Below are 60948 nucleotides of genomic sequence, written 5' to 3' on the forward strand. Positions count from 1 at the left end.
TAATGACTACCTTCACAAAGAGGCCACAAGAGCTTTCAGAGCAAAAAGAGTAACAGGAGGACATGCATTAACGTGGCAGGCTGGTTACCCCCATGCCTGTATGTAGAGCTTTTAGAAATGGAATTTTAAAAGATGTGCTTCTTCTGCAAATATCAGGTAAACATAATTTTCAAGAGTCCAGAGGCAGTGGGTGTTGGGTAGAAGGATATATGCATTAACCATGGAAGGCTTATCTAGGGCAGGTAAAGAGGGAATGAAAAACATCAATCTAATTCAACAAATGGGTTGAGGACTTACTGTGTGACAAGCATGATGGACAGTATCTTCATAGGGGTTACTCTATTGCATTTGTACAACTCACAAGGCCAGATAGCAAATAAAGAAAACATTAAATTCACATTTTCTGTCTCTGGACTCATTTTGGATCTGGGTGAGATCCCAGTTCTTGCAATCTCAACAGAGACCTTTGATTTACCTGTTCTGAACTTCCTCAGACTCTCATCTGTTAAATGTCATATGCTAGATGCTCAATACAGTTATGGTTGTTTTAAAATGAGACCATGTGTTTGCTCACTAAAATTTATATTAAATAAAGTGAAAAAGGAGTTGGATTGGTGCCAGAAGATTTGGATTCTAGTCTCTCCTGTTGAGACACATAAGGAAATTATCTGTTTTTTTTAAATAATTAAAAAGTATATACAGGTACACAGTGATATAATACAACCTATATTAAAGGGTAAAAAATGAAAAGTGGGCCTCCTTTCTTCACTAACTTACACTCCCCTCCTAGCAGCCAATAACTATTAATGACTAATTGAATACCCTTCAAGAAGAGTTTCCTAATATGTATGCATGACCCCCCACCCCCACACACTCACACACTCATTAACTCTCAAATGGAAGAAATTTTAAAATAAATCTTGGAGTGCTGGTCCATACTACCTCATTCTTTTAACAAAGCTGGAGTCCCTATTGATGGTGGTTCAGGCAATTTCTTTTATTAATAATAGTAATGGTTAATGTTTATGAATTGTTCATAATGTGCCAGGCACTATCCTAAGAATTTTCTGTGTTAACTTATTCCATACTTACAAAAATGCCATGTAGAAGTCTTAAAGATATCACATTTTACATCTCTATTTTATGCCTGGGGACAAGGATGCCTAGAGAATGTCAGTACCCGCCCAAGGTCACACAGTAATTGGTAGAGGTGAGATTCACACCCATGTAGATTGACAGCAAAGTGGAGAATGGGACTCATCTGACAACAACTGCCACATTCTGAGGTGCATTCCAATTCTTCTACGTATCTCTCTTGCTTAGAATTGTGAGCTTCTGGAAGCTGGGATTCTGTACCCCAGGGCTTGGCTCAGGGACTGGTCTATTGTCAACTGTTTAGAATGTTTGTGAATAAATTGCTGAAAATCAGGGAAGACATCAGGGAGATGGGTATTTTGTATCTGAGCTGGGCCTTAAATGGTGAATAAAATTTCAATAAATAGAAAGGGGAAGGAAAAGCCTCTTGAACAAATGAATAGCTAACACCATTGGTTGCTTACGAGGGAAGAAACGGTCCAGGCTGCTTTGGGGAATGGGTATGGAGTGATGTGCTCACAGAGGAGACTGAGAAAGAAATTTTGAGGCAGAATACGGGAGACACTAATGCTATTCTGCATTTGTGAGATCTTCTCCAGGCCACACCACTGCTCTAGAGGACAGAATCGATGAACACCTGTGAACTCACTTGTGCATATCCAAAACACTGGTGTCAAATAGTTACATTTATCGGATCTTGGATTGCAAGAAATTGTATTTATCTCCACACTAGGTTTATTTCCTCCACTTTTTTTTCACTTCTCAATGTTAAATGGATGACAGGTCTGAGGGTCAGTATCAGTAGTATGAAAAAACACACTATCAGTGCAGTGAGGATATTTTCAATTTTCATTTATTTTCAACCTTACCAACACCCTGAATTCAGTAAGTCTGACATATTTCTTTTTCCAAGCTCCAGGCCTGTAAGTCTAAGTTTATAGATGTAGCTTATAAATGTACCGTTTGAATTCATTTGTATGCCAACATACCTCAGAGGATTTGTTGCACTTCTATTAATCTTGAAATTCATGAAGTTCCTTGGACATCTGACAACACATCATATTTTAAATATATGCTACCATTTTTTCTAAGGCACTTGAGTGTTGATCCTGGCTAATGTATTTAATCAAATTCAAATTAGAAATCTGTTCCAACAGCCCCTCTTATAGATCAGCACTGCCTAACAGGAAAATGAAATGAGTCACAAAGATGAGTCACATACATATAATTCTAAATTTCCTGATAACCATATTAAAAAAGTAAAAAAGAAACACAAAGTAATTTTAATAATATTTTTATTTAACCCATGCCATTTATCATTTAGCATGTAGTGAATAGAAAAATGATGAGATGTTCTACAGTCATTCTTTTCATACTAAGTCCAGACTATATATTTATATTTAGAGCACATCATACTTCGAACCAGCCATGTTTCAAGTGCACAACAATCACATGAGGCTGGTGCTCTATGTTGGATAGTGCAAATAAAAGACTGTACATTCCACCTCCTCAGCAGTGTTAAAGGAGGCACATTATTCTCCACCCATCTCAGAAGCAGTCATGCAAACTTTCTCTCACCGGTGGATTTTGGGGGGTTGATCCTGAGAGATCATCTTGTCCAAATCTTTGGATTATGGTCAAGGGAGCCAAGATTCATGGAAGGGATGAGTCTGGATAGTTCAGCCATCCGTCTTCTTGTGTTGGCACAGGCTGCACCCCATGGAGTATGTCCATGGTGTTTAAAGAGGAGAGTCAGAGAAGATCTGAACTGAGAACCCAAAACAACCAACACAACCCCTCAGCTAACAGAGCTTATGAAACTGGATAATGTGAACTTGGAAGATGACAAGTTGTGAACTTGGAAACTGCTAAGGCATTCACCTATCTTCTCTTCTTCCTTGGTAACAAAACCCTGAACTCAGCAGGGCACACATCTGCTTAGAATAAAGATAGTATTTCCCAGCCTCCCTTGAAGCCAAGAGGAAGAAGGGCATGGGCTAACTCCTGACAGTGTGACGCAGGGGAGTGATGAGTGTGACCCCAAGGAAGTGTGCATGAAGGCGAAGAGCAGTGTTTTCTTTTTTTTCTTTCTCCCCCTCCTCCTTCTTAGGGACCACAATATGTGAATAATGGGTTGGAGTCTCAGCTACCATTTTGAATCACAAAGGAAAAGATAGAAAGTGGATCAAGAGACATGAGAGAAAGAATCTGGGTCCCTAAAACTTGGAGCACCATCTTGTCCCCAGGTAGACTAGTGATAGACTTCTTGCCTATGAGAGAGAAATAATCTTTTGTTTTGTCTAAGTCACTGCTATTTTAGATTTTTTTTTCTCTTACTTGTAGCTTAATCTATAGATCTTTACCCTCAATGTCTTCCTTATCTTACACCACATCTTTCTTTTGCTCCCTCCACAGGCTGGGAAAATTGCCCTTCTTGTGTCCCTGTGGCCTAACATAAGAACTACTATCATAATTACCTACCACACTGTGTTGTGATTATTTTGTACATGTTTTTAAATGTATTCATTGCATTCATATGCATTTATTGATCACTTGCAGCAAATTGCCCATTCTCTACTCAATATTAGCATTGCTCCTTCTCCATTCCTCTTTGTGACCCAGATTCCCTTTTCATAAATCATTCTGAGTAGGGTATCTGACAATAAGAGACTCTAACATAATGTTTAGAGGGATGAAAAGACAAAAAAAAAATCTATCCAAAGGGGCAGCATTTGAAAACAGGCAGCTGGAGTCACCAGTGGGAACCCTATACTTTAGGACTTTTTTTCAAGCAGCCCCTTGACTTTTGTTCTCCTAGCCCTTCAAACATCTGCATCCGATGGATTCCTTGAACTAAATCTCTCTAGATTCAAATTGTCTACACTAGTTTCTATTTGCTATCATTCCACCTATTATATGCAGTTATATAGAATTAGCCAGAAGGGTAATGAACCAGGAAAAAACATCCCGCACCTAATGGAACATCCTATCTTCTCTGAGACTGTTTCTTCCTTGTTTTTTCCCAGCCCCAGACACGGTGCCCGGCATATAATAGATTCTCAATAACTGTCCGTGAAATGAACTCTGGCTTAGATGGCCTAGAGTAGTCTTCTGAAGTTTAGATATAGTGAAACAAAGACCTAGACAGATGAAGTGGCTGGCCCATGAGCCCACAGCTTAGTAACAGCCAAGTGAGCATCAAATTCCCATCTCCAGATTCTTCAGTGCATGACTTTTTCTATGAGATTTCAGGGAGGAGAGAGCATTTGATGACAGTTTCAGGTTTCTGCAATCAAAGCTGGATGAATTGTTTTCTGCCACTTTTATAGAATTTAAGTGATTTTTAAAAGGGGAAAACAGAAGTAAAAATACTTAGAAACACTGGGAAATTGGGAGACACAGCAGGAGGAAACTTTTGCTCCAACTAGTAGCCGACCAGAGCAGTTCTCATTTTCCTACAGGTCAAACAATGCCTCTGCCCTGGAGACACAGGTGGCCTGGTGGCCATGGCATCAGTAGAGGTCTCACCATAAGCAGCCCAGTCTGGAAAATGGTCTCCAAGATTATGAGCTGAACTTTACCTTTCCTTGAAAACTGTATTGTATTCATTTGTTGCTCCTTATAGATGAAATTACTAAGGAAAATATTAACCTTTAAAAAGGGAAGGACATGGGGCTGGATTGTGGCTCAGTGGCAGAGCGCTTGCCTCTCAAGTATGAGGCACTGGGTACGATCCTTAGACCACATAAAAATAAATAAATGTATCGTGTTCATCTACAATTAAAAAATATATTTAAAAAAGGGAAGGATATGTTTTTAATATTGTAGGTAATGCTTAGTAACAAATAAGAATATTACAAGGTAGCAAATACTGGAGTTTAGGGGAAGAGGGAAAAGAGAAGTGGTGGGGTTAGGGTGAATAAGATCAAAGAAGAATACATACATGCATAGAAATGTCACTGTGAAACCTATTAATTTGTACAATTAATATAGTTGAACAATTGTAAATAAATTACTTACCTTAAGAAACAAGACATTTGTTTTGCAAAGATGGAAAGAGATGGAAAGACAATCTCGGAGATGGGAGAAGATATTTGAAAATCACATCTGAAAAAGGAGTAGGATACAGAATGTATAATGAACCCTCAAAACAGCTATAAAAACAAGCAATCCAATCCCAAAATGAGAAAAAAGCATATGCATTTCATTGAAGAAGATGTTATATATAGATGATAAATAAGCATATGAAAAGACATTCAATGTTATTAGATATTAGGAAATTAGAAACAATAAGATATAACTACACAATTATTGGAATTGCTAAAATTCAAACAAAAATAGTTATGACACCAAGAGTCAGTAAGGCTGCAGAGAAATTAGATCACTCACTCATTGCTGGTGAGAAAATAAAATGTTACAGCCACTCTGAAACAGTTCAGCAGCTTGTTATAAAACTAAACATGCAACTACTATATGACCTAGCAATGTACTCGAGGGCAATTATCCCAGAGAAATGAAACTTTATGTTCACATAAAACTTGTAGGTGAAAATTTATAGCAGTTTTATTTGTAATAGTCCAAAACCAAAAACAACCCAGATGTTCTTCAATGGATGAATGATTAGACAAACTATGGCACATCCATGCCACTCAAGGATAATAAGGAATGAATTATTGATGCACATATCATAGTGAGTGAATCTCAAGAGGATTATGCTCAGTTTAAAAGCCAAGCCACAAAGGTACATCTTCATGATCCCATTTGTATAACATTCTTGAGATGACAAAATTACAGATATGGCGGACAGATTAGTAGCTGCCAGTGTTTAGGGCCTAAGGTGCAGGTGGAAGGAGGTGGATATGACAGTAAAACAGCACAGGGGATTCTCATATTGATGGAATCCTTCTGCATCTTGACTGCAGTAGCAATAGCATGAACCAAATGTGATTGCCTAGAACTAAACACACACACATACACACACACACACACATATACAAGGACATATCAAACTGGTGATATTCTGACTAAGATTGCTAGGTTGTTTCAGCATCAATTTCTTGGTTGTGATATTTTACCGCAGATATTCAAGATGTTGCCACGGACAATTTAGAAATAACTTTGGAATAATTTTTTTAAATAAGAGGTTTAAATAGACCATAATTGTAAAATGTTTTATCTTCAGGAAACAGTCTGAAATGTAACAGATTTAACAAGTCTGGCAAGGAGAGGTGTGTGCCACGAAGTCATTATCAACTCCTACACAAGGAGGTTGGCCTTCTGGCCAAAATCCCAACTCAGAATTGTCAACTTTTACAAACTAAGCAATTTGAATCTTCCCACAGCCATAAATACAAATAATGCTCTTTTCTTTCACTGAAACTGACTTAAATTATCTTACTTGTGTTTTTCTTATAGTTCACAGAGTGTTTTCACAGCCTATTCCTTTCTTTCTAGCCACTCGATGGGGCAGACAGAGCAGAACTTTTCATCCCCCAAACATAGATGGGGAAACTGAGGCTGAGAGAAGTGACTTGCTCAGGCATGAGACTAAAAAATGGTGAAGTGAGGGGGTCAACTGTGAAATATGAACATTCCGATTCCCAACTGATGGTGCTCCTGGAAGATAGAAACAAAGTTTTATGACTCTCAGAGAGTTAGTCTAGGGAGGGGCCAATGCCAGCTGGACTGTGAGCCAAAAATTGAAGATCAGCATTGAGCCTGGTCAGAGAGCCAGGCCCAAACTTAACTTGAATATGAACTAGAGGCACTGGGTGAGAGAATTGCTTCTCATTTCCGGGAAAGGAAAACGTGGAGGCTTCTGATAGATTTTTGCATTTGTTGAGTCTTGAAGAATGCCTTCAATTTTGATATGTGACTCTGCCAAGTGGAGGAGAAATCCAGGCCGAGTGCTAAGAAAGACACAGACGTGAGAAGTAAGGGGTGGACTGGGTGGGAAAGAGAATGGAGTGGGGGATCCAGTGTCCACTCTCTTTCTGACCTTGGCAGCACTCGCAGTTGTGTTACCCTGACAATGCCCTGCCCCCACTTCTGGAACTCCAATAATATGAATGTTGGAACTTTGGTTACTGTCACACAGATATTGGAGACTCTGCATTTCTTTTTGTTCCATCTCCTTGCTGTTGTTCAGATTGGGTGAATTCTATTTATCAGTCCTCAAGTTCACTGAGTCTGTCTTCTATCATCTCCGCTCTTCTATTGGACCTATGAAGTAAGAATTTTCTTATAGTTAATCTATCTTTTAGTTCTGTAATTTCTATATGATTCTTTTTACAACATCTACTTCTATGCTGAGGCTTTCTTTTCTTTCTTTCTTTTTTTACTTGAAGAATTCATAATTTTTCTAAAATTCTCTTCAGATTATTCCAAAGTCTCATTTATCCTGGTATTTGTGCCTGTTGATTTCTCTTCTCATTCAAATTGTAATTTTCCTGGTTCTTGTTTTGATGAATGGTTTTCTATTGTATCCTAGCTATTTGCATTATTATGCCATAATACTCTCGATCCTATTTAATCTTTTTTTTTTAACCCAGTTTTCACTCTCTTAAGGTGTAGTTTAAGGACTAGGTGGGTATGAATTTTTTGCTTTCTGCTGCATTCCATCAATCACCTCAAGAAAAGTGGAGTGCTGACTAATTGGTGACTCTTTGCAGAAGGAGGGGGTAGAAGTTCAGCTCCCTCTCAATCCCATAGAATGCTTCCCAACAATAGTGAGCATGGAATTGCACTGCCTCATTGGAGTGTAATTATGCTCAGATCCCCAGTGACACTTAGTGATGGGATGGAAGGAGGGAGTGAAACACCAACTAGTTCCACCTTACTTAGCTTTATACATATTTGCTGATGCCAGGTGGGTTTGAAGCCTCTTCTCTCCACTGTGTCCTGCTGATATCCTTGGGCAGGGGGCGGGGAGGAGCACTGACTGGCTCTGCTTTATTCAGCTCTGGACAAGCATTGACTGAAAACAAGGGATTCAAAGCGTTAGCTCACTGCTCAGCCCCACTGACATCACCCTACTAACAGGAAAGAGGTGGAAGGGATCTGGGGTAGAGGATTTGCTTCCTGCTCTGTCCTGCTCCTAACAATACCAGAAGGGGAAATCAAAGCCATTTCTCCTGCTCCCATGGGGGCAGGGAAGGGTAGGGTGGAAGACTCTGGGAAGTGTGGAGAAGCAGAGGGGCTTTGCCATTGGTGTTTACCTAGAGTAGACAGATATTGCTAAGAAGGTGTCCTATTGTTAAACCACTCTTTTCTGGGTCCTTTGGTTTAGGGAAATGTGATTTTTCTTGTCTTTTATTTTTTGTCTGTGCCTGTTTGTGGTTTGGGCCTGGGGATGTTTATGGTGTCTTGTCCAGGATGTGTGAAGGACAGCAAGGAAACTCAGAAGTCACTGTCCTCCTGTTTCCTACAGTGAAGGCTTTCAGGCAGTTTACTTTTTTCTATCTTTAAGTATTTTTCTTTGCTTATTTGTTGTATTATATCCAGGATTCTTTTAGTTATGAGAGTGCATGGGAGGAATGGGTGTCCTGCCTGGAACCAGAAGTCTCTCTCAACTGCTAAATCTGAGCTACACTTTCTAATGCCTGCTTGTTCTTCATATTCTTCTAATTGTCTTTTACGTGTACTTTTTTCTTAAAAATCTCTTTCTCAGCATTGACTACTGTGCATCATGTCTCCTCCTATCTTTTGATCACTTCACAGTGTCCTTCACAGTTTCCTCTTTGTTAGTAGTTTTCTGAATACTTCTGCTCCTTAGGATTTTTCTCCTAAATTCTTTGATCTTGTCCCCTCTTCTCTTCCTCTCCAGCCTTGCCATCAGCTGTATGCTAACAACTCACAATTCATTCTCCAGTCCCTAATCCCAGTCCAGTTCCTACTGGAAACCTTTATCTGCCCATCCTATAAGCACCTTATAATTATGTTATCAAAAATGTAACTTACTGTTCATAGGGGCATGTGCAAATAGATATTCACTCAAATTGTCTCTCTTTTTCTGCACCTCTGGTCTTTGTTAATGACCCTATGACTCACCCAGGAATCCCATTTAGAAACATAGCAGTCATTTTAGTTTCTCCCTTTCTTCCAAATTCCAACACTTGATGAAGCTCCAGCCATTCTACCTGCTAAATAGTTATCAAATTTGTCCCTTTGTCTCCATGTCCTCTGGCAGTGATTAGAGCATTTACTCAAATCTCATTCCTGGAACATTCTGACAGTTATCTAATTTGCCTACCTGGCTTTCTTCAGGACCCTTTCCACAGAGGTCCCAGAGTGGTGGTGGTGTTTTGTTTTTTTTTTTTAAATACAGATATAATCAGGTCTGTCTCAATTCTTTGGTCATTTCCCATTACCTCTAAAGGATGAATGCTAAACTCTGTTCAGGCTCATCTTCTGCAATTTGCTTCATCCATTTCCGATAACATGCCATTATCTCTCAGGCTCACACATTTCGTCAGGACTTTGTTCACTGTTGTCTGCCGGAAACATTGCCCTTTCTTTTCCTCACCCACAGCACCCTGTTTAAGCCAGTACTAGACCTAATGATTTAGGAGGTTATATCATCTCTTTGGAGAAAACTTTTCCAACTCCTTGTGTAAGGTGCTTATGGTTCCTGTTTCTACAACACCCTAACCTTGTTGAATTGTTGATTTGTCTATTGGTCTCCCATACAATATTCTAGAGAAGGTCTGAGGAAGCTTGATCACCCGCCTTGTACAATACAAATGAGAAGTGAACTAATTCATCCTTTGACTAATCATCTTGGGAAGTACTCCCTCCCAGCAACCTATGGTTTGTGACTTCTACAGGATCCACTGTGCATGCTGCATAGATGGAGAAAAATCAAAACTTCGCTGAACATGAATACTTCTTTTCTTGCCAGTATTCCCCCATGGTACAGTATAACAACTACTTACCCGGCATTTACATTGTATTAGGTATTACAAGTAATCTAGAGAAAATTTAAAGCTTATAGGAAGATGTATGTAGGTGATGTGCAAATACTATGCTATTTACATATGAGACTTGAGCACCCATGAATTTTAGCACCTGTGGGGTGTGTGTTGGGATCCTGGAACCAATCTCCTGTTAATACTGAGGGATGAATGGCACTACAGTGGGTAAGAACACTGACTCTTATAGCAGAACACTTGGCTTCAATTCCTAGCTCTGTTGCTTGCTAGTTCTTTGACATTTATCAGTGTCCCCAACTGCAAAACAGGCATTAACAGTACCCATCTCATGGGGTTGTGAGGATTAAAGAATATAGTGTAGAACATGGAGAAAGATTACAGCAATGTTTTCTAGAATATAGAAACATTGGCATGTTGACTGTTAATATTTGGCATCTTAAAATTTTTATTCTTATTTTTATTAAGCATTATCTGTAATATTAAAAAATGTGTCCTTTTCAAAGGTTAGTATTTGCCACTCAAATCCTTAGTAATCCCTTTGTTCATCTATAAAGGGCAACAACTAATGCGATAGTTTTCAAGGAAAATTCTGGAAAATAGCCAAGTTTGAGTATTTTCTTTTAGAAATGGAGTTACTATATTAAGGGCTTTAGTTAAGAATTTTTTTTATAGAGTTCATAAAAACCAATGTGGTAGAGTCACTTAGGTAATTTCTAGTAGTTGAGAATAGTTGCTAAGAAAGTGAATGGGGAAAACCTTAAACAATCGATTATTTGAAAACAAGTCACTAAACAAATTTTCTAAGCTCAAAACTGTCACTCTGTGTATCTACTATGAAATAGATGTTTATAAGTCCTTCCCAACAGTGTGCTGCTTCCCATTATAGAGAATTATGTGTTTCTATTCAGAAATTGTTCAATAGCTATTCGATCAATAATAGTGTGAAAAAAATTCACAAGAGCATCTCTTTCACCTCCCCCACACTGGGAAAAAAAAAAGCTTACCAAAGATACGTGTATTCCCTCCAAAAATTTTATCCCAATGTAATTATTTCTAAAGCTCTCTTCTGCAGAAAATTTTCAAATCCCACCCATTCCCCCCTCCAACCCCCATCTTCCTCCCCATTCTCTATAGTCAATATTTCCTGAGCAAAGACTTTTGAGGCAACAGCACACTGAGGTTTGCTTTGCATCTGCTTCCTCTGAGACAGCAACACAGTGAGAATCTTCTTCAAGATGTTCTGGGTATCAGTCCAGGGAAGGTTTTGGATACAAAACAGCTTTGCCCTGCAGGGACCCCCTTCAACCCCTCCCTCTCCCAGTAGCTAATTCAAGAGGGCAGAGGCATTCATGTGTGAAGTTCTTATTAGAAACCTTTAACAGATGTGGTTTAAATTTTAATGCAATGATCACTTTTCTGTTGAGAAAGAAATTCTTACAGCCAGTTGCATACACGAAAAGCTTTATTAAGTCAAGGAATTTTTGCACACTTTTAAAATTGCTATGTAGTTTATCTGAACATTTGTAAATGACAATCAGCACATCTTTGAGGAGCAAGTTTCACTTCTACAATTTTCTCTGTTCCTAGTCTCAATGTTCAACTACAGAATGTTCATTTTTTCATGTTCAGTATATCCAGACTCACAGCAATTTGCCAAGGCTTTTGTTGCAAAACACATTTCTTAATGATTATATACACAATGGAAAGATATGATTAGGCATTTAGGGGACTTGAAATGTTTACAAATAATACACAATAACAGTTACAACAGTTACAGTCTTATTTTTAATACGTGGTGCTTCTTTTTATTTTTCCCTCCTCCTGCTCAAGTACCAATGCTTTCATAATTGAATTCTCTTGCCTGGGAAAAATAAAAGTTATCAACTTGTGTACATTTATTGATGTCTAGTTGTTACAGTCCAGGTCACAGCACAGAAATCAATGATGCACTTGGGACACATTACACTGGGATTAGTCCATGTTTTCTGCACACTACAGGATAAGAAGGTTAGGCTGCGGAGGTCGGGGCTCACATGACCATGTACTTGTCAAGCATCTTCTCGATGGCCCGGGTCATTCGGGATTTCTTCTCCAGGCAGGTAGTGGGCTTGTTGTTGTGGTACAGAAGCATGCGGAACAGCTCTTGGACGTTGATGTCTTCCTTGGCCGAGGTCTCCATGAAGGCGCAATTCCACTCCTGCGCGCAGGCAGCACCATCCGCCAGGGCCAGCTCTCTGGGGCCTTCATCATTTCTGTTGCCCACCAGCACAATAGGGAACTTATGCAGGTTGCTTCCTTTGATCTCGCGGATCAGCTCATAGAAGGGCTTCAGCTCCTCGAGGGTTTCCTTCCTGGTGACTGAGTAGACCAAGATAAAGGCATGGCCCCTGGCAATGGCCATGCGCTTCAGACCAGGATAGCGCTGGCCGCCGGTGGCATCGGTGATTTGCAGCACGCCCATGCGGCGCTGGCCGCCCACTAGCTGGCGATAGGTATCTTCAATCGTCGGCAAATATGAATCGCGAAAGGTGCCGCGCACCCACCTCTGTACCAAGGTGCTCTTGCCCACTCCAGCGGAGCCGACTACCACCACACGGAAATCTTTGACCTTTCGGTGTGGCAGAAAGATGCGAATTATCAGCAGGGCGGGCAGAAGCTGCAGGCGCTGCAGCACACGTTCCTTGAAGCCAAAGCAGGAATTGCCCATTGTTGCAACTTAGCCGCTGGTGGGAGAAGCCTAAGAAGGGGCAGGGGAGGGTGGGGAAAAGAGAAGTGGGGGGGAGGGGGGGAGAGGGAGAGAGGGAGGGAGAGAGAGAGAGAGAGAGAGAGAGAGAGAGAGAGAGAGAGAGAGAGAGAGAGAGAGGGGGGGGGAAAGAGAGAGAGAGATATGAGTGTCAGAAAGTCTAATCAGCTGCTCCACTGGGACCCTGGGGAAGGTTCACTCTGTGCCGTTTTGCACTCAGAAGTGCTCACTGCAGGAAGAAAATTCCCAGTCCTGTTTCGGGGGGCAAACAAACACATTATAAACGGGGACTTGGGTTGGTGTGGGCTGTCGGACCTGCAAGGAATATATAGCGGACCTATTTTGCACCTAAAGTGCAAAGATCTAGCTTTTGTTTTCTCCTTAAATTGTTTTACTTAATCCTTACCGTAGCTTTTGGAGAAACACTCAAACCTCAATTCCTCGACTGTAGGCGGAGCTGAGACAGCCGTGAAATATGCAGGTGACCGCTAGCATTCAGACCACTGCAAAGTGAAGTGCGCAGAGTCCAGCGAGGTACCTGGAGAGGCGCGCACACACCGCGAGGTCAGGTAGACCCCAGTGCGCCGTACTCACCGGTCAGAGAAAACGCGTGACGCCTTACTTTTCCGGTGGCTGGCCACACGCTCTCACACCCATTTTAATTCTCTCTCCCACTACACTACGCCACTCTCATTTCCCGAGCACGAAACTAGAGTCTGTAACAATGAACACTTGTTAAGTCTTTGGTATACGCGCGAGCATACTTATTTATCAAACCTTTCTTCTGTTTTAAAAATTGCTAGTTTCTCATTGCCAAATATGAGTGACACCAAACAGTCCAGTCGAGATGCGCCATCCAGGGTACGGTCGGTAGGAGGGCTGAAAGGGGTCGACCGGGACCTTAGGAGCTCGCAGAGGTCTGAAAGCCCAGTTTGGTACATTCCCAATCATTACAAAGGACATCTACGGATTGCGCCCACTCCCGGGACAACTCGCCAACTGATTACTACCCAGCAACAACCCAGGCTGGTTTGCCCGAAACACTTTACCTCCGAGTCCCCCCGCAAAAGCCCCGCAAAAAAAAAAAAAAAAAAAAAAAAAAGGAAAAAGGCGGAAAATACTTTACCTCTCCCCCAAGATTCCGACCAAGCAAGCTAGAGACAAATTTGCTCCTCAAGGAGGCGGATGCAGCAATTGGTTGGGTGCTCAGAGAAGCCCCGGAGAACCAGTGGTCCTGGTGGCTCCAGGAAAACACTGGAACAACTGTTGGATTCGGACGGAGCTTTGTACTAAAGCCAGAGGGGGCATAGGCTGGGAGGGTCCATTTGGCATACCGTGCTGGGGGGTGGAAACAGGAATGTGAGGGGCTAACTGAGCGGAGAGTCTCCGCAGCGTCCCCTACACCTGAATGGCTCATCCCATAGTTCACAGCGAGGCGTCAGTCAGCTTCTGTCAGCTTTTCGGTGTTGAGGGGGTCTCTATCATGGGGGAGGGGTCTGGAATAATTATGCATCAGATTTGAGGCCAGTTAAATTCCTTTTCACATGGTCCCTTCCATAAAGGATTTATAAATTAAAAAAATACTAATGAAATCAAAGAACTGCATGGAAAGACAATGCGTTCTTGAATTAAAAGACTCAATTTAGTAAAGATGTCGATTCTAAATTCATCTATAGGTTTAATGCAATTCTTGTCCAAATTCTCTGTGGGTCCTTTGTAGATGAGCTTTTTCTAAAATTTACGTGGTAAGGTTCAGTGCCTAGAATGATTAAAATACCTTGGGAAAAAGACGTAGGAACTATCACGGTATGTGACACTAAAGCTTACATTGTGTTAATAATCACGACAGTAATATTAGTGGAGGGATTCACAGATCAATAAGACAGAAGGCCCATAAAGAATTGGTTGGTCCATTCAAATATGTCTAACTTTCCACCAAGGTTGAAAGGCAATTCAATGCAGGAAGCAAGGAACTATAAGCAAGTGGTGCTTGGGAAATTGGACACCCATAGACAGAAAACGAAAAGAAAGAACCAAACAAAACCTAATCAACGAAACAAAACACCCTAAACGCTAAGTCATAACTACCCTAAATGCCAAACATAGTCTCTTATGCAAAAATTAACTAACTTGAAGTGAATAATGGATTCAAATGCAACGTGTAATGCTCACAACTGTTAGGGGAAAAAAGAAACAGAAAATCTTTGGTATCTAAGGCTGGACAGAAATTTTTTAGTTTTAAAACCAGTGGCATGTTCCAAATATTTTAAAATAAATCAGATTTCCCCAAATTAAAAACTTTTGCTATGTAAAAAGACTGCAAACATACCGAAAAGGAAAGGTATATACTAGGAAAAAAATATTTCCAAGCCACACATTTGGCACAGGACCGGTATCTAGAGTGAATAAAGAACTCCTAAAACTCAAAATTAAAAAAAAAAAAGAAATCCAACTAGATATTTCACTGAAGATAGATAGATGACAGAAAACTGTATGAGAAGCTTTTCAACATCATTAACCACTGCAGAAATGTGACTTAAAAACACGAGACCCTTTTGCGCGGTCGCCTCTACCACAGCCACGGAGCTAGGAGTGGATGGTGGCCCGCGAGGATCATCACAGACAACGTGGAGGCCTTTTCCGAGTTAGGCAAGTGCTACGTGCAGCGGCTGCAGCAGGGCGACTGGGCGGCAGGGCGGCAGGCACAGCAGCTGCGGGGCAAGGCGGTGGCGGTTACGCGCGCGGCAGCTGCAGCGGCGGCGGCGGCGGCAAGGATGGGGGGTGGGGTGGGAGCGCCGCGTGCTGCAGCCACTGGGGGCTGCGTCTTCGCTGCAGGTGCAGAGGACCGTAGTGGGATTGCCGCGCGCGGCTGCGCGTGGGTGGCAGAGGTGGGTTGCAGTGTGCCGCAGTGAGCCGTGTAACCGGTGGGGTGGTGGTCGCGCGGCAATGGCAGGATCCCGAGTTTCCCTCTGGTTTCCTGGAAGGTGGCCGACCGCCAACCTAGGGGCTGCAGAAACCGCAGAGGCAGAAGCTTGGAGGCTCCAGCACGTCCCTCTTCCTCTCAGCCTGAGCCAAGAGAAGCCAGGCGACCCCGGAAGGCTGAAGGGGGTTTGCCGCCTGAGAATGGAAATTCTCTTTACCAGGATACAGATGGTGCAAACATTTAGGAGCACAAAGTTATCATTGCTCGGTTGGATATTGCAAAGAAAACTACCATCCTTTATCAATTTTCTATGAATGAAATTGTATATGCAGCCTCTACAATAGGAAATAAGTAGAAGAGATCGTGATTAAATAATGCATATTTCCTAACGTGGGATATTGGTGGCCAAGAATCTCTTCCTTCTTCCTGAAACACATTAACAAGGAAAGTACACACCCAGGAAGAGAATTCTATGACTAGACAACTGTACAATATGTTAGGGCATGAGGACTACGGAAAGCCTGATTGCTGATTTTTTTTTATTACAAACAAGATGTATGACTAGCCGTAATCTGCCAGATTTTGAAGATAACTTCTATTGACCAGTGGCAAATCCAGGCATGCTCTGCTCTTAATGGTGAGGGATTATGCCAAGGACTTGAATGGATGATGTCACGATTTGAGATTAGATAATTTTTATGATGGCTTCTCATAGATTTTGCATAAACAAAGTGCTGGACTAAACCTGAAAGCTGCAAAAATTAATTGTTTAGATACATTTATAAGGTGCTTTAATTTTTTTTCTATAAGAAGAAAAATTCAGGCCACTTATTTGAAAACAAAGATGAAGTCTCACCTTCCAATTTGTTTTCTCCTTAGTTTCTTCCAAAGTACATTCATTGTTAAAGCTGTGATTGACATTTTTCCCTGTCGTGAGTCCCCTAGGACCTTGTAGAGCCTGTGGTAAGTACAAAGGGGGAAGCAGATGTTTTGAACTTTAAGAGCTTTATTATAGTTCAACCCTTCCTGTTGAATGTTCTTGCCTTTTTATATAAGTCAAAATACAATTCAGCACAGATAGTTTCCAATATTTTAAAATATGATGTTACTCACAAAAAAATAATTTGCTTAAGATTGTGTATTGTTTACACCTCAAGTTCAAGGAAATGGCTTTGATTCACATTTTAAAGAAAAGCAAATAATGCAAAAATTAATAATATTCTTAGTTACTACCCTAATGAGATAATTAGAGACATTAATGTTAACTGCCATTTTGTACTCCCTATATTTTCTGTATTGTACTAACACCCCTGCCCCCATCGTTGGGCTGCTTAAAAAAGAAAAAAGAGAAGGGGGGGATAGTAGGGGATAGGAAAGGTAGCAGAATACAACAGTCACTAATATGCTATTATGTAAAAATGTGAGTATGTAACAGATGTGATTCTGCAATCTGTATTTGGGGTAAAAATGGGAGTTCAAAACCCAATTGAGTCAAATGTATGAAAGATGATATATCATGAGCTCTGTAATGTTTTGAACAATCAATAAAAAAAAAGAAAAAAAAAAGAAAAAAGAAACAGGATAAAGCTTGACATTGTATACTGTCTAAGTCAAGTTTTTTCCCCATTGCTATGACCAAAATACTCTATTTTGTGTATCTTTCATGTCCTGAAAGTTTGAAGATTAAACCAAACTAGCATGTTTTAGAATAGTCAAAAAAAGAAATAACTATTGTTTAATGCCAGTCTTTTAAGTTTCATGAAGATTTTGGTAAGAAATAATAGTATATGTTGTAAGCATTGATAAAACTTTGAAAGTTCCTTTCTATAAAATATATAATTGTCAACATCTAAGTTTGTGCCAGTATTAATACTGGTTCTTTTGTGTTTTACATATGTTAAAATGTTCAAAATGCAAATATAACATTTAATATTTGTCAACATGTTTTTACAAAAGTGAATTCTAAATTACTAAATACACACACACAGATATTTGCTACACCCCATCAAAATGGCTAAAATAAAAAAAAATAGTGATAACATCAAAGCTGGTAAAAAAAAATTTGGAGAATTTGAATCACCTATACATTTCTAGGGAAAGTAAAAAGAGCCACTATAGAAAAAACACTATATGATAAAACTAAACATGCTAAATATACAATCCAGGAATTATACTCTTATTTAACCCCAAAGAGTAAAGACTTATATTCACACAGAAATCACATGCAATTTTTTTGCACATTACACATTACATTATACATTATTACATTATACAAAATAAAATTTTTTAGTGTGAATTTGTGTACAAATATTTTTAGCAGTTTAATTCATAGTAGTCTAATACTGAAAACAATTTGGTCATCCTTTTATGAGTGAATGGTAAAACAAACCATGGTTTATTAATATTTTAGAAGTCTACTCAGGGGAAAAATATTTATGAAACAACTTAGAAAATCTTAAAAAGAGAATTATGGGTAAAAAGCCATAACAAATTATTATATACTACAGCCTGGCATGGTGGTACACACCTGTAATCCCAGTGTCTCAGGAGACTTAGGCAAAAGGATCATGAGTGTAAAGCCAGCCACAGCAATTTAGTGATACCCTCAGTGACTTAGCAAGACCCTAACTCATAAAATAAAAAGGGCTGGGGATGTAGTTCTGTGGCAAAGCATCCCTGGGTTCAATCCCTAGTCCCTCCCCCCAAATATTATTTAATATATGATTTTGCTTATGTTACATTTTTGAAATGACAAAATCATAGAAATGATAGATACACTAGTAGTTGCCAAGGCTGAGAGGTAAGGATGGGGGCATGGGATGAGGTGTATATCTTTGTAAAAGCACAACATGAGAGATTCTTATGATGATAAAACTGTTGTGTATTTTGGCTGTAGTTGTATATACACAAGCCTTTATTTATGGTAAAATTCCATAGTAGTAAATACATTTACAAATGAGTAAAGGTAAAACTTGGGAAATCTGAGTAAGATCAGTAGATAAATGTTGACATCCTGATTGTGATATTTACTATAGTTTTTTAGTCAATACTAAAAGTATTGAAGTTACCAGGGGTCTCTTTGTATTAATTTTATAACTGTGTATTTTCAATGATCTAAAAATTTTTTTTAAAAAAGTTTAATTTTAAGAGCACTTAGAAAAAAAAAAATAACCCAACTTTGATGGTTCCCCACTACCTACTGAATTAAAGTTCCAACTCTTTAGTTTCCTAATCCCAGCTCCCCACAAATCCATTCCACCATCCCTTTCCAATCTTACCTTCCATAAACTTCTGCACATACTTGTTTAGTAGTTGGATATTTCTGGGAGTTTCCCATGTCTTCTTCTCCACCTAAGTTCATGCCATTCCTGCCGCCTCTTCCCTTCTTTGTCCCCAACCTTCCATCCACACACATCTGTGCTGCTATTCTAAAAGGCTGACCTCCAAAATAGCACCCGCAGCTGGAATAAATCCTCCTGCGCTCCCACTGTGCCTTTTCACCCTGCATTGCAACTATGTGTGTCATTATTTTTCCCACAAAGCTGTGAGCCTTTCTTGGGTAGCACTGAGATTCATTTATCTCTGATTCCCTCATAGATTGTAGTAAGTGTAGCAAGTGCCAGTGTGCAGCGCTTTGAGACAGCCATAATGGTGCGGGGAAACTCACATTCATTTCATCTGGAGTGTGGAAGTTGCTGAAGGAGAGCGTGGCTTCCAATACAGGCCTGGTTCCACCAGCTTTTCACAGTTTGACCGTTAACACCGGCAATTGCCTTGACTGCTAATAGGCATTATACTTGGCAAGTGCTGATGTATTAAGAAAACATATTCATTGTCAATACCTGGCACGTATTAAACACCCAGAAAATGTAGCTGTCATTTGGGGAACTAGTCTCCAGTTTCTGTCTGGTCACATACTAATGGTAAGACCTTGAAAGGAATTTCCTTGTACATTCTTTCTTTTTTCTGTAAAATGGGGATAAAAGTGTCTGTGTTTGAAATTTGAGTTATGTGTGTGAAAGCACTTCAGGAAGGTTAGAGCACAATATTCAAGCAGGGTTTGCTTATGGAATATGAATGGGCTAATGTTTCCTGGCATGTGGGCCATAAGCCAAGCATTGCTTTTATAATTTTACATATGTTAACTGTTTAGATTGTATTATGCTCCCATGAGGTAGAGATTATTACTATCTCTATTTTACGGCGAAGACTGGACATAGAGAAGTTAACAAAGGCCAGGAGGTCTAACCTTGAGCATTGCACACTGGACTGCTTTCTCGTGGACACTTCTGGGTCACCTTGAACCTTCACAATTATAATTTTGGGAGTCTGTTTTCTTTCTATTTCCCATCAGGTTCTTCCTATTCTTTCGTTTTAAGCTGTGTAGAAAAATAATGGCAGTTGTCTTTCCTATCCTTCACAAAGAGGTAAGTATATTCTTTACAATATTCAATTTCTGGGATCAGGGTAGCTTAAGAACCCCCTCCTTTATTCTGTTAAAGCATATTTTCCATTCTTTCCACCTCTGTTCCCAACCTGTCTGCTTTTTCCTAGTACCTTGCTGCTATAAATAGCTCCTTGCTAATAGAGGTATCACCTCCCATTCATACAGAAATGACACCATTAAATGTAACTCACCACATACATCCTCCTGCTTCATTTCTTTCCTCCCTCCATCCAAAGCTAACACCGTCGTCTGGAGCCCTGGATTGTTTTTCAGCCTGTGGTACTAGGGACCACCTGGATTGAAATCACTTGTGATACTTGTTAAACATAACCAGCCACATCTTCTAAATCAGGATCTGGAAGGAGGACATGGGGGTCTGCATCTTAATACCCCTCAGGTGAACTTGATGCAAAGGGAAACCTGAGACTACTCCTTTAGGACATGTATGATGAGTCCTCCCCTCTCCAAACCATGGCTTTGACTTCTCACTCTCAGATTCTTCCTCTTAGCTTTTAAATATACTCAAGTCCCTTTTATCCTAATAATAAAAGGTATTACTTCATAGGATTATGAGGACAAACAGTATTAACTTATGGAAGACACAATAGTGCCCAGTACATATAGTACATGTGCTGGTTATCTTTTTTCTTAGATTTTATTTTTTTTAAATTAACTTAAGTCCATGGTTTATTTACATTTCCTGAATTTTTGCCTAATGTCCCTTTTCTGTCGAGGCATCCCAACTATTACAACTATTACATTTAGTTGTCATGTCTTTACAGGCTTCTCTCGACTATGACCATTTCTCAGGTTTTCCTTGTTTTATGATGATTTTTGACAGTTCTGGGGAGCAGAGTTAAATGCATAGTAGGATATTTTTCTATTGCAATTCGTCTGATTTTTTTTTTTAAATTCATGATTACTCTGGGCTTGGGTGTGTAGCTCGCTGGTAAAGCACATGCCTAGCTTGTGTGAGTCACTGGGTTCCTTCCTCAGTACTTCAAAGAAACAAAACAAAACAAAACAAACAAACAAAAACATAATTAGACTGGGGTTGTGAGTCTTTGGGAAGAAGATCTCAGAGGTGAATTGCTATCTTAATTCTACCATATTCAGAGTATGTATTATCAACATGATTTATTGCTGTTAATGTTGATCTTGACCACCCAGCTGAGGTGTTCACCAGTTTCTCCCACTTTTAAATTAGACTTTTTCCTGCTTTCCATACTATTTGGAAGGATGTCACTAATTGCAACCCACTTTAAGAGTAAGAGTTTATGCTCTACTTTCTTTGAGGGCAGAGTTTCTACATAAAAGTTGTAAAAATAATTTGGAATTCTACTGCATTAAAGATTTATTTCCTCTTTCATTTATTAATTTATTCAACCATTTGATATGTTAGCATAGATTTATGGCTACCTATTTTATACTTTGGGTTATTATCAGTACTACTTTATTCGTGGGTAATGATTTGTTCAAATCGTTCCAGCTTTGGCCTTTGGGAGTCCTTTCAGCTGACACCTGCTCCGTTGACATATTCATATTCTCTCTCTCTCTCTCTCTTTTTTCCCTTTGACATATTCTCATTAGCAGGTTGGAGGGTTTTTTCCCCCTTTCTTTCTGGTACTGTCAGGTGCTCCAGATTCATCTTGTATATTTCCTACCACAGTTCTAGAATCAGGCATTTTTCTGGGTGCAATGACATGTTTAAAAATATTATTTTAAAAATATTGGGAATTGGCTATTGGGAAACCATTGCTTTTAGGCCTTCTCAGCTCACAGGGCCCTGTATATACAAATGTCTATAAATATTTTTACCTACATCTGTTTTAAGGTAAATCTGCATTCTTACTGATATAGTCAACCCTAATCCATTATCATATAGAATATTCTAGCCTCCTTCCCTTGCTCATTGGAAAATTTCCATTCCAACAGTGAGAAACTGGGTTCCTGCCTTCTGCCACATGTGTGCAATTGTCCATGTGCATGTGTGTGTGTGTGTGTATGTATGTATGTGCATGGATGTATGTGTGTATGTACCTGTGTGTATGTACGGATGCATATGTGCATGTTTGTGTGTTATGCATGTGCCTGAGTGTGTGTGTGTGTGTGTGTGTGTATATATATATATATATATATATATATATTCATACATACATACGTGCACACACATACGTAAATACAAAATATTCAAAATTGTTAACTGTGTGTTCATGGTAAACATCCTTATCAACTAGATTACAGAGTTAGTACACAGTTCCTTTGAGGTTGTCTTACATACTCTATTTATTTCCAAAGTTACTTAGGTCAGTATGTTACATAACCCCACTTCAGTGAGATTATGAAACAGATTCTCTTGTTGTTATTGAGCAAGAAATCACTACCCAACCTGCATAGAAATCAATATTATGACACAATTTTTTTTTTCAAAAAGAAAAGGTTTTATTGCATAGCCAGTGGGCAAGGAGGCCAGGAGCTATAAGCCAGATTTGCCTTCCTGATCAGTTGGCAGTGAGGGAATTTATAGGAAGGGAGAAGGGAGAGAGAAGTTATTTGTTTACTGGATGGCATACCTCTTCACAGGTGGCATGTCCTTTCTGGGAGGAGTTGTGTTCTGCCCTGGGGATTTTGAACTTGTGATGTCATTGTCAGCTGGTCTGGATTCTTCGGCTCTCATTCTTGAAAAGCCAGTTCCAAATTGTAAGAAACAGTGAAAGGCCTGGAGGCTTTTCCTGGAAGAGAACTTGAGAACTTTGTTATTTAATGAATTTATGTCCAGATGTGTACAGGTCTTAGCTCATTTCATTATTACAGTCTGCATTCTTTCTATAATTCCTCAACCTCCTTAGTTGCCTACATTAAGTTTCCCTCATTATGTTGTAAAATTCTGTATGTTTTGATAAAAGAATTAGTGTCATGTATCTATTACAGTATCAAACAATAATTTTACTGCTTTAAACACCTTCTTGGCAGGGTGGGAGTTGTGACTCAGAGATAGAGTTTTTGCCTAGCATGTGTGAGGTTTGATTCTCAGCACTGCATATAAAATAAAATAAAGGTCCATGGGCAACTAAAAAATATTTTTTTTAAAAAAAATCTGGGATTTCTAATAAGACCAAATTATAGCAAATCTAGTCTTGTGGATTTTTTCCCCTCAAGATGGAGAACTTTGCTCAGGACCTTGAACCTGCTTGGCAAGAGTTAAATGCATAGTAGGATATTCCTCTATTGCAATTGGTCTAATTTTTTTTTTTAATTCATGATTACTCTGGGCAGGGTGTGTAGCTTACTGGTAGAGCACATGCCTAGCTTGTGTGAGTGAGCTAAATCCCTAACCCCTATTATGCAGATAGATAGATTTATTTATTTAGTTAGTTTTGGGGTGTGTGTGTGTTTATTGTTTTGTGGATCTTAATTGTTTTTTTTTGCAGTTCTAGAATTGGGCTGCAGCCTGAACCAAAAATAGTTCAGAATGCCCCATCTAACCATATGGGCAGGTTATAGTTATAGCCATAGTACAGAAAATGGAGGTGACATACAGAGACAGTACAACTGGTTATAAGTTGCATCTGCCTTATTTGAATGTAGTTTCAAAAGTTAGCCATTGGTGATTGGCTGAATCTCTGGCTACTTGTTATAAGAGTAGGCTGCTGTTTATACATCAAGTTACGTTGCAGTTCACTTTTAGACAAAAAAAAATGTATGGATACATTTTTAAGCCAAACAATTCAATTTAATATCTTCTACCCATTTGTTCCTCCACTTTATCCCCAAACCCCTGACAATAGCTGATCTTTATACTGTGTGTATAGTTTTTGTCTCTTCAAGAATGTCAAATAGCCTTTATTGACAGGCTTTTCCACTTGGCAATATGCATTTACATTCTCTGATACTCTGTGGCTTGACGGTTTATTCATCCTTAAAATCTTTACATTTTAAGGATTTATTACTATTTGCTTATCCATTCACCTATTCAAGGACATCCTGATTGTTTCTAGTTTTGGACAATTATGCATAATGCCACAGCAAACATTCATGTGCAGTTTTTTGTGTGGATGTCTTTTCAATTCAATTAGGTAAATACCTAGAATAGTGATTATTGGATTATATGATAAGAGCATGTTGAGTTTTTATAAGAAACTGCCATACTATCTTCAGATTTGGCTATACTCTTTTGCACTCCCATCAGCAATGAGTAAGAGGTTCCTCTTGCTCTCCATTCTCTCAATCCTTAGTATTATCTTTTAAATTGTAGTGATTTGAAGAGGTGTGTAATGCAACATCGTTTTAATTTTGGAAATTCTTAATTATGTGTAATGTGCAACATCTCTTCTTACGCTTATTTGGTAGTGTATGTTATTTATTTATTTTTTGGTGAAGTGTCTCTTCAGATATTTTTCTCCATTTTTAGTTTAGTTGTTTATTTTCTTATTACCAAGTTTTAACAATTACTTGTATATTTTTAGGTATAAGTCATTTATCAAAGTGTGCTTTGCAAATATTTTTATCCCAGTTTGTGATTTGCTTTTCATTCTCTTAACCTTCTATTTCACAGGCTGGAGTTTTTAATTTTAATAAAGTCCAGTTCACCACATTTTTCTTTCATGAATTATATTTTGGAGTTGCGTCTAAAATTTAATTGCCAACACTCACCTGGATTTTTTCCTGTTATTTTCTAAGATTTTCATAGTTTTGAAGTTAAGTCTGTCTTTGATTCATATTAAGAGGTGAGTGTGTGTATGTGTGTGTGTGTGTGTGTGACTGTGTGTGTGTGTATGTGTGTGTGTGTGTGTGTGAGAGAGAGAGAGAGAGAGAGAGAGAGAGAGAGAGAGAGAGAGAGAGAGAGAAGAATGTGAGATCTGTGTCTGTATTCACTGGATTTTTTTTAAAAATGTGGATATCCAAATGTTCTAGCAAAATTTATTGAAAAACTATGTTTTGCACTAAATTGTCTTTGCTTCTTTGTCAAAGATCAGTTGCCTATTTGTGTTTATTTTTAGATTCATTATTCTGTTGCATTGATTTATTTATCCATTTTCTTTTGTTAGTACCATTCTGTGTCTATCACTTTAGCTGTATAGTAAGACTTTCTATATTTAATGTGTATATGGTGATGATCATTTTATGTAATTATTATAACAATTACATTGATTAATGCATAATGTCAACTTTGTTCTTTACATCTGTTTTTTTCTTTATTTTATTTGTCCTTTTTGGTTATACATTCCAATAGAGTTTATTTTCAAATATTTATACAAATGTGGACTATATCTTATTCTAATAAGGATCCCAGTCCTGTAGATGTACATGATGTAGAGATTCACTGTGATATACTATGTCTGTTTTTGTTTTGTTCTTCCATGTAAACTGGAGAATCAATTTCTTGATATCTCCAAAATTTCTCATATTTTGATTTGGACATGTTGAATCTACATATCTAGTGGAAAGAATTGACATTTTAACAATATTGAGTCTTCTAGTTCATGAACTTGAAATGCCATAGAATGCCTCTCCTTTTTCTTAAAATCCTCTTTAACTTCTGCCATCAAAGTTTTGTAGTTCGGTGTATGGAGATACTATACATTTTGTTAGATTTATACCTAGCTATGTCAAATATACCAAAATATTTTGATGCTAATGTGAATGATAGTTATTAATTTTAATTTATAATTGTTCATTATTAATATAAGGGAAAAATTGATTTTGCACATTAATTTTGTATCCTGTGACCTTGCTAAAGTCAATTATTAGTTTTATGGAGATTTATGTTAGTTAGTTCTTTGGAATTTCCTACAGAGACAATCATGTTATCTATGTCATCTACAAAAAAATCAGTTTCAGTTCTTCCTTCCCAGTGTGTATACCAATATTGACTAGGAGAGAGTAAGAAGAACATCCTTATCCTACTCCATATTTTAGAGGGAAAAAAAATCTAGGTTCTCACCCATAAATATGTCATTAGGTATAGATTTTTAAAGAATCAAACTGAAGAAATTTCTTTTATACGTAGTTGGCTGAGTGCTTCTGTTTTCTCACAAATCACCATGATTCATGGATTCTATCAAATATTTTTGTTAAATCGGTTGTTATGATAATATGATTTTCTCCTTTAACCTGTTGATAGAGTAGATTTAATTGATTGTTTCCTAAATTTAATTCTGCCTTACATACTTGTGATAGATCCTATTTGGCTGTGGTGTATAATTGTTTTTCTTATTGTTGGACTCAATCGTTATTATTTTATTGAGGATTTTGTCATCTATGATCATAAGTGGTGTTGGTCTGCAATGGTTTTTTCTTGTTTTTATTATAGTATGTTTTATTTCTAGCATTTCCTTTTTTATTTTTTCTTAGAATCTTGATCTCACTGCTTGTATTATCCTTCTATTCTTGAATATCATCTGTTTTTTCCACTAGAGCCTTTGACATATTAACCATATTTTTTGAACTCCCTATCTGATAATCCCCCAAAACTGTATCACATTTGAATCTGGTTCTGATGTTTGCTTCATTTCTTCAGATTATGTTTTTTCTTGTCTTTTAGTGTGCCTTGCATATTGTTGCTGTTGTTGTTGTTGAAAGCCGGATAAAATATATTGAGTAACTGAAACTAAGGCAATAGGTTTAGTATGAAATTATGTGTTTATTTGGCTATGCCTGAGGTTGTGTTTAATGTTTATGGCTGTAGGTACCAGAGGACCTCTAGCACCCTTGGTTTTTTTTTTGTTGTTGTTGTTTGCTTTTCCTTGCTGTTTGCTGTGTGTTTCCTTAAGAAATGCTTTAAAATCGCATTTAGTGCTATAATACACTGTTATTAATTAGGCAGCAGGGTATAGGAGAGGGAACAAAAATCCTAGAATCTTGTGTTTATATCTCAGTTTTTTAGTGGCCCTGAGTTCCTGGGCTTAAGAATAGTTTCAAGGCAAAGAAAAGACTTTTCTTCTCAACTCTTCTGCCCTCTACTCCAGTTCTTTCTTAGCTATGGAGTGCTGGTGTTGGTTCATTGCTGTTCCCCCAGGTAGACACAACTTTGGTAAAATTTCCCTGTGCTGGCCACAAACGTATTCTCCCTTTTTATTATTAACTTCAGCTTTATTTTTCACAAATAAGTCTTTAACTTTGTATGTGGCATTTAGTCTTCTTACATAATAAAGCAGGTTCCACATCACCATTGACCAATCAGATACACCTTTTGTAATGAAAAGAAGCGAATTGAGAGATATCTCCCCATTTGGTGGTGGACAGTTGGAGGGATGAGGAAAAGCTTCATAGAGAACATGCCATGCCATCTGGAGAGAACCTTCCAAGTAGAGGACACTGGGGGAAGGCATTCCAGACAAAAGAATGATGCCAAAAAGGCACAGAGCCAGAAAAGCATCTATGAATGAAACAGTAGTTGAGTTGGAATCCATCCTAGAATTCATCTGTGGTCTAATTACCTCATTTCCTAGGTGAGTAATTTGCCCAAGGTTACAAAGTGAGAAAATTGCAGAGCTGGGAGTCAAACCTGGGGAGAATGACTTCAGCATTTATTCTCCCCAGCCAGCCACAGAAGGAGGTTAGGATCTGCTCAGGGAGGTCCGCCAACCAGACACAGAACTGGGGCAAGGCCCTTCTCCTGCTATCCCAGCCCCTCTACCTGGCATTCTTGCATAGGTGTGCATCTTGAGACATCATTAATGCTCAGAAATCCTATAGGGATTTTAATGATGGAGTTGGCAGAGTCCTCTGGGGTCAAGGGTAAAATGATTCCATGGGAATAAAAAATCATATATCCTTGGGAATAGTGTAGCACTAATTATAGTTTTGAATAAGTTGCCAACATAATCTTCATAATTAAATTAGCCAGAATCCTTTGGGAAAAAAAATTTTTTTTTAATGATCAGGTATATTTAAGTGAATACTTCTGCCCTGGACTCAAGGGAATGCACCAACTAACTGAAGCTGCTCTCTCATTGAGCAGGATTGAATGGGAGAAGAGTCCAGCAGCAGGGGAGGATCTTTGTAGGGTGCTTATGTTAGAGCAGCATCATGTAGCAATTAGAAGATTAGATGTTCACATACCAACATGAATAGGAGTTAAAAACGTGGTTACTGAGAAGTAAGAAAATGGGCTATGCTGCAAGGCCTCTAAACCATATTACACATGTGTTGCAGGAAGGCATATGTATAATATCATATACACGTAAACACATTAGGAAAGTTGTCAGTGGGAGGCCAAGAAAGATCATCAGCTAAGCAGAATATACATATATTCTTAAATAAATCACGTGTGTGTGTGTGTGTGTGTGTGTGTGTGTGTGTGTGTGTGAGAGAGAGAGAGAGAGAGAGAGAGAGAGAGAGAGAGAGAGAGAGAGAGAGAAACAATAATAAGGGAAGCTTCCATAAATGATTCATTTCATTTTAGAAACTTTATCAACCTTTTGGTATATAGTAGGTAAACAATAAATATTTGCTGAATGAGAACTTTCACCTTTGACTTCCCTAAAGGTGAACATGACCTGCCAGGCAAAGAAAAAAACCTTTCTTCTCAGCACTTCTATCCTCTACTCCAGTTCTTTCTCAGCCACAATAGTTTATTAAAATGATTGGAAAGAGCTGCCTTGAAAGTGAGGGAGAATTATTAAAGACTAAAAATAATTATCCCCCTGAAAACAAGAGGCAAATTTCGCTCTTCTTTTAAGTAAAAGAGTTGAGTCTTCAAATCTGTTCTCTCTTGATTGTTTCTGTATGCATGGTGTTGTCACTGTAAATACTCACATTGTGTCATCATAGCAAATCTCTGGAAGTTATTTTGGAACATAATGTTATATGATCCTCATTTCACTGTTTTAAAGCAAAATCCTCTTTATACTAGTAAAATTAAACCCTGTAAGCCTGCTTTAAAAATATTTTATAATGGTTTTAGATTCACAAAATTATTGCACAGAAAATATAGAGAAATCTGGCATACCCCACACCCAGTGACCCTTATTATTAACACATTATTGTTGTACATTGTTCACCATTAATTCACCATTATAGATACATGATTATTAACTCAAATTTATACTTTATTCATATTTCCTCATTTTTTTCTAATATCCTCTATCTTGTGAGCCCAACCAGGATACCACTTTACATTTAGTGGTCATGTCTCCTTAGATTTCTCTTGGTTGGGACAGTTTTTTTTTAAATTGCCTTTTCTTTGATGACCTTGACACTTTTGAGGATTACTGGGCAGTATTTTGTAGGATGTGTTGTAATTGGGGTTTGTCTTATGTATTTCTCATGATCAGAGTGGAGTAATGGGTAGTAGGAGGAAGACCACAGAGGTCAATATCATTCTCCTCACATATCCTAGATTCATACAATTAATGCAACATCACTATTGATACTAAACTTAACCAACTGGTTGAGGTGTAGGGTTTGTGTTTTCTTTCACTATAACATTATTCTTCTTTTTTTACCTTTTGGTATTACATTTACAATTCTACTTTCAAATTTTAAGGCTAAAAATAAAATTCCAAAAGCCAGGGTTAACAATGAATATTTTCCAATGAACAAAAAGCATTCAAAAATCAAGAAGAAGGTTTCTCTCCCCAACATCAATAGTGGCATATATGTATCCTTCTGACTCATAAAGCTTATACAACAAATCTGGTCTGGTAAAGTCTTAAGTTGACAATATTCACAAAGTATTAATTTTGTTTTCCTGTGCAATATGGAGATGTGTGAATATTTGTAACTTTCCAATTGGTTTTGCACTGCATTGATACACAGTCTGTCCTTGCACATGGGGTAAGAATAACTCTAACATATTGCAGTAAGAATGTGAGAATTGAGCAGAAGGATAAACAAAGGACTATGTATGAGAATGTTGGAGGGAAGAACTATCTCAATACACAACTCAAGAACAGCTTCAGGGAAGGTATGAGTGTTATTTGAAGAGGTGAAAGAGGTCAAAGTGATAGCATATGAATTAGCACAGAACAAGAAAGGATGTGATTTAAAGGAAATGGAGAGGTCTAATGTGTGAAAGAATTGGGTATATAGAACTTGTGTGCCAGGTTGGGAGTTTGCTGTTTCTTCTGGAAGTGTGAATGTGGAGAAAATGACATTTTGGGGTAAGGAGAGTAATATGATCAAGTCTGAGTTTTCGAAAAATAACTGAGAACTGTCTGAAAGAAATTGAAGGATATGAGTTTGGAGGGGGAAAAAAAGATATTTTTAGAGTGTGAGCATCCCTAATCTGAAATCCAAAAATCCCAAACTGAAACTTTCAGAGCACAGGCATGACACCAAAAGGGGGTAAATCTCACATCTGACCTTGTTTGACAGGTGTCAGTCAAAATGCAGGTGTACTAAAAATTGTGCATAAGATCACTTTCAGGTTATGCACAAGGTATATAAGAAACATAAATGAATTTCATGTTTAGATTTTGGTCCCATCCCCAAGATATCTCATATCTATGTAGATATACCAAAATTTGAAAAAATCCGAAATGCTTCTGGTCCCAAGCATTTCAAATAAGGGACCCTTAACCTGTCTAAAAAGCTACCAAAGGACAAAGAATAAAAATGCTAATGGAAATAAATAAGAGAAGAAAAATTAAAGAGATATATAGAGGCAGAATCGATAGGACTGGGGGCCAGTACTATAGTAACAATAGCAGAGACTGGCAGGATGCTCACAATCTGTATCTTCTTTCTTGGCACACAACTGGACTGCATTTCCCAACCTCCCTTGCTTTGGGTGGAGCTGGGTAATTGAGTTCTGGTCAAATAAATTCTTGTGCATGGAAGTCAAGTATGCCACTTTTCAGCCTATTCTTTAGCCTCTCTTTTCCTTGCTCCATCGTGTGAGAATGGAGAGAACTTCCAAGACCACTCTGAGAACCATGCATTGAAGATGTCAGAACCATAAGACAAGAGAAGCTATGGTTCCTGAATTACTGCTAAGAGAATTCCCCAACCTGTATTAGACCTTCAGAAAAGTGAGATGTAAACTACTTTCCTATTGAGTTTGGGTCTATTTGCAACCTCAATATGGCTTAGGCTACTCTAACCAAGTTCAAAACTGACTCTTTGAAGTGGGAGCTCCCATAACAGAAAACTAAAGCATGTGACTTTCGCTTTGGGAGGAAACAAATATTGTACACTGAGAAGGCCAGAGAGCCCCTTTTGCTGTGGAAAAATATTTCTGGAGGAAATTATTTTACAGTCAGAGATCATGTGTGCTTGCTGTTATGGCTACTTTTAGTAAAATGTAATGAGAAAGAGATGTGTTTGGGTAAAAACTAGGGTGAACAGAAATGAGAGGAAAGAGAGAAAATCCAGAAGCCTTGGGCTTTGAGTAGAGTTGGAAGAGAAACTCCTTCTAGATGCTGAGTAGGCAGATATAAGATGAAGAAATTCAGAAAAGCCCATCAGACTCAGCTTGTGATAAAGACAAGTGAGGGTCCTGCCTTCCCACGTGCCCTATAACTTTACATTTGTGACAGGTGTGGGGTGATTATACAAAGATAGAAAACCTATCTAAGGACTATGTCCAGGAAAGATGATTCAGTGCATTAGTAACACAGGAAATTTATGGAAAACAAGTAGATCAAAAGGCTACTAATTTTTAAAGAAATTTTATTGCCAAGAAAACACTCATCAGCTTGGTCTAGAAAATTCTGTATTGTCAAGAATTTTTTTTTAAACCTCAGGAAGGAAACAAGTTGTGTATTGGAGAGCGTAATCTCTAATGCCCACATTCAATGTGGCCAAGTATGAAAATAGACAGGGAAGAACCTCCAAAAAACAGAACAAGGACCTCCCAGAGCAGTAAGGAAGACCATCCTGTGGAGCAGGATTCTGGGCTAACCAAGGATGTCCCCCAGCTGAAGGGAGAAAGTCAGCCAGGGGGATCCTGAAAGGCCAAAGCCCAGTGACCACAGTGGGCTTCACATTCTTTTTTTTTTTCTTATGAAGGTTTTATTGTGGTTATTTTATTCTTGCTTCATAATTGTGTACAATTATGGCATGGGGGCAGGGAGTATATAACTCTTCTGTCATTAATAAGTCACCAGACTAGAAAGCCCAGATCTGTACCTGATGAACAGAACTACTGATCAGTCATTGGTCCTGGACTTTTTTTTGGGGGGATGCTATGGCTGGACAGGATTTTGGGGGAGAGCTCAAGTGTGTTGTATAAGAAGCAGAGTAAAATGCTTTTTCATGACCATTAGGAAAGTTTTTTTAGAGGGTGACTAAGGACTATTGAGCCAGATTCTTTTTATGGTCACATTTCTGGACTGCACTTCCAGACTGTCTTAGAATTAGGTGAGGCTATTTGACTGAGTTCTGGTCATTGTGATGAGGTGGAATAATCTCTAAAATCCTGCACAAGAAATAAACTTCTGCCATTTTGAGTTATTACAATTTGGGGTGTGTTTGTTACCATAGCAGAACCTAGCCGATCCTAACAAATGCAATTGCTTTTATAGATTTTAAATATTTTGCTAAGTGCTCTTTGTATATTAACTTATTTAACCAACTAAACCAATCCAAGTAGATAGATCAAAGCGTGTTCCCCATTTTAGTCTGAGGATACTAAAAATGAGAGAAGCCTCAAATCATATTAATTATAAGATGGAGATGACATGTGAAAAATTATTTATCTCACCTCAGAGCCCAAACTGATCACTTCCTGGGGTTGCAGATACTTCATTTGCTACTTTGAAGCTGAGAAGACATGGAGATAATAATAGAATCCTGGAGTATTAGAGAAAATCCTGGAAGTCTCAGTGGGGGATGTATATGATGTATTGGAGATGTGGGTCAGTATGCAAAGGGTTAAGGTGTGCACAGGTGAGCATCCACAGAAAGTCTGCATGTGCCTGTGGCTCCAGAATACCTGATTTAAGGAGCTGAAGAGCATCCATGGTGTAAGGCTTGAACATCAGGCATAATACATTATGTTAGTTATGGAAAATGCTATTCTCTAAGAATGGGGTAAGGGAGGTATCAGAATGATGAGGGTCTGAATCCCACGGAAGCTAGCCCACATTGTTTTCCCATATTCTGGTAGTCAGTCCCAGCCTCACCTTTCCCAACTTCTCTCCCTATACTGGAGGCCTGTCTTAATCCAAACCCTGACACTTGTCCTTTCTCACCTCTGTGAGTGGCTTTGCAGCAGAGTGGTGAGCCTGTACTGAAGAGTCAAAGCCGAGTTTGGATCTGGGCTTGCAGTTGGCTATCTTTAGTACAATCCTGGGCAAGTCTGTAGTAATACATACCTATGAAAATTATGAGGGTTCAGGGAAATTTGTATAAAGTATTTAACATAGTATCTGGCCTATAACATGCAGGGAAAACTATATGTGAAACTACAATATTTCCATCTTCAAATAATGTCTGTTACATGGCTACCAACACCTGTAAGTGGTCAATGAATCCTTTGCAGACCATGTACTATAGCTTAGGGTATGGAAAATGTAGTCAACACATAGCCAATAGAGAGCACAGGAAAGAGCACTTGTAGAGGCCTGGAATCATAGGCAAAGGTTTCTGCAGGAAGCTGTGCTGAAATTTAGCTGTGTGTGTGAAGTCAGTTCATCCAGGTGGAAATGAGTGGGCAAAATGAAGACAAGAAAGCAGGGAGCACATGGATTTTATAATTTTTTTTTTTTTGGAATTGAATCAGGGACTCTTCACCAATAAGCCATATCCCTAGACTTTTTTATTTCTTCTTTTGTGGCAGGGTTTCACTAAGTTGCTAAGACTGGCCTTGAACTAGCAATCCCCCTGCCTCCGCCTTCCTGGTTGCAGATATTATAAGGATGCACCACTCCTCCTGACTGCAGTGTAATTTTGATTTTATGAATATAGGCACTTCCCAGGTGATCAGTGGGAGATATATTTGAAAATGTAGCTTGGGGAAAGATGATAAGGGTCTTGAAATCCAGGAAAGGGAACATCCTCCTTCCTTTCTCTTCCTCCTCCTCCTTTTTTCCCTTTACTTCTTTTTAGTATAACAACAGCAAAGATAAAAGCCTGCAGGAATCTGCCCTGTTACTAAACTGTGCTCACAGATTGAAAAGTTAACCCAATTTCAGCGTTCCACTCGTGGATGAGGAGCCTGTTGCCCTGCAGTGGAGTCTGGCCAGCCTGTGTCTCCCATGATAGAGATCTTCCAGGGCTGCAAACACTTAGGGTGAATCACAATGCCTTATGGCTCTGTGTTGTTGGAGATGCTTCAGTTTTAATAGCCAGTTATTCCTTCTCTGCTCCCTGATAAAGTCAAAATTATCAATGGGACCTGAAGGAAATATAGGGTATGAACCAACAAGACCTCAGCGGTGAGACACAGTGCCTGAAGGCCAGCAAGGCCTGAAGAGGAGATTTGTCTTCCTTGAACTACTTACTGTCTTCAAAGTTTTTAGGTCGTAAAATTTTGGGTAGGTAGGCTTTCTCCAAGGAGTGGCAAGTTTATTGTTTTATTACTAATTATAAACCACAGATAATTTCCCCTTTGTCTTCTCAATGTTGCTTATAAATTGTCACATCAACTATTACATTATTATTATAACTCATAGTGTAAGCACATAATTCTGTGAGACAAGTCTGATTAGGGCATTGCTGAATTTTTATTGATGCTTTATAATTATACATAATAGTGGGATTCATTGTCACATATTTGTACACGCACACAATATAACAATAGAATTTGATCTGTTTCCTTCTCCAGGATCTTGCCTTTCCCTCTCTTCTCCCTCCTCCTGGCCCCTTACTGATCTCCCTTCTGTTTTAGGAAATTATCCCACCTTTTAATTTTTATTTTTCATTTTTCCTTTCTAGCTTCCACCTATGAGAGGAAATACAATCCTTGACTTTCTGAGTTTGGCTTATTTTACTTAACATAAAGCATTCAAGTACCATCCATTTTCCTGAAAATGACAATTTTATTATTTTCTATACAAGAGTCTTGCCACCTATTTTTTTATTAGTGTATTCATAAGTATTTGGTATTGTTGCTACTAAAAAATGTATCTGTTTTTATTTTCTAATTTTTATTACTAGTATTGATTTTGTGTCTTGACCTTATAGACAGCAATCTTACTGAAGTCACTTATTATTTCAGTTAATTTAATTGTTAATTATTACGAACTTTTCTCTGTGTACAAACATAACATTTGGAAGCCATAATAGTTTTATCTCTTATTTTCCATTTCTAATCCCTTTGGTTTAATTTCTATATTGGTGAACTTGCCAGGATTTCCAGTAAAATGCTCTGAAGAACTGAACATGGCCAATTTACTCCTAGATTAGAAAGCTTTCAACACTTCACCATTTAATACAATGTTGTTTTTTTTTTAAGGTGGACCTTATAAAATTAAGGACATTCTATCTATTACCAGTTATTTAAAAATGTTTTTCTTGAATAGATGTCAAGTTTAAAGATTTTTTTATTCATTTGGATGTTTGAGATTATTATCTTCTGTAGTGTTGACATAGCAAATTACCTTCACCTTGTTTTTCTAATGTTAAACTAGTCTTGCACTTCTTGAAAATGTCCAGCTTGGTTTTTACCAGTTGCAACTTGAACATTCTGGAACCTGCCCCTTTGCAGCCTCAGCTGTAGGTTCTCAACCCCATCAGATGCAATACCCCCATTTTAAAATGTGTATTCATAATGCTCCCTTCTAGATCCTGAAAACAATTCTTCAGTAACCTAAATTTTTAGAAAATAATTCAGTATCCTGTTATGTAGAAAATAAGTAAATGGAAAATATTTTTTGATAAAATATGACATTTTTCCATTTGGAAATGCTCAGGCATGGCTTCTCCAGAGACAAGATGAAGTTGGCAGATGCTTCTCCTACTGTAATGAGTACATTTGTATGTAAGAGAAGCAAGACAATACTCAAAGGATATTTATTGTGGACACTTCTTATTTACATTTAGAGTTTTGAGATAAATGTGAAATGAGCATATTTGTGTGCATGCATAAATAGAATCAATGTACATTTGACAGCTGCAAATGCAAATTGACAAGGTATGCTGTGTCATAGACTCAAAGACCAGAAGTGGCATCAGCACTGATAATTGAGTATCTCCAAGTAGAGAACAGTCCTCGGGAAAATTATGAAACAAAGTGCAAGCCTCCTTCAATTTACACAAGAGGTATGTTCCTGAAAAATTCAGTACATATTAAAACCATGTATAGTATCTTTTATGAAAAATGGAATTTGGTACTAAGCTCAGGTGTACTAATTTTTACCTACAAAAATTTTGAACTGGATGTTTGAACCTTGGGACTCTCTCCCTCATTATAGAACATTAGCAGATTCGTTCCTTGTCTACCAAATCCCAATAGCACCCCAACCAGTTGTTGCAACAGTCAATTCCCCGACATCCCCCAAAATTTCCAACACCTCCCATGAGCACTGCTGTCCTTGCTTAGAACCTGGGCCTATTTTATCTTAAGACAGGGCTGCCTCCCTCACCCCTCACTTTCTCTTCCAAATTCTGTGAAAGGTATACTGGGGTATACTGCAAAGATTCCAAATGGGTGTCATTGAATCATGTCTATATTTATTTTTATTGTTATTTTTATTGTTGTTTTTTTTTTTACATGTGTTACCATCTTCTAAAAAAGATGTTTTGGTGAGCTACAAAGGGACACACTCATAGACAGGAGAGCAGATCTGATGGGGGAAGAAGTGAAGAGGAACAGGCAGACAGAATGGAGTTAGGGCTAGTCCTGTTACTTAAACTTCTGGGGCTTGTGCACTTGCTAAAGGGGAGATGTAATTCCAGTATCAGTTGAAAGAAGAATGCTTGATCCGTCGATGAGATAAAAAACAATTACTGTTGAGGCAAGAACATGGGCTCTGGGGCCAGTCTGCTTAGGTTCAACTTGGCTTCACTCTCACAGGCCTTAAGACCTTGAGTGAATCACTGTGTACTTCAGTCTCTTGCCTATAAACAAGAAAATAACAATACCTATAATATTTATTACATAGATCTATTGGGAGGATTAGATAAGTTAGTGTATGTGAAATGCTTAGAACAGTACACAGTAGGTACTGATAAGCATTATGGAAGTATTTGTCAAACACGTAAAAAATATTTAGCAGGGAAAACAGCTTTCCCTAGCAGTGTCTCTGAGTGACGTGGGATTCAGTTGCTCAGGTTGGAAGTTCAAAGTAAACTTTGATGTTGAAATCTGGCTATGCTTTGCAGGAGACTGCAGGCAGAGTGTAAATCTAGTGACCAAGCTCATGTGGATGAGTTCGTTGAGTCCCCTGGTTCCTGACTGCTGCATTGTCTTATACCTCAAACTCCCATTTTTCTTCTAAGTACAGAGAACAAAGAATAAAATAAATCCATTGCAAGTGTCTCATAAACTCAAATCCTTGAAGAATATGCAACCTCAGAGTGAATTTCCTTTAAATAAGCCTCTAAATTTGGGTCAGGGGATGGAGGGGCCAGAATAAAGGTCTTGGCAAGAAATTAAAATTAAATTGTCTGAGCTGGCAAAGCTCTGCCATTTTCTAGTTGTGAGACTGTATTCAAAGTCTCCAAATCTCATTGTCCTCATTTGTAAAGTGGCGATGATAATGATCACTACCTCATGAATTGCTGGAAAGATGAAAAGAAATAATAGAAAGCGCCCAGCACAATGCCTGGGTCAAAGCAGGGGTCAGTAAATGTTAATTGCTGATGCTATTATTATTATTATTATTATTGCAGGCATCAGCAATCTATCATAAGAGAATTATTTTTCCTCACTCCCCAAAGAAATGAGGCCATATGTTTATGCACCCCAGCAATGTTTTATTTTGGTGAGTTCTTCTTCCACAAACCCCGTGATGTAGTGGAAGGGACGGTGACATCTGGAAAGATGGAATATGAAGTCTCAGTTCCTAAAGACTTGCACAGAAGCTGTGCAAGGAGATTGGGGATGTGAAGATAGGCCCAATCCTGCCACTTGCTCTAGTGTGTTGTCTTCCCTCTCTGACCCTTCAAAAAGTGTGTGTTTAGTGCCGAGAATGGGGTCCAGGAGAGGGCTTTCATGATTAAAGTGCTGGGTACTAAATGAAAAACTTTGAAATATTGTAGAAGTCTAGAAAAGCCACGAATTGGGGGTGAATATCCCCATGGTGAAAGTCCAGAAAGACTGGCAGCAAAGAGCTTTACAATCACATGCTTATAAACACACACACACTCTCTCTCTCTTTTACAAGGAAAATAGTAAAACACTATAGCTCAGTTATAGTGAGAAATACTGGACTCTGGGGGTGTAGTTCAGTAGAAGAGGGCTCATCTACTGTACAAGAAGCTCTGGATTTGAACCCCAGCCAAAGGAAGGAAGGAGGAAAGAAAGAAAGAGAGGAAAAGACTGGGAAATTTTAAAACATTTTTATATCCTTAAAAATCCAGTAACTTAGTATCTCCGTGTGACTGTCATTGGACAGACATGAACTCTTGCATTTTAATCGTCAATGGGACCTTGACATATGTGTGTAAGTGGCAATGCATGCCTTTTCACAGATGCTGGGAGCACAGAGGTGTGGATGACCCAGCTCCTGCTCTCTGGGAAGCCAGGACAGGCTGGGAGTGTCTGCCACTGGCCAGCCCTGTGCCTTGGGTACTCCACTCAGCACCCATCCCTGGGTTGGGAGGAGCGATTTTCCCTCCCCTTGATGCTTGCCAGGCTATTGCACTGGCCTTCCTTGGGGGACTTGGAAGTTGGTTCCCACCCATCCCTTACCTCCCTTTCACTTCTTCTTGAGGGAGGGTGTGGTTTTTCCTGGTGAGGGGGAGGATGCTCTCTTTTCTCTGGCTGGCTGTGCACAGGATGGAGACATGTTTTTGCACTGGTTTTGCTTTCCTGAGGGAAGACGAGTTGGATCCTAGCCCAGGGTCTGGAGGTCGATGTCTTTCTTCCTGCTCTCCAGAACTCATTGATTAGAGGCAGGCTGCCAACCCCTGCACATCTGTTCTGCAGGCCCAGTACTCCCCAGGTGTGGGTCCAGGCTTTGTCTGAATTGTGCCATTTTGAGGTCATTTGGTTGCATGTCCAGTTTAAGGGTTCCAACTCAACCACCAATAAACCTGCTGTATTCATCTCTATCTGACTATAAATATGACTATTTTTTCAGTTGGTTCAGCACCAGAAAAGTTCTATTACCCAGAAGAACTGGAAGGGACCTTAAAGGTAAGATTGCTTAAGCCCCTATTGTGCAGCTGAACGGTATGGCCTCTGCTGGCCCAGCTTCTCAGGCCCTCCCTAGGTCCTGGCAGCACAAGGACCTGAGAATCCCATACCTGCTGGATCACCTGCTGCTTCCAGCACTGTCCACACTCTGCACAGTTGGACTGGCTTTGCATAGCTGGAGGAACTGGCCCTGCATCCGACCTTACTGTGTTTCAACTCTGTCCAAGTGGATGCCTTACTTTCCATTGTTCTGGGCCGACTGCTTTCATTTACTTACTTTACTACATTTTCCCTGCCCCTGGTGCTGCTCCAATTCCTTTGCTTTGCTGAGGCGCTGTTCCTAGTGTCTTGAGATATGTTCCTCTTTTGGATTTTACCCCAGGAGACTGAACCTGAATGCAGATCTGCTGCCTCCCGGCCCACAGCTCTTTCTGCCCACCTGGGACAGGATACTTGCTGTGAATTACATGCCTGGACTTCTCTTAATGTCAGACTCTATTAAATAGAACAATAGTGTTATCTTATTGTGTGATGCAGAGATGGTTGCTAGGGAAACCAGTGGGGATATGCTTGATTTGTAAATCCTATAATTGCCCTAAATTAGCAGCAACTCATGCTCTTGTTTCAATAGGATTTGGACTGAGCCAACTGGGAGCAGGTGAGGAAGGAGGAACGGTCACAGGTTGGTTCCCATTGCAATCTGTTCATGCTTTGTGTAAAGTGTTTTTTTTCTCACTGTTTTGCCAAAAAAGCAAAAGGGATTAAAGAGTGAGCTAGAGGGAACACTGTGGTGCCCTTCTGATGCATCAGGACAGCTAGAAAGACAGAGCATACATAGCAGGCCCAATCTTCTTGTGAATTCAGATGGTAATAGCCAGTGACTGGAGGCAGTAGTGTTAGAAACTGATAGAAACAGATAAACATCTTCTAGAACTTTAGGTTTTACAATGAATTCAGAATTCTAAAATTACATTTCATAAGGGGCTAAAAACTCCAAACGAAAACAATCAAGATATTTGGGAAGTCCCATTCTCAGAGAAAAGCAAGTGATCTAATTGCAGGAGTGTTATGTCGGATGTGGAGGGGCCCCAGCTCTGTCCTGTCTAGTCTTTTTTTCATCCACATCAATTTTCAGAGGGTCACTTAACTCTCTGCTTGATCATTCCAATGATGAAAAATTCCCTCCTTCCCAAGGCAGCCCATTGGTTTTAAAGAAGTTCTGATTGTTAGGGTATCTGCCTTAGATGGAGCTAGAAAATGGGGTGCTGGGCTTGGAGGGGCACATCTCCTCTTTGAGGTAATTGACTAGGGGAGTTCACGGAGGTTTTATTTATTTTTCAATGTCTGAGACCGACCCTCCTCGGTCATAGTGCCTGTCCCCCAAGCAAGCCTCCCGCGCTCAAGGGCCCAGGACTATCCAGACAGTTGAGGAGTCCTAGCTTCAGGCAGAGGAGAGAAGCAGTTGGGGGGAAAAAAACCCTGAAATTCCTTGCTGTGGTGTTTGATTAAGAATAGAGAGAATGGCCTTTGTCTCTCAGAGCCCTGCAATGTTGGTCTCATTGTAATAAAGAACAAAATTAGCGTGCAGACCCTGTTGCCTAGGATAAATGTCATGTGAAACTCTTTTTTTAGACAACACGGTTTAGAGAATCATCATCACTGTCATTGTCCATGGGGGATGACTCAGTATTCCAGATGTATCCAGGTGCTCTAAGTCCCCAGGGGTCACAGTGCTCTTTTTTAGAAAAGCCAGTTTAATAAATGCAGCCGAACATCACAGAGGCTCTTGGCAGACACATCCCACTGGTGACTCATGTTGGTCTCCACAATCAATAAAACCTCCCAGGCCTTTTCTCCTTTGTCGATGGGTTATCGGATGCCCCTCAACCCAACTCTATAGGGCCTGCGGTGTCCAGGGCCTTTTTTAGCTCCCTGGTTACTTTTGCTGTCAAGTTCACAAGTTCCCCGCCAGCATTCTAAATGTCAGGATTGCAGGGATCACAGCCTGCTCTTTGGTACCTCTCCAGGCCGGTGAGTTCCATGGTCTGTTCATTACCTGTCAAAACTGACTTCATCTGCATGGTCCAGTTCTCTTCAGCTCTCATTTATCCAGACTAGCATGTTTAATGAAGCTAAACGTCTCATCTACCCTTTATCAATGTCTATTCTCTCTTTTCCAGTTTCTCGGCAGAAAAGTTGGAGGAAAGGCAGCAGCCAAGGGGTTCTGCTCCTTCTCTGGTCTGGTGAAGCCTTACAATTAGCCCATCATAACAGGAGTAGCAGGCTCAAGATTTTGGAAAAAGGCTTCTAAACCAAGCGTTTATATCTTTCATTGCACTTTTTACACCGTTCAGTATTTCTGAGTTTTGCGTTATTAATTATTTTAAGTCAGAGTTCCATGGCCACACGATTTGATAAATTCTGATTCAGTTCACTCTTGTGGAAAGCCAAGTTTTATATGCCACAAGGCCATAACCAAGTTTGCTTCACTGCATAAAAAGAATGCTGGAAAAAAATAAATAAATGGTCCTTAGCAGCAACTTTGCAGTTTCCAAACTAGAAAATGATGGAAGAAATCGCTGTTAGCGGGTCCTTGGCTCTCCACAAAGTCTAAATCATGAAGAAGGGATCCAGATTTTCTCTCTGAACTCTGCTCAGTTAGGAAACTAACTGCCTTATAAAACTAGAAAATATAAGGTCATTTCTCTCTCAGAATAATGAATGACCTTAAACTTAACATTGGTCACTACAGTCAAAGTTTGTTTTGTTGTTTTTTGGGTACTGGGGATCTAACCCAGGGGTGCTTTACCACTGAGCTACATCCCCAGCCCTTTTTTATTATTTTTATTTGGAGGCAGGGTCTCACTAAGTTGCTGAGGCTAGCCTTGAACTTGCGATCCTTCTGTCTCAGCCTCCAGAGTTGCTGGGATTACAGGCGTGCCTCACTGTGCCCAGCCAGTTAAAATTTTCATATGGAAAACCAAATACATGGCTCTGAAATTCCAGAATTCTTTGGTGCAGATTTGTGACTGGGAAGAATCATAGCTAAAAACATTAATAGTAACTCCCATAGCGATTTAAAATGTAGATACATCAACAGTACATGCACTCTTGAGTGGTTTATTAAAAGGCACTTAGAGCCATTCATAAGGAGGTAAACGGGAGTGCAAGCAGCCTGTTTTAATGGCCACAAGGGAGTCGGTGGTGAGTGCTGCTGGCACAATGCTGAGTCTGGGTGAGCAGGGGTGGCTGCAAGGGTAACTCAGGGAGTGGGCCTGGAAGACAAGGTCTTCTGCGTTCCTGAGTCTCTGTGTGGCTTCTACAGCTGGACTGTACCAAAAGGAAGTTTGAAGGATAAAGACAGCATTCCTGGAAAGAGGTAAAACAGCAGGCCCCAGTGGTTCTAAGTCGGGGACACCCCAAGGCAAGACGTGGGAAAGTGCCCTGTGGCTGGATTTGGTCCAAGAGGCAAAGCAGTCAAAACTCCTTTCCACAATGCATCTGCTGGGGCCTCCACAGTGTCGGATTTCAGTGCTCTCTCTGCTCCTTGCAGGGCTGCCCTCTTCCCGACCCCAGAGACACTGGCCTTACATGGATCTGTTCAATCTTTCTGTACCTCAGTTTCCTCACTGTCATATGAAAACAACAATGCCTACCTAGCTGGATAGCACAGGGGATGACTGAGGCAATAAACATTTCACTGTAACTCACTGCTCTAGGAAGGTTAAAAAAAATCAAAAAGCAGGTGAATTGCAAATCTCTCACATGCAAGGCACTTTCCTGTGTCATACTTTATCTCATTTAATCATCACGGTAAACCTGTAGAGCAGGTGCTATTTTATTACTGATGTTTTGCACAGAGGAAAATCAGACAAGTGCATAAGTGACCCAATCATGGCAGATCAGTGGACACGGCAGAACAGGGACTTGGACCCAGTCTGCCTGACCCCACAGGTCCAGGCTTTGAAGTGAATACAGTACAGAAGAGGGACACACTCCATTCTGCTCTGAAGCCATAGTCAACCTCTAGACCCCGTTTCCTGGGAGATGAACAGAATCATGGGACCAAAACCGTACTGACAGCATCCTTGCAGGCTGGGGTTCAAAGGGGATTTTGAAATTTTGGGAATCTTTAAAAACGGGTGCCATAATCCCTGTACACACATAACACTTGTGAACACGTAAACGCCTTTCCATTCTTTTTGTCCTGGCGATGGTGCTGTGCTGTGGGTGAGGCAGGTATCTCATGGGGGAGGAGGGGCCTGTCCAACATCACACCACACATCAGGACAGAAAACTAGCACTCTGAATGCCTGGACCTGAAAGGAGCATGCTCTCAGCTTATTGGAAAAAGTCTTGCTCAAGGACCTGGCTTCGAATCCTGCATTCTCCACTTCATGTCATCAGTCCAGGTTTGACTACCTCACTGCACCTCTTAGATTCCCAATGTCTCCATCTTTTAAAAGAGATCATGTATAAGCAGAAATATTAGTGCTTATATCTCAGAATTGTGCTGAGGACCAAATGAGGTCATTAGTAATATTAGTAACACCCACCACTGTCTCCCTCCTCCACCACCACACTTTCCTCTGAGGCAATCTGCCCACTACCCCTCCACACCCAGTCTTTTGGTCTTCACAAGAGCCCCTCTTTCTTCTCTACTGTGGTTGATTGCATTGGGCTCAATTGGGCAAACAATGCTGAATGGACTTACTTCCTCTTTTGTGAATTTTAACTAATTTGAAATTTTTAGAGCTTTATAGTTTTAATTAATTTAAATTTAAATAGCCACATGGCGCTAACTGCTACCATATTATATAATTTGAGTGTATATATATATATATATATATATATATATATATATATATATTTCTCTAGAGAAGGCAAAACAGAAGTCAAACAGCTGGAGGCAAGAGAATGGGGAGATTTTATTATAGTGGGAAAACTTAGCACACTAAAGAGACTATGGATAAACTCAGATAAAGGCCAAATAAATATGAAGGAAAGCAATGATAACTCTCAGCTGTATTCAAACACGGGTTGGGAGGTAGCATCGATTGTAAAGGCCAGATCTTTTCTGTTCTGCACATCTACACTGAAAAAAAAATCTACATTCAAGTGGGAACTGTTAAAGAGCACTTCTGGAACAATACAAACCAAAATAGTAGGACATACTTCTTGCTATAAAAATACAACTGATAAAACATACTTTTTATCTTATTCCTGGGCTTGCAAGAAGTTATGTGCTGTTTTTCCACGACCACCCTCATCCCCTACCAAAGAACTAAGCAATCACCAAAAAGTGCTTGTTAAATATAGGTAAGAGGCAGTTGCTATGGTTTAGATGTGGTTTGTTCACCAAGGGTTCAGGTGTGCAGGCTTCTCCTTCTGGGTGGCAGAGCTGAGGTGGTGGGATCTTTGAGAGCTGGAACTTACTGGGAGGTCACTGGGGGTGCTGCCCTCAGAAGGGATCCAGTAGGGGATCTCAGTTCTCATGGAGTGAGTTTTTTTTTTTCTTTATAATGTACCCTGCCTCCGGTGATTTATAAAAGAAATTGCACAAATACAACAGTGTCTCTCCTCTACAAAATGCTGATATTAAACTGTTGTCAAGAACTAAGTAAGAAGATGGAGAAATGAGGCCTGTGATACAAGCATGGGGCTAAAGTTATTCTTGGTGGGTAGCATCCTCTGGCTTTAATACAAAAAAGCAAGTGCATTTGCTCTCTGGAGAAGATTAAGATCATCAATATCAGAACTCTCAATAAAATGCAAACACACAAGAAAGTAAACCATTATGAGCAGAGATTGTAAAAATAAAATATATCAGATATGGAATCTAAGAACTCTAAATATTGAAGTAATCTTACTTAAAGTGCAAAATAATTTTGTGTGAAATTGAATATTAAGTCACAGGAAATAAAGCATCAAAAGTGAATGATAGGCTCAGAAAAAACCTTCAATGTAGCTTTTATATATGAAAAATGTTACTATTAAAATAAAACCTAAGAGCTAGGGCTGGGGCTCAGCAGTAGCACACTTGTCTGGCATGTGTGAGGCACTGGGTTCAATTCTCAGCACCGAATATAAATAAGTAAAAGAAGAATCTGGCATTGTTTAAAAAAATAAAATAAACCCAGTGGATGGGCTAAAAAGCAGAAAAAAAGTTATTAAAGTGAAGAGTTGAAGTTAAACAGAATGTAGTCCAAGGAGAAAAAAAGATGATAAAAAGATTAATAAATGATGATTACAGGTTCCAGGTAAAGATAGTAAATTAAGCATATAAATCTAATTTTTCAAAATCATTAAGGATTTTATTTTAAAATGACATAAACCACAGGGATAAGCAGACTACAAGAAGAGACCATAACAACAAACATCTGGAAAAGAGAAAGCAGGTGAACTCTTGATAACAGACTTAGAAAGACCAACCCTAATTGGATGAAGGAAATTGAGCCATTTCCTGTGGTAAAACAACACCAAGAAAGTAGAAGGATGAATATTAAAAAAAAAAAACATAAATGAGAGCAATAGGAATGAGAGACAGTTGAAGAGGAAGTATCAAAATATAGGTAAAAGACAGTTGCTATGGTTTAGATATTTAGACTTTCTTCTGTGTTTGGTTGCATTTTATTGAGAGTTCTGATATTGTTGATCTTAATATTCTTCAGAGAGCAAATAGTCTTCTTTGAAGACTTAAAAATGGATTAATCTCTGGCATATGAACAACAGGGCATGTCTACAGATCGGTAATGATTTTATATTTAAGATTAAACTTTAAAAAGATTTTAAACATAAAAATACTTGCATGCTACCTACTTTATGCATTAGGAGAGATATTTAAATTCCTACAAAAATATTGCATATAAAAATAACTAGACAAGACATAGAAAATCTGAATAGCTTTATAATTGGTTAAATAACTTCAAACAGTAATTCAAAATTAGATGTATATGCTTAATTTACTATTTTAGTTCAATTTTCTGCAAGGCAAATAAAAGGTTTGGATGATTTTATGGTATATAATTATCTCATTAAATAGAAGGGACAATATCCAAGATGACCCAAGGCATTGTGAAGACAAGGATGAAGTAATTTGCTTTTCTAGATCAAACAACTTACTGAAAAGCCAAAGTAATTAAAACAGTGTGTTATTGAAATCAGGATAATAAAGTCAGTCAATAGGACAAACTCGGAAGCCCAGAAAAAAATCTATATATTAATTATAATATATATATATAAATTATAATATATACATTAATTATAATATATTATTGTTGGAGAAATTGACATCATAGATTATAGGTCACAGTGGACCATCAATGAATAGTGCTGCTGTCCCTGGTTATCCACATATTAAAAATAAAGAAAATTCCTTATTCCCTCGAATATAAAAATTCATTTCCAATGGATTCAAATATTTAAAAAAAATATTTAAAAAATTTTTTAGTTGGGCTGAGGATGTGGCTCAAGCGGTAGCGCACTCGCCTGGTTCGATCCTCAGCACCACATACAAACAAAGATGTTGTGTCTGCCGAAAACTAAAAAATAAATATTAAAAAAAAATTTTTAGTTGTTGATGGACATAATACCTTTAATTAATTAATTAATCGATTAATTTATTTATTTTTATGGGGTGCCAAGGGTCGGATCCAGTGCCTGACACATGTGAGACAAACACTGTACCACTGAGCCACACACAACCCCAACCCCAACGAATTCAAATCTTAAATGTGGAAGGCAAAACTTTAAAACTTTTAGAAGAAATTTAGAATAAAAAATATTTTAAATAAAAAAAACTGAAAGAGAAAACATGAATTAACTCTGTTAATATTATCAAAAGATACCACTGAGAAAATGAAAATATATGCACCAAATTGGTGGAAGATATTTCTGATATAACCGACAAGGTATTGCTATCCAGAGTAGATATATCTTTTATTTAGCAAATTAATTAGGGTAATCCAATGAAAACTGGGAGAAGGATGAAAATGCACATTTTGCAGAAGAGGAAACATAAATGACAAGTAAACATATGGAAATATGTTGAATCTCATTAGGAATCAAGGAAAATAAACCATGGCAGTGAGATACTACTTTAGCAACACTATATTGAGAAAATTAAGATAATAGCAAATGTTTATGGAGAATGTGGATCAATAGGAATTTTTATACATTATGCTAAGCAATGAAATTTTTATAATCATTTTGCAAAATGATTTGGTGCTATATAGTAAAACTGAAAATTTGTAATCCCTCTGACCTCCCAATCCCTCTGACCTCCCAATTCCACTCTTCAATATATATTTAGAGAAACTCTTGTGCACATGCAATGGGAGAAACCTACAAGAAAGAGAAAATGAACCACAGCTGCCTGCATCAATCTGAACACATTTCATAAAATAATGTTGAATTTTCACGTGTAAACCGCATAATGTCTGACCTTTTGCTAACCTTCAAAAGGAACAAGGTGAAACAAGATCGTGTTTAAGCATTCATGAATATGTGATAACACATAAACACAAGGCAAAGAACCAAGTTCTGCAAAGTGACGATGTGGTATAGGGGAGAAAAACACAGATGGAAAGCTACTGGTAGTGTTTTAGTTCTTCAGCTGCTTTTTTTATTATTTTACTCAACATTCAATCACATAGATATGTATTACGTGTATTTTATATTATCAAATATTTTGTGTTTGTTTTACATGTATCAATTGTACATATTAACGGGGTGCAGTGTGCTACCTGCACACATGCACACAGTGTGCGCTGATCAAATCCCACCTCCCTCTGCTGCTTTCCACCCTCACATCATCACTATTCTACCTTCAGATTGACTCATGGAGCTTTTCTGAGCATCTGGGGAATATGAATGAACTTAGATCACTCAGCTCTAGAATGTTCTGTGGTCTCAGTTCAGAAACAGATGGAATGATTAAGGTTGGGGGCACAGGCCAGTCTGTGGAGAGCCAGAGAAAGGGCACAGGAGGCATGTTGGGTGTTGATTCTTGGATTTCCCTCCCTAGGGGGTGCAGCCCTGGGCCAAGCACTGGGTTTGTTTTCTCTTCCACGGAGGGAGGGGCTCGGTTATTGTCTTTGGTGGGGGGTGATTCAACCCTCCCATGAAGGCATTTGAGAAAGCATAAAGGAAGAATTTGGGGTTGTTACAGGGACCAGGGGACCCAGCTAATTAGTGGCAGCGGCCAAGGGCACTAAATGTTCTTCAATGTGGGAGACAGTTGTGCCCCAAATGCCCCTGGTGGGAAGCATTGCCTCTGGCAGCCCGAGGGACCTCTGTACTTCTCTGTGTCACCTGCACCTGGGTGATGGCGATGGTCCCTGCTGGGCTGTCCAAGCCTCACAAGCTTTCCGAAGCGGGCGGGTCTTCACCTAGTTCCTCGGTACGCGTGGCTGGTAGCCTTAACATAGGAACTTCAGGGCCACAGAAGCTGTGTTCTCTCATATGGCCTTCTTGGGAGCTAAGGATCCTTGCAGGAAGAAGATTCCGCCAATTCAGTTGAAGCGGACCGTTAGGGACAATTTGCACCCATGCTCTGGTAAAACAACGGGGGTAAAACACCAGCTTGATCCAGTTCTAGCTACATTCTCGGTGCAATTGCGCCCGCAGAGATTTGTCGTCCTGTGTAAAGCTGAGCAGTGCCCTCCTTGGGACGCTCAGGGGATTACAGGACTGGCTGTTCTGAGGAAATGCCTTGGCCACCAGGCGGACACACACTCTGACTGTGGCTTGAGCCCAGGGGGCCAGTGTCAGTACTGTGTGCCTGTGGGGAAAGGCAGCACAGTGGTGGGGGACACTGCTTAACCAAAGGGGTGAGATCATATTTTCAATCCCTACTCACTCTCTTGACTGGGATGCGCTTATACAGTCCACAAGCTATACAACCACACCGAGCAACCAAACCCTCTCACTCTTGACCAATTTGGTAATCTACATTTGCCTGCACTCCAGACCCCCAGAGCCTGTCTCCTCAAGGGTTCCTGGACCAACAGTATAAGGTGTGGGTCTCGTGTGCTTTCTGGCCTCTGGTTCTAAGGGATGCATCCAAGTGTGTGTAGGGGCCCCCAAGGCCTGATAATTCAGGCTTCCTTACCCTGGTCCCAATTTGCTTTTCTGCCCACCACATTCCAGACTCTCTTGTAGGCAGGCTACTATAGTTCTACTTCCCACATAGTGCTTGTGAAATTTCATCTCTATCCTCCCTCACGTCTTCCTTTATTCTCACTTTTTATCCATCTCCTTCAACATTTGACTCATTTCCTCTCCTCTCTCCTCCAGGAAGCCCTCTGAGATTTTGCCCCAGTTATAGAAATCAGTGAAAAGTACGACTGTGCCTCCCATGGGTCCACTGGCCATACAATTCATATATCGGGAAGCTTTGGTCCCTAGGATTATAAACTCCTTGAAGGCAGAAGCCTAGTTTGTGGAGACCTGGCCCCCATTTCCCTCCTCCTTCAGACCTCTCCTGCTAAGCAGCGACCATGGTAACAGTAGCTCCTTTCGCTGTCCTGTGGGAACAAAACAAACTATGGAAGAATAAGACATTTAAAAAACAAAGAGAACAAAGAATTTGGCTTCCTTCAAGATTGGCAGTGAGAGCCGCAGGACAAGTTGGTATCCAAATCTGTGGAACTGGTTTAGTTAGTTGGCGGTGAACTTGGCCTGGAATGTTCTGGCCCAGACTTAAAGAAAGTGCTTCACTCTGGATACAGTGGTCAGCCTGTGACCTACTGGAGTCCCACGGCAGGGAGTCCCACTAGCCCCTTGTCACATCCTGGGTCCATTCAGGCTCTAAGAACATAGAAGAACCTGTGTTCTCGCAGGTGGAAGCAGTTATGTTGGTTGGGTCAGATTTGTGAATTTAAGAAAGAGGTGGGCTGGAGTGTGCCTCGGTGGTAGCACATTTGCTTAGCATGTACAAAACCCTGCATTTCATTCCTAGCACTGGGCAGGGGGAGGGAGGGAGGGAGAGAGAGACAGATAGATACTTTTTTTAAATGTAAAAATAGGTAATTTATTTTATCATTGTAGAATATAACTTCCTTTTCTTCATTTATATATTTTTAAACTTTTTTAAAATTAATTTTTAAATTTATACATGACAGCAGAATGCATTACAATTCTTATTACACTATAGAGAGCACATTTTTTCATACCTCTGGTTGTATACAAAGTATATTCACACCAATTTGTGTGACTTCATACTTGTACTTTGGATGATAGTGTCCATCATATTCCATCATCATTTCTAACCCCATATTCCCTACCTTCCCCACCACCCCTCTGCCCTATCTAGAGTTCCTCTATTCCTCCCATGCTCCCCCTCCCTACCTCACTATGAGTTAGCCTCCTTATATCAGAGAAAACATTCGGCGTTTGGTTTTTTGGGATTGGCTAACTTCGCTGTTGATGGTTTGTTAAATCTTCCTAACGTTTGCAGAAGCCCTGGACTACTTGAAAACTCAAATCCACCACAACCCAGCATGACGAATATTTCAGAAAGTACCTAGATTAGGTCATCTTTGCTGAATTTTCCTAGTAACATGCTCTTTTCTCAGGAAACTGCCAAGACTCCTGTGTTCCAGGCATGGTTCTAGGTTTGGGACAAACAGCTGGGAATAAAGCAGATTGATATCCTGCCCTCATGAGCTTCCAGTCTAGCTCCTCACCCAGCACAGCCCCTACACTTTGGTGGGTGTTAGTCCATGACAGTGATGTCACAGGAGCTCCCAGGGTAGAGAAAACAGCAGACATTCTTTCTGCAATATCTCCTCCCATATCACTATTCCAAAGTGACATTGTGGCCCACAGCACAGCGTCACTTGGAACATGTTAGAATGCCTATCTCTGGCTCCTCTCCAGACCTTCAGAATGAGGCCTGCCCTTCAGAAACTGCACTTCCAAGATCCCCAGGTGAACCATACACAGGGGAAGGTTTGAAACCCTGCTCCATAAACCCAAGTTCCATGGGCTGTTCTGCAAGGGAAATGGAGCAGGATGATCCTAGGCACTGCAGAAATCGCACACCTGAGCTCCCCAGCAGGCTCAGAAAACTGGCATGTTGAAGACTGTGACGTCCTAGGAAAAGAAGCCCAGCACTTAAAACCCCATGTGCCTCGAACTTAGTCGGTGACAAACAATGACCAAGGATCAGTCAGTGGAGCCAGCATCCTGTGGGAGTCACCGTAAGAAAACCTGGAAAGGACCTTCTGGTGCTCACAGATTTGATTTGATCAGTTTCAATGGTTCTACATAAAGTGGGCCCTGGGATGATAACTAGTAGTTGTACTGAAGCATGGATTTGAATCATGCCTGCTGATGGGTTGGGATTCTGGACAAAGGCCCCAGGCTGGGGGTGAGGGTGGGGGTTGGAAGGATAAAGAGGACCTCTTTCTTAAATTCACAAATCTGACCCAACCAACATAACTGCTCCTTCCTTTTGCTGGGTTAGTCTCTGCTTATGACTGTGTCTGGGGCAATGTTCACTGGTCAACAAAACCACCCCATACTAATGAAAACCGGCCCTCACATATGAAATGCCATCATTGTGAAAACTGCTGGTTGGCTTGTGATGTGAGGATAGACCCAGGAGACTCTGAGTCCCAAGTGGAATGACCCTGGGAGAAATCCAGGAGACAACATCAGTCTTTCTTATTTGTCACGTAGGGAATTCAAGAAGATCTGGGCCCTATGTGCTCCACAGGTGTCAAAGACTGGTGAGGATGGTAGTGAAGACCACGATAGCTAGCATTTTGGGGGAGTTCATTGTGTGTCCAGGACTATCCAAACTCACATGTCCTTTACAACAGCTCTGACCTAAGTAGAGTAAGCCTCACTTTCACAGGTGAGGAAACAGGTATGGAGCTCATTCTTCACTTCCATCCCTGGTAGGCTGAGTGTGATTTGAGATCTAGGTGACAGGCATCTGGTAAAGACCAGACCACTCAAATGATAGAGTAGTCCCTGGGTCCCCTTCACCCTCCAGCCCTAAAGTGGACAGGAGTTAAATATGTGCCTCAGCAAACCTCTGTTCATCCTGCCGTGGGCTCATTCCTCCTGAGACCGTGCATTGCATGTCATTGAAGCTTCTTTGGGAAATGTCCATCCTGTCCTCAATTCGGGGGCGCCATGTCAGGATGAGGTGGTCATAAGTGAAAAGAGGTGGGCCTGGAGCTTGTGGGGCCAGGGTCAGGGTCTGATTTGCTCTCGGGCAGTTGTGCAATTGACTGCAAGTCGGACTGGACATGCCCCTGCAAGGCCTGGACTCTGCCAGAGCTGGGGTCCACAGCAGCCGTGTGGCCTTAGTTCCTTCTCACAAATGTTGGAATGATGAAACCTCTCTTCCCGTCCCCCGGAGTTACAGGCTCTGCCTGCTATGGGTGTGACAGGCTGGCACCTCAGGTCCAAGCTGGCTGACTGCTGCTCAGGACTCTTCTCTGGGGCTCCCTTAGGTTGTGGCTGCTCCAGGCTGGCAAATCTAGATGATGTGAGAGCTGTCCTGACCACCCCTCTCCAGGGACATGCAGAAGACCTCCCTCCCACTCTCACCAACACACTCTCCAGTACCCAAGAAGGAGGCTGGAATCCTTGCTGTGTGGTCAAATGAGACTTAGGGGTAAAATGTCCCTACTTCTTGGGAAGACCCTGCTCTGCTGTTCTTAGCCAAGTTGTCTCTGGGGCATGGAGGTGACTCATTTCATGTTCCCCTCACTTTATGACATTGCATAGGTGGTGGTGGTGAAGTCAGGCATGGATAGCCCACAGTGCTAGTTGTGTGACCCAGAGCAAATGACTTAACTTGTCTGATTTCAGCTTGCCCGTCTGTGAGTGGTGTGAATAACTACCTATGTCATGGGCTTGCTGGGAGGTGCTGGCATATAATCGAGTATTTCATAAGGAGTAGCTGTCACGACGGCCGTCACTTGGACATTGGTTACAAGAGGGAATTCTGGGCTGTATCATAACTGAACACTTTGAAAATTTGCCATTTACAAATTTCAACAAATTTCTTAAATTGTTTCCTAAAAAAATCAAATTTAAAATGCTTTCTCATAAATGATTTTGTATGAGGTTGGGAACATATGACTTTTTTTTTTTTCCGATTAACAAATAATAGGAATTAAGGGCTTTTAAAAAAAATTCCGAAGCCTCCCTCCTGCCTCCTGTGTTCCACTCCTCCTCGCTCTCCTGGCTGCAGCCCCTGGCACTAGTGTGACCCTCTCTGCAGGCAGGCAGGCTCTTCACCTCCCTTGGCAGCCAGTTCTCCCCAGAGCTGACTTGAAGTCCTCTTGCGGTAGTGTGTCCCTTTGCCCCAGAGCTCTCACCCAAACAGGGATGTAGCTTTGGTTTCAAAACTAACTTCCAGGTTGCCCCCTGCCCCCAAAGCTGAGCAAGAGAAGCAAGGACACAGGGGACCTCAAGACAGGGACTTGGAGCAGCAGCCAAGAGTCTGAGCCCCTCCTTGGCTTCCTCAACCCCTCCAGCCCAGGGGGTGGGACAAAGAGGACATGGACACTGATCAGTAGGCCCCTGTGCACACACTTCCCATGTATCAAATCCTCTGACCTCCCTAGAGCAGTGTTGTCCATATAATAATGATGCTGCATATACAATATTTTGGGGCAGGAAGAGAGATGTATCTGCCAGAACCCACTGGTGAACACAGTAGTTAAGAATGGGCGTTGAAAGTATGGTAAGCCAGCCTCAGATACTTCCCAGCTGGGTGGCCTTAGGGACATTGTTCAGTATCTCTGTGCCTTCATCTGTGATATGGGGGAAACAAATGGACCTACCTCCCAGGATTGACTTGAGGAATGAATGCATTGATGCATCTCAAGTTGATTAAAATAATCTGGCATATACACAGCAAAGACTCTGTTGGAAATTACAATTGTTGCCATTAAGTTCCACAAAGGCCTGGATATCTGTTTGGGTGACTAGTCTGGTAGAGATAGAGCTGCATTTGGCACTTCTTTATAGGAATTCCATAAATGTTGTTGGGCAGATGAAAGTGATTTCAACTGGACAAAAACCAGCTTTTGCGATGAAGCCATTACACGTTTTGGCCAGCAGAGGACAGCAAATAGCTACAGCTGACACTAATTCTGAGGTAGGGTGATTTTTAAATGTTAATTTTGAAGTTCAATCAGACTGTTCCTTGTGAATCAGCTGGTGGGGGTGAAAGACTTTGGTAGGACTGGCTCCAACCCTCCTGCTCACCTTTCTGTAGGTTAGAGTGAACTGCAGAGATTTCATCTCCCTACAAACCTTGGTTCAATTTTCTCTCAGAGATCCAATTTATTTTCAATTTCCTTTCTTCCCTTCCTTCCTCCTTCCTTCTTTCTTCCCCTCTCCTTCTTTCTCTAAATGCCTGTGTCTCCTATCCCATTTCCCACATACGCTCACTCTTCTGGATCAAGGCACTATACTGACTGCACCCCCAGATCTTAACTGCACCAAGCCACAAAATCTGAAGTGGTTAGCCCGGTACAGTGTTCTTTCCAACTGACTAGAGCTGATAAATGTGGTAGAATCAAACGAAAATCTGATTTGATACAGTTGGACCCAGTCCTTATAACTTGGCCAAGGTCACAAAGCATCTGTCCCAGAGGTTGAACACTAGCCACTCCTATGGCTCTGTCCAGGACACCAGGTCATCTCATTGTACTTTATCTTTTGCCCACAGGGGAGGCTCATGTGGTTTTGGTTTGGTTGTTAAATGTCCCCCTCATATATTGAAGACTTGGTCCTCAAGGCAGTAATATTCAGGGGTGGGGCTTTGGGCAGTGATTAGATCATAAGGGCTCTAACTTCAACAATGATTGATTCATAGATGGATTCATAATTTGAATGGAATATTGGGAGGTGGCGGAAACTATAGGAGGCAGGACCTAGTGAAAGGGAGTGGGTCCTTTGCTTCCCAGATGCCACCCAAGGTGAACAGCTCTGCTCCACCTTGCCCATCCCACCATGACGTTCTCCTTGCCACAGACCCGTAGAATGGAGCCAGCTGACCACGGACTGGAACCTCTGACACCAGAAGCCAAGATAAATCTTCCTCCTTTTAAGTTGTATTTCCTCAGGTATTTTGTCACAGCAAAGAACAACTGACTAATGCACGTGGTTCTCATTTATCATCCAGTTGATGTTGTCATCATCTTCTGGCCACGGATGCCTTTCTCCTGGTCTCTGGCACAGAGGAGCAGATAAGACTACTTGGTGAAGCAGCTCCCTGGGAGGTCCAGGGACAGTGGACAGGTAGCCATTGCTTCCTTCTTGTTCCTCAGCTCACTCAGTCCCCTGTCCATAGCTCTTGGGTTTCCTTCTCGTGCAATGCGTGTCCACCTGCCCCAATGGCACATCCTCTTGGCACTGATGAGCCACACTGAGAGTTTCCAGGGATCCCCTGGATGGCAAAACCCAGAGTTCTCTGCTTCTTGTCAGAAGGTGTGACCACCACTCGTGGCTGGAGTGACCTTCAGTGTCGGTGTCATAGCTGCTCTGGGGTCCCTGACTGCCCTGACATCCCCAATCTGCTTAAGATCTCATCTTCCCCAATTATGATCGAAAAATCATGCCGGGGTAACTACTTGTTAAAAGTATTTGATATTCCTAGTAAAAACAAAGTGAGTTAAAATAAAAACAAATAAAAAAAGGAAAGGTGTTCAACTAGAAAAATATTGGCCTATTATGTTAGATTATAGAAACTATAAAAGAAAACATTTAGGAGCCATTTACATTAAAATTAAAAGTTTCATACCGCAGGAAGCATCAAAAACAACATTAAAAGCAAGAGACAAATCGGAAAAGGTTTGGTTATGCATATAACTAAAGAGTTTACATATACAACCAAAGGATGGAGATCCTAAATTTAAAAAAAAATCAGAAGAAATCAGGTCATGAATCAGAATTGGCAACTTGAAAATATAAACTCACAGGAATATGGAGCACGTTCATCTCATTGGTAATGAAGTAAATGCAAAGTTCAACATTTTTTTTGGTCTCTTGAAGATGCAAATTTCTAAACTGCAGTGTCAGGCTTGCAGGTGGTGATGTTAAACATGTCCCCACAGACTTTGCCACTGTCACTGTAGTTGTGTATTACCTATTATGTCCTCTCCTCTCCCCTGACACCAGGAACCAAGATAAATCTTCCTCCTTTTGCTTTTCTCAGGTATTTTGTCATGGCAAAGAACAACTAACTAACTCAGGTGGTCCTCATTTATAATCCAGGTCAATCTACTCCATGATGATAGGGACACCTGTTTTATGATCGTCACGTACTTAGGATAGCAGCTGCTCCATAGTAGGATGCTTATAACACATCTGTAATCTATTGGATAATTGATCTTTAGCTCCAGTAACTCTACTCTTAGCAACTGATCTCATGGCAACAATCAAAAGATATCAAAAAAAAGAGACTGATATCCAATGATATTTTATTTCAACAAATGTTATGATCATCAACATTTGCAAACCACTTAAATGTCCTTCAATAAGGGATTAGTAATAAACAAACTATGACACATCCTTATTAGAGATGACAAATACAAAGCCTTTAAAACCATGTTGTAGAAGACAACTTAATTAATGGAAAGGTTTTCTAGATGTAGTATATACCATGAAGAGGGCAGGTTCCATGACACTTTCTAGAAATTAATTTTCTGTGAATATTATAATCTTATATATGCTGTATATGCATATATGCCTGAAAAAATATGCGAGAAGACAGTCTAACATTTAATACTATTTATCCATAGTTGGTGTGATGGTGAAGACCTTACAATTTTTGCTTTATTCTCATGTATTATAAAAAGTTTTATAATAAGATAGTCTTACATGGAAAAGCAGATAAAAACAATGCAGCTGAGGTCATCAGTCCCACCCATGTTACGCAGGCTGGCTACAGTTCCAAGCAGCTAACGGCTCAGAGGTGGCGTTCACCAATGAAGGGTAGGGATAGGTGGCTACCTTCCCTGGCTTCCTCTGTCCCAATGTCCCAATTCTGTATGGGTTTCTGGAGCTCCTCAGGCCCCCCAGGAGCACAGGTGGTGGATATCCTTTGGTGATGTCCTTTCTTTGCTATACTTTCTTGGCCTCTGGTCTCCATTCCTATGTTTCCTGGGATTGCTTTCTTGAACCACCTTAGTTGCACACAAATCCTTGTCTCAGAGAGTGCATTTAGGAGGATCCCAGGCTATTAAAACTCCTTCCCCTCCTCAGGAATGAACCCCTGTGTCAAACCTTCCACAAAGAAAGGAAGGGCTTCATCATGGCATTCCTGGTCAGGAGAGTCCTATGCTAGCTCTGGTCTTCTGTGCATTGCTGTGGAAAGAAGAACAGTGCAGTGGAAAGAGCTTATCTTGGCTGCTTCTGTCTGTGGCTCACTTTCAGTCTCTTGGCACCCCTAAGTTGAAGAGCAGCCCTGCTTCACTGGAAGAGTGGACAACCCCAAACTTGACTCATTGGACGGAAGGAATTTCCTGGAATCACTTTGCCCCACAAGGTGAGATCTGCAGAGCTGCACAATCAGCCAGTGCATGTGATAAGCTACACTACCACCACCCCCCCACACACACACACACAGATGTGATGCCAGCATGGGACTCAACAACAGAGCTGGATCAGGTATTGGAACAGGATATCACGAAGCATAGCCTTCTCTATGATTCTTAGAATCAGGTGAGGACTTTAAAGACCACCTAGTTCTAGAGGGGTGGGGGATAAGCAGCTTCCCCGAGGGCACCAGAGCAACTGAGGTAGAGGCAAGACTGCATGGACCTGTAATTATGAAGCAATGACAAATTCCTCAAATTCCAAAGTCTTGACTTTTGTCCTAAGGATTTGCTCAAGGATATTTGTCATTCTCCCCTTGGCCAGTAGAGGGCAGACACTTGCCATCATGAAAGTGAAGAGTGACCAGATAGATTGCTAGGCTGGAATAACATCTCCCAATAAGGTCAATTGGCTCTAATGAGAATTGCAACTCAAAACAAAATTCTTGACTTTTGTGCTGTAAACATGCTACTTAAGATAATGAGGTTTGGAGACGGAAGTATTCCTTTTAGTTGCAACGTTGCCTCTTCAATACATACAACTTTGGGCCAGTAGCTTCCCCTCTCTGAGCCTTATGTCCTTTGAAGTGTGATTTCCATTCTAACTGGGAGGAGGTGACACTAGGGGAAATGTGTAAGTTATAAAGTTACACATTGCAACACATACATATGCCCACTGCTGTAAGACTCCATTTTTTGTGTGTGTGCAGTGTGTGTGTTTGTGAGGGAGAGAGCTGGACTCAGGAGAGGTCCAGGCAAGGAAGGTTTTTCTGGTCTTAATGCGTATGTTTATAAATTCTCCAGCAATGCAAATTGGTTCATCTTTTACTTGGAAAGGATTTTACTATTTACACTATAAACCATCCTTATTTTAAAAGCTAAAGATAGAATTTTTCTATTGAACTTATGTGTGAGGGAAATAAAATCTAAAAGTAAATTCTACAATCAAGTTGAAATACAGAGAAAAAAGTATTGATACTATTAATTTTTAAATCTCTAAATGTGTGTTAGTGGTTACATTGGTCATGAGAAACACAAAAGTGGGATGTGGATATTTTTTAAGAATCCTGTGTCATTTTCTTAGGATACTGGATTCCACTACAGGAAGTAGTATTTTCACATGAATCCATTGCCAGCTGGAAAAACAGTGCATTCTGCATATCATACTTGGGGACAATGAGAAGCCAGAATGCAGTTCGCAGGTGAAGGGTTGAGATGTTGAGCTTGTGGAAGAGGAGACCCGAGTGAAACGTGGTCATTAGGAAGGGAGTTCAGTCAGGACTAAGGGGTAAAGTCACAAAGTAAAGGTCTGAACTCAGAACTGAAGGACATTCTTAATCTTAGAGGCTCACTGCACTGTCACAGGAGACAGGCAGATCCCCACCCAAGATGGCTCAACTCGTGCTTGGAAGTGTCCTCTGATGGGCTGCTGACGGTAGTCTCAGAAACCAGCTAATCCCCATGCAATAATGTCTCAAAAGCCATGGAAAGAGCTTGCAGAAGCCAGATGGTTCCCACAGTATGAAGGACCTTGGGACAAGAGGACAAAGGCCACCACCACGCTAACACAGGTGAGGTGGTCCAACCTTCCCTCTGGCATTTGTCTGAAACTCTCAAGCACCTGCCTGGACCCCAGGGATATGACTTCCAAGGGCTCCACCAGCTCACAGGATGGATTGAACTCAGGCATGAGAATCGTTGACGGCTTTATTTCAGTTCTGAGAAATGATTAAAGCCACCTGGGGGTCATGCATGGAATCACTTATTTCATTATGATGAACATTTTCTTCCCCTAAGGGGAGAACATAGGAAGAAGACAGAGTGAAAGCCCAATGAAATTAACCAGTGTAAAAACTGACTTTGTTTTCTTTCTAAAATAGCCATTGCATTTTACTGATTTGTTGATTTATTGATGAATTTTCTTATTTCTTTTAAAAGCAAATAATTGGAAAATTTTACACTTTTCAATAATATCGTTTAAAGCTATAGGAAAATTTTAATGATAATGTATATATCTAACACTGGCATATATAGCTAATAATTTTTTCCCTCTAACTTGATGGTCCTTAATAAAAGCTCTTTCTCACCTCTTAGGGAGTTTCTACCTCACTTTCCTTGATGGCAACTGGATGTGCTCTGTCCTCGGAGCTGAGGACTTATTTGATGGAACTTCAATACTTACTTCAGGTTTGTGGGAGAAAACAGGACACCCAGAGGGCCAGGCTGAACCCCTGTTCTTTTGACCTCCATCTTCTCTTCTACTGTCCATCTGTCATTTCTCCTGTCTCAGGATATAAGTATCCCCTTTATTCCCTCAGGGCTAAACCATATTGGGTCTGAACCCCAAGTCTCTGACTACCCTTGCGGCTTGTTACCTCCTCATGGTCTCCTCTCCTTCACGGTTGGACCTCAGCTCTCTGGTTAGCAAACTCGGTCCTGTTTTCTCCCAGACTAAAACCCTCAAGCCTTGCCTTTACTCTGGCTCCATCTTACTTCCTCCCTTTCCTGTGTAACCATCCACGGACTCTGTTCCACCTCTCCATCCAGCTTCTGCCCTTGTACCTTCAGAAGATCAAACACATCCCAAACCACCCAATCCAATAGGCTTAACTCAGTCTGCGGCTCAGGAGGTCCAATGCCGTTCTGTTTTCTTTGCTTTGTTTCTATGAATCTTTCCTTCTTCAGCGTCTTGGACACCCATTCTTCTGATGAATCTACCTCATTTTCTTTCTTTCCTATTGGGTGTGGCCCTGCCTGGCTTGCTACTCCCATGGGTGCTTTTCTTTGCTGCTCTGCTCCAAGTGCTCTCCTCACTCTTGCAGATAATGGGGGAGATGGCTTTTAAAACTCAGTTCAAATTCAAGCACCATCTTGCTTTTGGTACTAGATCTTTTCTGCTGTTTTCCCAGCTCAAAATGGAGTCCCCAGTCTTTGGAAACAGACTCCAATCTACCCTGTGAGCCCCAGCCATTTGGTCTGACTCCCTGCACAAGCTGAATGGCACAGGGTCATCACTCTCTGTCTCATAGTTTTGAAATAAGAGACAAAG

At 40.3% G+C, this 60948-nt stretch overlaps 1 protein-coding gene and 1 pseudogene across 3 annotated transcripts; one reads left to right on the plus strand and one right to left on the minus strand.

The window, feature by feature from the left end:
• Positions 1 to 11469: 11469 nt before the first annotated feature.
• Diras3 (DIRAS family GTPase 3) lies at positions 11470 to 14165 on the minus strand. Of its 2 annotated transcripts, XM_040288833.2 has the most exons (3): positions 13895 to 14165; positions 13175 to 13306; positions 11470 to 12762 (listed from the first exon to the last, which is right to left on the minus strand). In XM_040288833.2, the coding sequence occupies exon 3, from the start codon at positions 12730 to 12732 to the stop codon at positions 12055 to 12057; it is 678 nt and encodes a 225-aa protein (XP_040144767.1). In that variant the 5' UTR covers positions 12733 to 12762; positions 13175 to 13306; positions 13895 to 14165; the 3' UTR covers positions 11470 to 12054. The 2 variants fall into 2 exon arrangements, with proteins under 2 accessions (XP_040144767.1, XP_005332417.1); XM_005332360.4 differs by lacking the exon at positions 13175 to 13306 and having other exon boundaries at positions 13895 to 14157.
• A 1376-nt stretch (positions 14166 to 15541) lies between these two features.
• Positions 15542 to 41867, plus strand: LOC110598843 (ADP-ribosylation factor-like protein 5A pseudogene; annotated as a pseudogene). Its single transcript, XR_013427857.1, has 6 exons — positions 15542 to 16654; positions 20046 to 20118; positions 36176 to 36287; positions 39272 to 39327; positions 39959 to 40009; positions 41508 to 41867. The product of XR_013427857.1 is annotated as an ADP-ribosylation factor-like protein 5A pseudogene (transcript).
• Positions 41868 to 60948: the final 19081 nt, after the last annotated feature.

This window comes from Ictidomys tridecemlineatus, chromosome 11 (assembly GCF_052094955.1).
Source record: "Ictidomys tridecemlineatus isolate mIctTri1 chromosome 11, mIctTri1.hap1, whole genome shotgun sequence".
Classification (NCBI taxonomy): domain Eukaryota; kingdom Metazoa; phylum Chordata; class Mammalia; order Rodentia; family Sciuridae; genus Ictidomys; species Ictidomys tridecemlineatus.

Coding starts and splice junctions, on each gene's coding strand:
- Diras3 (XM_040288833.2), bottom strand. CDS start 12,732: ATGGGCAATTCCTGCTTTGGCTTCAAGGAACGTGTGCTGCAGCGCCTG.